At 32.4% G+C, this 72,089-nt stretch overlaps 6 protein-coding genes across 8 annotated transcripts; 4 read left to right on the forward strand and 2 right to left on the reverse strand.

Annotated features, from left to right (window-relative positions):
• The first annotated feature begins 15,320 nt into the window (after positions 1 to 15,320).
• Positions 15,321 to 17,726, forward strand: LOC126655418 (SNW/SKI-interacting protein). Its single transcript, XM_050349607.2, has 2 exons — positions 15,321 to 17,221; positions 17,452 to 17,726. The coding sequence occupies exon 1, from the start codon at positions 15,413 to 15,415 to the stop codon at positions 17,219 to 17,221; it is 1,809 nt and encodes a 602-aa protein (XP_050205564.1). The 5' UTR covers positions 15,321 to 15,412; the 3' UTR covers positions 17,452 to 17,726.
• Positions 17,580 to 21,235, reverse strand: LOC126655419 (DUF21 domain-containing protein At2g14520-like). 3 transcript variants are annotated; one of them, XM_056103566.1, is made up of 10 exons: positions 20,927 to 21,235; positions 20,748 to 20,824; positions 20,588 to 20,671; positions 20,080 to 20,193; positions 19,911 to 19,997; positions 18,843 to 18,982; positions 18,679 to 18,760; positions 18,512 to 18,585; positions 17,913 to 18,279; positions 17,580 to 17,819 (listed from the first exon to the last, which is right to left on the reverse strand). In XM_056103566.1, the coding sequence occupies exons 1-10, from the start codon at positions 21,102 to 21,104 to the stop codon at positions 17,775 to 17,777; spliced, it is 1,248 nt and encodes a 415-aa protein (XP_055959541.1). In that variant the 5' UTR covers positions 21,105 to 21,235; the 3' UTR covers positions 17,580 to 17,774. The 3 variants fall into 3 exon arrangements, with proteins under 3 accessions (XP_055959541.1, XP_050205566.1, XP_050205568.1); XM_050349609.2 differs by having other exon boundaries at positions 18,673 to 18,760; XM_050349611.2 differs by lacking the exon at positions 19,911 to 19,997 and having other exon boundaries at positions 18,673 to 18,760.
• Positions 21,236 to 23,661: 2,426 nt separating this feature from the next.
• On the forward strand, positions 23,662 to 29,149 carry LOC126656422 (GTP-binding protein At3g49725, chloroplastic). Its single transcript, XM_050350995.2, has 13 exons — positions 23,662 to 24,147; positions 24,231 to 24,295; positions 24,396 to 24,458; positions 24,560 to 24,649; positions 24,728 to 24,840; positions 25,585 to 25,653; positions 26,485 to 26,629; positions 26,726 to 26,781; positions 26,908 to 26,958; positions 27,076 to 27,130; positions 27,214 to 27,270; positions 27,772 to 27,891; positions 28,017 to 29,149. The coding sequence occupies exons 1-13, from the start codon at positions 23,787 to 23,789 to the stop codon at positions 28,503 to 28,505; spliced, it is 1,734 nt and encodes a 577-aa protein (XP_050206952.1). The 5' UTR covers positions 23,662 to 23,786; the 3' UTR covers positions 28,506 to 29,149.
• A 333-nt stretch (positions 29,150 to 29,482) lies between these two features.
• On the forward strand, positions 29,483 to 32,494 carry LOC126655910 (probable pectin methylesterase CGR3). The gene is made up of 6 exons (XM_050350280.2): positions 29,483 to 29,861; positions 29,948 to 29,987; positions 30,066 to 30,107; positions 30,626 to 31,000; positions 31,446 to 31,501; positions 32,124 to 32,494. Exons 1-6 carry the CDS (start codon positions 29,733 to 29,735, stop codon positions 32,274 to 32,276), a joined length of 795 nt encoding a protein of 264 aa, XP_050206237.1. The 5' UTR covers positions 29,483 to 29,732; the 3' UTR covers positions 32,277 to 32,494.
• Positions 32,495 to 32,934: 440 nt separating this feature from the next.
• LOC126655909 (pentatricopeptide repeat-containing protein At3g49710) lies at positions 32,935 to 36,133 on the reverse strand. Its single transcript, XM_050350279.2, has 3 exons — positions 33,791 to 36,133; positions 33,595 to 33,695; positions 32,935 to 33,272 (listed from the first exon to the last, which is right to left on the reverse strand). Exon 1 carries the CDS (start codon positions 36,040 to 36,042, stop codon positions 33,871 to 33,873), a length of 2,172 nt encoding a protein of 723 aa, XP_050206236.1. The 5' UTR covers positions 36,043 to 36,133; the 3' UTR covers positions 32,935 to 33,272; positions 33,595 to 33,695; positions 33,791 to 33,870.
• A 14,070-nt stretch (positions 36,134 to 50,203) lies between these two features.
• On the forward strand, positions 50,204 to 52,316 carry LOC126656412 (1-aminocyclopropane-1-carboxylate synthase 8-like). Its single transcript, XM_050350981.1, has 4 exons — positions 50,204 to 50,451; positions 50,573 to 50,704; positions 50,801 to 50,961; positions 51,090 to 52,316. Exons 1-4 carry the CDS (start codon positions 50,305 to 50,307, stop codon positions 52,063 to 52,065), a joined length of 1,416 nt encoding a protein of 471 aa, XP_050206938.1. The 5' UTR covers positions 50,204 to 50,304; the 3' UTR covers positions 52,066 to 52,316.
• Positions 52,317 to 72,089: the final 19,773 nt, after the last annotated feature.

The raw sequence follows: 72,089 nt of genomic DNA on the forward strand, positions 1-72,089 counted from the left end.
AAAGAGTCCATTGGAATAAAATTTAAAATTCTACTCTATATAAAAGATTATCTTTATTTTTAAAAATTTGCTCTTTATAATAAAAAGCACACTTGGAGATGCTCTTAAATTCGGCTCATATCCTTGTTATTCATTTTTTTTTGATGAATTTTCCTAATCCAAGTTGTAGTTATTATGTTAACTGCCAGTTTTATTTTTGATATGAACTGATGGAGTCTGCCTTCTGATCCGGTAATATAACCTATAAAACAGGGTAGAAGCTAACAGGACGGTGGTTATCCGATTAACTCTCCGATGTTAAAGTCAGTATTGAGCTTTGAGCGGCGTTTTTAGTATGTAATGTAGTTGTTTGTTTAGGCATACCTCAAACTCTTTTTATAGTAAATGATTGTATACCTTGTAGAGTTGTAATAGGAAGGTGAATTCTATTTTGTAGGGTTTGACCCTGATTAGAAGTGATATTCCTTATTCAGACATGAGCCCTATTTAGGAACGTCCTCATAAATAGTCTCGTCTTTCTAAGTTGAAGGTTATATTCCTAAGTTGGAGTTTATATCCAAATAGGAAAGATACTCGTGAATATAGGCAGATCTGGCAATCTGTCTGAATCCCAGAGTTGACGCGTTTTGTCTGGATCCTCAGGGATTCGGTGTTTATCCTTATGGATGATATCATATTCCAGTCGAGGCAGATCCTATGGATTTGGTCGCCGGTTTCGTCTGATTTAACCCTTTGGACGGGAGTCCGGTATTGTCTGATAGTGGATCTCCTGCGACTCGGCTCCATTGTATTTAGGATATGATTTGGTGTCCATCATGAATTATAATTGTTTTTGTTTTAATAAAAGCTGACTTTTTATACTTTGCAATTATAAATAAAACAGGTTTAATGGAGTTAAAAAAATCAAACATTTTCAATTTTTAAAAAATATATGCAAATTATTTAAAAATTGTAAATATATACAAATTTGATAAATTCGTTGTAAATTTGTCAATTTTTCTAAAAATTAATTTAGTTATGCCTACAATAACAATTGAACATGTGAAGTTTTTCCAAAATTAAAAAGAAAAATATGTCAATTGAGATGTCACATGTTTCAAATTAATAAAATTTTAAAAATATCAAATCGATTTTAAAAAATTGGATAGATTTTCAACGAATTAGTTAAATTGGAATAAATTTACAACTTTTTAAAATTTTAGACACATTTCCAAAAAGATAAAAAGATTTGATTTTTTAATATCATTGGACCATGAAAAAACAACATAAGCTTATTTGGTTTTCAATTGGCAAAACCCATACGGAGACCCCTCTACTTTATCAGTTTTGTTCGAGAGACCCCTATCTCAAAGTTGTTCACGTTTGGGTCCTCATACTTGGAAAAATCCAATTTTAACACCCTTCAATGGATGGAATTTGTCGAGTGTGTTACACTCTCCGATTCCGTTAATTAACGGAGCTAAATTATTTTTTTGACAATCCACATCATCAAAAGACCTCTCTTTTTCTTTGACTTGTTTAAACAAGTGGACCCACCATCTGATTTTGATTCCATCTCACCTTCTCCTTCATTTCACTCCAGCACCACCCTCGTCCATCTCTGAGCACTGTTTTTTGTAATTTTCCTACCATCCTTTCAAATGCTCTCTTAATCAGCCAATTTCTTCTCCTTTATTGGACCCATCCATCGCCGTTCACTTTTCCACAACCAATCGCCTTCCACCTTATCTTCCACCACGGCCGGCGATCGCAAAACCTGCTCCTCCGTGTGTAGACGGTGCGATCTCGTCGACGAACATAATCGCCGTCGACTTTCTCTCAAAATACAATCAGAAATTATTTGTTATATCCCTCAGATCAAGCGTCAACCCGTTGCCGTAACCTTGAACCGTTGAAGCTGCGCGGCTGCCGTGAAATAACGAACAACGGAATGGAAAATTTTGCTAAAAAATGAATAAAATTGAAGAGGCTGTCATGTAGATCGTGTGCTTTTAGGGTGAAAGGCATCTACAAAATGATTAATCATTGTACAGCTCTTGAGGAGATGTCTATTAAAAGGCTACGAGGAGGCGGCGAGAATCGCGGCGGTGGAGAAGCGACTGCGATGTCCTTTGCATCTTTGAAGTCGATTTTCTTAAAGGAATAAGTGAGCAGTCATTGTTTTGATCTATATTTCTTATTCAGTTAAAATCTTCCTAAACAGATTGTGAGATTAAATTTTTTCCAGTCTCATATGTAACTCTTTCGGGTATGTTTACTGGTATTTTTAGTGGGTTTAAATTCTGATACTTGGTGAATGAATGATGATGAGTACATGTGATTTCTATAAGTGAGTTGTGAATGATAATTAGAAATTACAGAGATTTGATTGTGAAAAAAAGAGACTTCATTTGGTGAAGAATTATTATCGCCTGCATAATTTTAGAAAGGAACTGCATAATTATAGAAAGGAAAGAAAGAAGATGCCTAGTCATCATATAAATTACCATGTCATCATCTTTATATAATAAAAAATTACCATGTCACCTTTTTTTAAAAAAAAAAAATTACCATGTCATTTTATTTTCTCTCCACTCTCATTAACGGAGAGTGAAGCACACTTGCCAAATTCCATCCATTGAAGGGTGTTGAAATTAGATTTTGCCAAGTATGAGGATCCAAACGTGAGCAACTTTGAAGTAGGGGTCTTTCGAACAAAACTGATAAAGTAGAGGGGCCTCCGTATGGGTTTTGCCTTTTCAATTTAGCTATGAAATTTACTGAGTTTAATTTTTTTTTAATTCTTGCCCAAGAAAAGTTAGTTAAAATAATATAATTTAAAATTGATAAGCTATGAGTATGTTTGTTTTTGTTTTTTTAAAGAATATGTTTGTTCAAAACCACAAATATGTTTATTTTTAATTTTTTTTATTTATTTATATATGTTATTTAGCATGGGCTGGAAAAAATTCTAATTATGTCACCATCCAACGACCAAAAAAAGAGAAGTTAAGAAAAACAGCTAACATGTACTCTATTTATCACCATACGCTATACAGAACATCTACCAGCCACCTCTGATCCAAATGTGTATCAAAAAGAGAAAAGAGAATACGTTTTATGAGAAACCTATAAAAAAGAGAGGGATAAGGTGGCTAGAAAAGCATCCCTATATGAGGATGTCACTGGCTGATGATGGAAGCGGATGCTAAAGCAATAGTGAAGAAATGCGACAAGTGCCAAAAATATGGCGATATATTGCGCATACCCGCCAAAAAACCCGAAGCTATACATGGGCCGTGGCCATTCGTAACATGGGAAATAGACATCCTAGGCCCTTTTTTGATGCACATGAGGAATTTCCATATTACAATATAGCTACTCTTTCCATTAATTTCTTTAAGCTATTTTAGTTTGTTTTATTTTAGTATACAAACATAAGTTTGTTTATTTGCATGTACAATAGCAATAATAATTTAATTTCCATCAATATCTCATTTATAAAACATTTTTTCAATATTACGTTACAGAGATAATTACAGAATATATAACATAAAAGCATTAAGATCTAATGAAATAATTGAAACAAATTGTGGATGACATATCATACTATATCACTTGCCAAAAGGCTTAATACATATTTTGACCTCTGAACTTGTACCCTTTTACCCATCTAACCCCTAAACTTAACGTCTCACCTATTGAACCCCTGAACTTGTTAAATAACCCGATTTGACCCCCGAACTTGATAAATATGTAAACATTGAACCCCTCCGTACACAATTTCTTCTAGAATGTTTCAAGTGACAGGTGGACACGAAGGGTTCAATATTTACATATTTATCAAGTTCAGGGGTCAAATCGGATTATTTAACAAGTTCAGAGGTTCGATAGGTGAGACGTTAAGTTTAGAAGTTAGATGGGTAAAAGAGTACAAGTTCAGGGGTCAAACTATGTATTAAGCCCTTGCCAAAACTGGTGTGAAGTTTGGTACATGTCTTATGTATGCATTGGCGGTACTAGAAAAGAAAAAAGATAAGAAAAATAGTTGATTAATTAAGAAAGGAGCGAGATGAGACAATTAAAAATAATATATTAAAAAAGAAAAACAAATAAAAGTAGATAATTTACGGCTCATTCCGCCCTTACTTCCCCACGCATATGTGAAGCTTCCACAGATTACTAATATGGTTTTAGCAGACTCGTAATTTTTGTAGTCGATCTTTTTCCGATGATATTATATTTTTTTGAGAAAAAAGTAATAAGGTTTTAACAGATTGTCAAACATTGCTCAAATTCATATTGTTATTAAAATTGTATTGAGAGACATTTTAATTGAGATTGTGTGTTTCTTATGCTATTTATGTCAATATGCACAAACATTTCTTGATTAATTTTCGCTGCACCTTTAATTTCTGTAATGTTTTGATAGTTTAGACCTCTGCATAAATATATTGTGAATAAAATATGAAAAGACGTAACTCATCAAAGGTCCCTATATTCTTAAATTTTGCATATTTAATTCCTTTTAAAAGTTTGTTATTCAATAGATTCATGTACAATTCATGTTGTATTCAATGGGTTCTTTTTATGGATGGAGTTGTGAGTGGTGTCGCTCAGTCGACGTAAAGATATTAACAATTTCCATATAAAAATAATAAAATAGTCATATATTTTTAAATTTTTCTTTACTTGGTCCATCCTTCAATTCTTTTAATTCAATATATTTCTAAAAAAAATTATCTGGTCATTCTTCAAATTCGATGAGGACATTTTTTTTATAATGTATCGAGTTAACTAGATTTCTAAATCCATTCCCACATATGTTTCACGATAAATGATATAATGTATGCTCGTTCTCCTTCCAAAGAAGAACCTAAAAATTGAAAATAAATTAAATATTTAAACTAAATTATCAAGACAAAAGTCTTAAAAAGGATAAAATAAACATAATTTAAGAGTATAAGAGCCTTAAGATGAGTGTCGCCATAATCAAAAGAGCAATTAACATAAATCAAATCTCATAAGCCATAATAAGAAAGTGATAATATACATTTTCTATAAACCTAGGATACATTTGTTAGTTGCTGCACGAATAGGTTGTCTTAAAATTATATTTTTTTCTTAATTATATAAATGATACAAAAACAAGTCAAATGATATATTTATATAAGGCCTAATTATTTAAAAACCACTCAGCTTGTAAATTTTTTTCATTTATACCATGACCTAGGAAAATTTTCAATTGTACCCTATTTTCGATTTTTATGTTTCGTTTGTACCCCAAAAGTAAATTTTTTGATAATTTAATTAATTTAAAGATGAAAATATTAAAAACAAGATACATAAATGATTAACATTAACGTTTAATTAGAATATAGATTAAAAATAAAGAATTAATTTAAACTCTTTTATAAAAAAAATAGGTCAATTCAACTCATTAGGGTAGAGATGAAACATAAAAATCAAAAATAGGGTATAATTGAAAATTTTTCTAGTTCATGATATAAACGAAAAAAAGTTATAAGGTGGGTGATTTTTAAGTAATTATGCCTTTATATAATGGCATCGACCTTATCTATCTATCTATCTATTCTATAACTATCTTATATGTGGGAAGGGGGGGGGGGGACAGGCAAAATTACGATATTAGATTTCATTAAGGGTATAATTAATATTAAAAAATACAATTAATAGAAATTTAAATGTATAAGATTTAATTGTAATAGAAGTTTAATTGTAATAGGAGATTTTAATAAAACAAAGTCTAAACATCTTGAAATTAGTTAGTATAATAATTTTAATGAAAAAAGAACAAATCTAATATAAAAAAACGGAAGTAACCGTACTAATGGTATCATTGTTAGATTAGGATTGCTGATAAAGCAACTCAACTCAATATCAAACACTCTTAGAATTCAAAAAACCAAACATATTAGCAATCCTGTGTATGTTCAATTTCATATTATTTAAACAATTTTAGTAAAATGAAATTTTTTATCACTTAAACGTGTAAAATGAAAAAGTTTAGTTTTAGTAGAAAAATACAAATAAATTTATAAATATAATATAATTAGAAAATAATATTAAAAAATTTAAATAACAAATAATAGTTAACCAATTCATCAAATAATTTAATAATTGTTATTATATATATAAAATATAATATTTAATTAATGCATTTTCATATATATCTAACGCATCATCTAACATCATTCATATGCTAAAAATTTAAATTTAAAATATTATATTTAATAATTAAAACTATATATTTAAATATATCATCTTATAATATTTAATTTATGCATGCAAATATTTACGATAATTTATTAAAAAATTAAAATATTATATTTAAAATATATAACGGGTCATATAGACTCACGTGCTACCATTTCAATTTAAATAAAAAAGAGTTTCTAATAGTTTATCAAAATCTAAAAGATTATTATTTATAATTTAGTTAATATTTATTATGACGGGTCATGTAAATGTCCCTCACGTGCGTAGCACGTGGCGAAACGCTAGTCTATATCTATCTATCTATCTATCTATATCTATACTATATATAAAAGCACGGATGGGGGGGGACATGCAAATTTACTGAATAATCCTTTTCAGTTTACTACTAAATAAAGGTTTTATAGTCATTAACTAATTAGTTATTTAATTAATCACTATTATAATTAAAGTCCTAATTAGAATAGGTAGCTAAATTATCTCCAATTTAATTTTTAGTATGTAAAAAATAACTAAATTGTCTCCAAATTAGTAAGAATACCTATCTTTTAGTTTGATTGAACTACAAAATTAAAATATTGTGTTTGTTCAATATATTATTATTTAAATTTCTATCTTATTATTTTTAAAGATATTATAAATAAAATTAAATTAATTATCTAATTATGGTTATTATAAAGTCAAAAGAAGAATAAATTCAGTATGGAAAAAAATTTAATAGCCGAATATATTATATTTACTTTTACAATTTTTTTTAGGCTTAATACATAATTTGACCCCTAAACTATACCATTTTATTCTCTGCGACCTTTAAACTAATTTCGTTTTCTTTTGGATCTCTTAACTCTTTTTTTTGTTCTATTTAACCCCTCACACGGAATGTGCAAATCACGCGCGATGACGTGGATAAAATTGCTGACATGGCTTTTCTGACATGAGGTTAAATAGAATAAAAAAAATAGTTAAAAGGTTCAATGGAACACTAAAATAGTTTAGAGGTTATAGGGAATAAAAGGGTAAGGTTTATGGGTCAAAAAATATATTAAGCCTAAATATATTTTTTTAATTTAAAATAAAAAGTGATATACTTTACATATTATTTGAAAAAATCATCTAAGGCTTTAAAAGTCATGAAATTTAGCGTGTTTTCCAATTTTAACACAAATTTTAAAAATTCAGAATTGATTTGAAAGTTTGAAATTGCAAAAAATTAAAAGTTGGCGTATTAAAATTGGAAATTCGTGAAACACACTAAAAATTATAATATTTTAAAAAATTTAGTCTTTTTTTAATATTATCACAGTATAGTAAATTTATATATTTTATAATATCGTTAAAAACAGACAAACTTCATTTATCATTATTGAAATGTAAACAAATATTTATATGTACAAGAAGTTATATTATGTAATTATTTGACTAAATTTCAATATTATTTTATTTTTCTAGAAGATTAAATGGATAAAAATTAAATAATTATATTTTGGAGAAGGTTAAATGGGTATAAATTAAAAGTTTGAAGGTGTAATAGGAAAATAAAATAAATTCAGGAGTCAAATAGAAAAAATAGTGTAGTTCGTGTGTTTAATAGAACAATTTATGCTTTTTAATTATCCTTCACGCGCTTCAAAGCGTTTGAAAACACGCGCTTTTGCCACGTTGGAGGAAAAAGGTCAGATCGGCAAAAAAGTTGCAGTTAACGGGTTAAATAGAACAAAAATAAAGTTAACAGGTCCAATAGAATATCAAATTAGTTTAAGAGTCTCAGAGAATAAAAGTGTATAGTTTAGGGGTCAAATGATGTATTAAGCCATTTTTTTTTAACTAATTTAATATTAATTATAAATAAAAAACTGATATAATTATAATAACTTTATTAATATGTTCATTGAGAAGTTACGTTACGAGCCACGTGCATAGCACGTAATGCAAACTAGTTCATATAAAGGGAAACTTTCACAATACATAAATTGTATACGGTTTCGTATTGATTAAAGATAAGAGTAAGATACGTTTATGCACTTATTACATAATTATATAGATGTAACACTAAATCTTAACTAATAAGTATAGTCTTTAATTGACTTGGTTTTCAACTAATCAATTCATACAACGTGATAATAAAATACGTCCTCACTTCAATTTGTACTAAATAGTTAATTATTCAAATTAGAGACACGAGTTATCAGATAATCAAAAACTGCTGGATAGGATTCTAGTCATAAATTTATGGCATAATAATATTTATATATCCATAATTTTAATTTTTTAATTTATATATATTTAAAAAATTCGACAGTTAGATGTGTCTACTTGATAAGTCAAAACAATTCTATCAAACTTCAATTTAATAAAAGTTACGGAGTTTTTTCTTGGCTTAATACATCTGCGTGTCCCTGCACTTTACTGTTTTTGCACATAAGGTCCCTGCACTAAAGTACCCCATTATTAAATCCCTGCACTTTAACTTCCATCATCCCAAGGTCCCTCTGTTAAGGTTCTGTTAGCGCGTGCAGTACACGCGCCGTTAATGAGACTAGTATTCAGTTTTGTAGTTTGATATATACAAATAAGGTCCATGCACTTTTAATTTATACAAATAAGGTCCCTGCACTTTTAATTTATACAAATAAGGTCCCTACACTTTAATTTTATGTAAACAAAGTCCTCGTAATTGTTTTCATATAAAAATTTATTTTAATATATATATTTTAAAAAATATATAATTTTTAATTAATAATATAAGATGTTAATGCAATTTAACTAACTTTTTATAATGTTTAAATTAACAATAAAAATATTTTTTAAATTAATAAAATTATTATTATTTATTATTTTTTATTAGAAATGGAAGCAGTCAGCTTTGTTTTGTAAGTTTATATAACACACTCAAATTCAAAATTGACATATATGAGGATCGACGCCTGTTTACTTTTTTTTTTTGAGAATACGTCTGTTTACTTCTGTAAGTGTGATGTTGTTATATATTATTTTAAAAAAATCATTGATATAAAATATCATTTTAATAATTAATAAATACTATTAAAATTAGTTTTATTTAGGTTAGTTAATGTAATACCCCAAAATGTTTAATTGTTTAATTGGACCATGTGTCCAGTTTTGAGACGCTAGAGTGACAATATCGGAAGATTTTCCGATAGGATTTAGATAAATAAGTTTTAAGTAGGTCGGTTTTGGGAGGATAATAATGATGTATTTAATATTATCTCCTAGCTAGAAAGTTGGAATTGGAATGAAAAGAGAAAATGTCAAGAAAAGTCCCAAAATGAAGTTCATGGACTAAAGTGATAATTTAGCCACTACGTCTCAAAATGAAAATTTATAAGTTTTGACGGGAAAATATTAATATTGGAATTCGTATTGTTTATTGGATATAAATAATACATATGAAAATTGGTTAAAGGATTAATCAATTTAGTTATGGACTAAATTGAACAAAAAGAAAAGTTCAAAAGATAATTTGTAACAAAGAAAGAAAACAAGGATCAAATAATCCTTTTAACCTTGATATATAAGGAATTGATAATGAAAGAAAGGATCAGGAGGAGAAGAGAAAAGAAAGACCGAGAAAATTGAATTCATTTCGCCGATACACTTCGTCACTTCGCCGTTTCGCCGTTCGGCGTCCGTTTCGGACGATTTTCGCGGCAAACTCTTCGGAATTGAAAGCTCTATCAATCCTAACCTCTATTTCAAGGTAATATTTCAAGATTTGATGTTAAATTCGAAGGATAGAGGGCTGTTTTGTATAGAAAATTCCGTTCGAATCGTACGGTTAGGAATCGAGTTGTTTTTGACGTTTTTGGATTGTAAAATGATAGGATAAGTTGTTAAATGAAGTGGGTATGTATTGGTGTGAGTTTAGGGGGTTTTAGAGCCCCGGAAAATGGTCCGGAAGCGCTGTAAAAACGCTGCACACCTCGGTGCACGACGTGCTGCACTTCAGCACGTCATGCTGGTGCGCGACGTGCGCCATATGGGTGCACGACGTGCACCACAGGGGTGCACGACGTGCACCAGTGAAGGGCACGTCGTGCCCTTCATGAAAAATGAAGGGCACGATGTGCCAAGCTGGCACAACGTGCCCCACTTCGACGCCGACCTCTGTGGGACTTCCGGGAGCGAAAATGAGCCTCCGATAGCTTGATTTGAGTGTGAAACTCAGTTAAGTGTCTGGAAATGGATGTAAAACATTATAGAAATGAATGTTAATGTGATAAGTAAGAATTCAGTTAAGAAAGTTATATAATTCCCGAGTACAAGGAATAGTACTCGATAAGTCGTAAGTACGACTAAGGATCATTGAGTATACGAGCGAACTAGAAGTGGAATCTAATGAAACTAAACCCTAAAACTTAAAAGTATTATACGTATAGGAATACGAGATTCACGTCTAATCAGTAAACGTTAATTATTTATCAGACGTGTCAGCGAGCAGAGAGGTCAGTAGACGTGGACTAGCGAGGGCATATCATTTCATAGACCACGTCATTGATTGGAATGCGGTCACTGTGAGTTGCACTTTACTTTCGTGTATTATATATTAAAGTTATTTTATATAGATATATATACTGTTTACACGCATCGCATTATATATATAATTGTTTGAAATGTTATATGTTTTATTAGTTTCTATATATGAGAACTAGTATGCGATCCGAAGAAACTAGCTACCTATTGGGTGTCAATAGGCTGTGTGATCACCAGTATCGAGTCAGTCTAGTATGTTTGCATTTGAGAAATGACTTGACACAGCTGGGAGCTGTTGATGAATATGAAATTTACGATTGGGCTTTTGATACGAGTGAGTACTCGGCTACGGTGTAGTCTGGAGTCCCCGTATCTAGTGGCTGGGCCACCAGCGAGTTGGACTCGCGAATGATATTTACGATTGGATTAAATGATATATGATTATTCGAGAAATGTGTCGTATGCTAGGATATTAGTTTCGTACGGATCAAATACCTGTTTATATGTTTTGTATTATTGTTTTATTGAGATGCGATGCTATGTTTTTATAATAATACCGTTAGTAAATGCAAACTCACTCAGTATTTTCCCAAATACTGACCCCTCACCTTTGATGTTTTCAGGTACTTAGTATGTGGACCTAGCTAGAGGCCAATTTTGAAGTCCAGAAGTCAGCTGTGTATGTGTAGTATATAACTTCTGTGAATGCTGCAGTAGTGGTCCCGTGTTGACAGAGTCGTAGCCTAGACAGCAGTACACATTGAGTGTACATATTACTTGCTGTCCAGTTTATATGTTTTTGTAGGCTACGTGTTTTATATGTTGTGCACGGCACTAGGTGCCAGTAATATGTTGGATACACTAACTGATGTATATAGTACCGCGAGGCCAGTTCGTACGAGGTACGGTAACTAGAGCCCGCGAGGATAACAGAACAGTTAGTGTAAATGTTTGTGTATACATGTTATGTATACTTGCTTCTGTTGCTTTATGTTATTTGTTTATTATTTGCGAAAAATTAATAGTGATTTAAGGCTTGCTACGGGTTCCGGAGCTACCACTCCCGTTCCCTAGCGCCGGTTGCGGCTCAATATTTTGGGTCGTGACAGTTAATATTTACTTTTAAAAAATAAAAAATCTAGTTCATATTTATTTTTTAATATGATTAAAGAATTAATTATTATTTTTAAAGTTAAGTAATTTATAATTTAAAGATTTAATAAAATTATATTAACAATCATTTTATCAAAATAAATATGATTTAAATATTAGAGTATATTTCGTGAATGAGGCCCTTACTCAAGAAATATTCAACATTAGTTTAAAAAAAAAATTAAAGGTAACATAAAAAATTATTAAGAAATTAGAAATTCATTCAGACTTCCGCTTGATATGTCTCCTTTAAAATTGGAAGTAGATAGCTCGAACTTGTAAGTTTATATAACATACTCAACTTCGAATTTGACATATATCAAGATTAACGTCCATTTACACCTCTAAGTGCGATGTTATCATATTATTTAAAAAATAAAATTTATCGATATAGAATATTATTTTAATTATTTAATAAAAAATATTAAATTTGTTTTATTTCTCTAAGTTAATATTTATTTGTTAAAAAAAATTAAATTCACTTTTATTTTCAACATAATAAAATAAATAAATAATTTTTTTTATTTATAGATGAATAATAATACATTAAACATTCAGTAAGAATGAATGAAATTTTCAATAAAATAATAGCTAAAAGATATAATTTTTGACATTATTATTATTTAAATATGTTAAATTTGTACCCTTTAAAAAATATTAGTTTTAATATTTTATACTTAAATTTAATTTTATTAAACTGAAAATTAATGCATATTTATACATAATCTCAACATTTAAAAGTGCAGGGACGTAACATTAAAAAATTAAAAGTGCAGGGATCTAAAATTAAGAAAACTGAAAGTGCGTTAACGGCGTCAACACTCGCCTCAATAGAGGGACCTGGGGATGATGGAAGTTAAAGTGCAGGGATTTAATGATGGATATTTTAGTGCAGGGATCTTATGTGCAAAAACAGAAAAGTGCAGGGACACGCAGATGTATTAAGCCTTTTTTCTTTTATAAGTGGATGAATCATGTAAATCTATATAAACAATTCACATCGGATCAAATATGTTTTGAATATAATTATTCTAATATGCTAGATTAACATAGTAGACTATATTTGTTTTTTGAATGTATCCCCCAAAACGGCCAAAAATATGAATATATAATTGTTGTTTTTTCCGATGTATTATCTCTAATTTTTTTCGTCAAAAATATATGTAGATGAAATAGTAATAAATTGTTATAATTTAATCAAAGACTTCAAATTCAAGTTTCGAGCCTTAAAATTTAACAAATTCTTTTTACACATGTTTGATTCAAATATGTATTTGTAAGCATTTGCTGGTTGCTATGATGATTCAATATCAATTATTTCTACCAAAAAAAGTAATTTTTTTTTCTATCCTCATTATTTTCCAAATATATTAGCAAAATTTGAACAATATAATCTGTCAATTATATGAAATGGAACAATTAAATTAAAAATGTATCTTGTCTGACGTAAATTATTTACATAGTTTTATTTGATTGGTCATATAGAAAAAAAAATTCTATAACTTCAATTGAATTGAAATTTTGATATAATTGACAGAACTTATAAAAATAACGGACTATTCAATAAAGGAAAATGTACTTTGCCAAAACAAAAATGTTTTCATATGAGAATGAAAACTGTCCAAAAGCTTTCGTAGGTGGTTATACTTTGTAGTTTGTATGATCTCGTCTCTATGCATGCATGCATTTAACTTATTCAACCATCTATAAAAATACAAATTATTCTCTAATTTTGATCAACATTCAAAACAAAATTTTCATACTACTTAATATTACTGAACATTAACCATTAAATGGCTGTGAAAGTAAATATTTCTTTAGCAATTTTGGTGATTTGCCTGTTTATTTCATGCGCTTGTGGTGCAGATAGGCCAGAGTTGAGGGAAAAGTGCGGCGTCCATTGTGAAATTCTATGGAAATTTAGTATGGATCAGAAGCAACTGTGCACCATATGGTGTGACCAAGTTTTCGGTACGAAGGTCGGCCATGAAATCGACTGCAACAAACCGAAGCAGCCGCGTGAGATACATTACGGAGAATCCGAAGATTAATAAAAAAGAATGAAGATCATTTCAGTTTGAACTAATTATATAGATCAAACTATTTTTATTTAAATTTTTGAATATTTTATCAATTATGTTCAAACTTTTTAATTTTAAAAATATGTCCAATTTGTAATTTTTTTTTTGCAATTCTGTCCAAAACTTTACATTTTATTTTTAAATTTCAAAAATTTACGTTTTTAATCAGTTGCGGTCAAACTTTCACGACAACTCTTTTTAGACAATATTTTAAAATTTCTTCATGATTGATAAAGAATGAAGGTTTGAATTTATAAAAGGAAATCCAAAATTTTGGGCACAGTTGAAAAACACTTTCAAATTAAACATAATTATAAAAATTAAAAAACTGGATCGTAATTGATATAATGCAAAAGTTTAAATTTAAAAATTAATTACTACAACTATATATGCATATATATGATCATTTCGGCTCGAATTAAGATGTAGATTTATAATAATTAATGGTTTCATAACTTTTGATGAGAAAGGGACTATTTGGTTATGAAAAATATATACCTATTTTTATTTCCTAATGTTTAAATTAAACTTAAGTATGATACTTTCAAAAAAAAACTTAAGTATGATATAGTAAAGATAGAGATATAACATTACAGAATGAGACTATTGATAAAATAAATTAAATAAATTATTATAAAGTTATCATTTTAATTATGAAGTTAAATGAGATGTAGAAAGCAAAAATAAGAATATTAATATTCCAATTTTCTTGAAATAAACTATCGAAAATCCTGAACGTTCAAAATTTATAAACTTGTATAGTGAATAAGCTCTATTGGATGACTGTTTTGCAGTATCCTCATTTGATTTTGATATCACTCACTTATTATGATGAGGAGTTGTTATCTCTGTATATATTGCCTATGATAAAAAAAATAAGGAGTAGTTTTTTTATTTGACTATGGGATGTCTTGAACAATTTATAAAAATATTATTAAAATTTAAAATAAATTTATTTAAAAAAAATTTATATGTGATCGTACATAAATTAATTTATATGCTTCTAATCATTCATGCTAGACATAAAATGGCTAAAATTAAATAATTGTATTTTCGAAAAGGTTAAATGGGTAATAATTAAAAGTTTGAAAGTGTAGTAGAAAAATAAAATAAGTTCAGGGATCAAATAAAACAAAATAGTGTAGTTTACGGATTAAATAGAACATGTATTTTAATTATCCTTCACGTGCTCAAAGGGTGAAAACAAGCGTTTATGCCAAATCGGTAAAAAAATTACAGTTGACGAGTTAAATAGAACAAAAAGAAGTTAAAAGGATAGAATACAAAATTAGTTTACGAGTCTCAGCGAATATAAATGTATAATTTGGGGATCAAATGATATATTAAGCCTTCTAATGTTTGCTGCTGATTAATCTTTTTTGGTGTTAGGGTTTGGTTTTGATATTTAGATCCGTAGCTACTTGAAAAAAGGGCTCGTCTTTGCCGTTCAATTGCTTGAGAAGCCGATTGTAATGGCGCCTTTGAAAGAAATCTTACCTCCTGCTAAGTCGAAAACTTCATCAAATTACGATCATTCAAACGACCCATGGTTCAAGCAGAGATTCACCTCCACGGAGGAAGAGCAAGGTACGGTTCTTAACCATAAACCTATACCTCCTTACATGAATCGCAAGGGTTTTGTTCCTCGGAAAGTGGAGGATTTTGGAGATGGAGGTGCTTTTCCGGAGATTCATATTGCTCAGTACCCTCTTGGTATGGGTAGGGATAAGTCTGCGAAACCCGGGTCGAGAATCTTGCCTTTGACTGTTGATGCTAATGGAAACGTTGCGTATGATGCCATTGTGAAGCAGAATGAGAATTCGAAGAAGATTGTTTATTCGAAGCATACGGATATTATTCCGAAGTTTTTAAAGAATGAAGAGGAGAGTGTTGAGGACGAGGATCTGGAGAAGGAGATTGAGGAGACAACGCTGGAAACTAAAACTGCTCTTGAGAAGATTGTTAATGTAAGATTGAGTGCGGCACAGCCGAAGAATGTGCCGACGCATTCTTCGGATTCGAAGTACATTAAGTACAAGCCTTCTCAGCAATCAGCTGCTTTTAATTCAGGGGCGAAGGAGAGGATAATCAGAATGGTGGAGATGCCGGTTGATCCGCTTGAGCCACCTAAGTTCAAGCATAAGAGGGTTCCTAAGGCTTCTGGGTCTCCTCCTGTGCCAGTCATGCACTCACCTCCTAGACCTGTGACTGTAAAAGATCAGCAGGATTGGAAAATCCCTCCTTGTATCTCAAACTGGAAGAATCCTAAAGGTTATACAATACCTCTTGATAAGCGTCTAGCGGCTGATGGAAGAGGTCTGCAGGATGTTCAGATTAATGATAATTTTGCGAAGTTATCAGAGTCACTTTATGTTGCTGAGCAGAAGGCTAGAGAAGCTGTTGCTATGCGATCGAAGGTTCAAAAGGAGATGATGATGAAGGAGAAGGATAAGAAGGAGCAGGAACTGCGTGCGTTAGCTCAGAAAGCACGCTCTGAACGAACTGGTGCAGCACCACCAATGTCCGCTCCAGTCTCATCCAATAAGAATGCAATGGATGATGTTGATATGGTAGAAGATTATGATCGTGGGAGAGAAAGGGAGAGGGATGCTCCTAAAGAGTCAAGACAGGAGAGGGAAGAGAGACTACAGCGTGAGAAAATTCGTGAGGAGCGACGTCGCGAGAGGGAGAGGGAGAGAAGGTTGGAGGCTAAAGATGCTGCCATGGGTAAGAAGAGCAAGATTACAAGAGATAGAGATCGTGACATTAGTGAGAAAGTTGCTCTTGGTATGGCTTCTGCTGGGGCTGGCAGAGGAGAGGTTATGTATGACCAGAGATTGTTTAACCAGGAGAAAGGAATGGATTCTGGTTTTGCCACAGATGACCAATATAATGTTTATGACAAGGGCCTATTTACAGCTCAGCCTACTCTTTCAACACTCTATCGGCCACAGAAAGATGTCGATTCTGATACGTATGGAGGTGCTGATGAGCAGTTAGATAAAATTATGAAGACGGAGAGGTTCAAACCTGACAAGGCTTTTGCTGGCACTTCTGAGAAGGCTGGTCCAAGGGACAGGCCAGTTGAGTTCGAAAAGGATGTAGAAGAAGCTGATCCATTTGGTTTGGATCAGTTCTTGACTGAAGTGAAGAAGGGCAAGAAAGCCATGGACAAGGTGGGTAGTGGTGGTACAATGAGAGCTAGTGGCGGGTCTTCAACTAGAGACGGACATGATGGAGGCTCTGGTAGAACTCGCATTGGCTTTGAGAGGGGCCGCTAGGTATTATGTTATCTAGTTGTATCTGCCATGGCATGCTTTTGTTTTGTAATTTGTTTTTTTATCTCATGTTTTGCTTAAATTGCAGAAGCATTATTATCGAGTCTTTTGTTAAATAACTTCGTGTTTAATCCTTTTATGTTAATAACAAAATTATTGGATAAAATGTTTTCTACTAAAGCAATACCTAATGATTTCATTGTGGTGATTTTGTTGAGTTATTTATTGCACAGGGAATACATGTGTCGATAAAGTTGGATTCATTGCAAAATTTTAGAATGAGCGACTCCTCCGATACCTGTGCTGTTGTTGGTACTCTGCTTACCAAGGTGATCGTCAAAAATTAATGCATTCAGGTATATGTTTCAAGATACCGTACTGAATGTTGCCAATTAACTAATCTAGTTAGGCATTGTTGTAGTATATGCTCTTTTGCATAACAATCGTAAAACAGGTAGATTACTCGTTGCTAATTTTAATCATGCATCCGACTCTTCTGTTTGTTACAGCTTTTTAGTCTTTCAGCTCTTGATCAAACTATATATTTCTTCTGGAATTAATGATGCCCGTCACGATAGTCTGTCTCATCAAATATTTTCCCCTGCATTTAAAAATACGAGAGGCATGAAACCTCAGCTATTAAACTTAAATAATTTATAGAAGGAAAAGAAGGGGAAGCATAAGTTTCTCATACTTGTAAGAGCTCCTCTATGACATCTTTTAGTGTGATTATTCCAATAGCTTCTCCTTCTTCGACGAGCTCTGTTAATGGGTTCTCATAGATACGAAGAACCTCTGGATGGGCTCCGTTCACCCGTTTCTTGCTCTTAGACTCTCCTCTTTGTGGATTTGCTTCAATAGGAAAACTCTTAAGCTTCTTACGTGATCGACTAGTCTCTGTACTTTTCACATCTGTGTGCCTTTCACCTTCAATGTCCACCCTCACATCTTCCCCTGCCAATTGTTCTGTTTCACTCTTCTGTCTTATGACAACAGCCATGTGGCTGTGACCTTTCTGAAACTCATTTAGTATAGTATAAAGAGGCATTGTCTCTGAAACCCTGTCATATGTTATGCAAATCTAGTGATGAACTTCATTTTTCGGTTTACTATTGATGATTCATGAGGATCGATTGCTATGTTGCACTTAAACTTATCAAGCCTTGTTTTTTTTTTTGAAGAAATGCTTTCAGAACTCGGAAATTCTATATTTATAACCTATTTGCGTAAACGATGTTTTTTTTGTTTTTTAGGCGTTTTTATTAGTCTGTCCTGTTGTCAAAATGAGGTTACCTAGGGATTTTTCGTATAGTCGCATTCATGACAGGAACTTCATCTTCTGGACGGATAGTTAGCAAGTTTTTCACCTGCAATTAGGACAAGTACTGATATTGATACAAATAGAAGTTAGCAAAAACAGTTTTTCTTGTGGAATTACGACGAAGATCAATTACGAGTACAAGTCCGATGATATTTTTTGGATTCTCATGATAAACAGGAACTCTGCTGTGTCCTTTTTCCAACATCAACTTGGTGAGAGCACTGCATTAGCAGTCTGTGGTTAGTAAATACACATATGACTAGCAAAAATCTTCTGCATTTCCTTAATGAAAATTAAACATACTTGTTAAGTTTGGCATTTATATCAATAGAAAAAGTTTCAGATATGGGTGTCATTGCATCTTTTGCCATCTTATCAGTGAGTTCAAGTGCTCCTGTTATGATCGTCGTCTCATGACGGCTCAGTTCTCCACCTTTTCCAGCCTGCATCTCATTCAAAATTTTCAACTGTTCGACATAGATGCTTAACAGTGAAGATGTGTATTCTGTTCAAACCGCACTGAATTCTCAAACCGAGTAAGATCAAACAGTTACTTCGGTTTGCATCAAAAGTGAATTGAAGTTATTATATTATTGAAGTCGAACCAAATTTTTAAGATTCCAAACTGAATATTTATGTTTGGTTTAGTTATTCAATTTTTGATTTTAGCACACCCCTAATTATCAATTACTAGTCACGTTTGTGTGTAATTGCTAATTTGGTTTGGTTTGATAGTGAATGTCGGAACGATCTGGTTTATTAAGAAAGGGAATAAAATTTTGGTTCAGTTCAGCTTTATTGAAATTCAAGAATAACCATTCTTTTAAAATATTTTAAAGTAAATAAATATCTAATTTAAAAAATCACATCTATACATTTTAGTATTTAAACGCATAAGAAAATAATATGTTTTTCTTTAGAAAAATAAAGTTACTTTTTAAAAAAATTATGTAAATTATTGGAGGTTTTGTATATTGAATTCAAACGTTTTAATATTTTAACAATTTAATCTCATTCTTTAAAAATTGCATTATAGATCCCAATCTTTTAATCTTTTTGGCATTCTGTAGTTTATAGTCGTCTTCATTCAATATAAAGGTATAAAATAGTGGTGTTTTGTATGAAACGACACCTAAAAACGGCTATAGCTATAAAATGCCAAAAAAATTGAAAAGTTGAGTAGTGCAATACAAATTTTAAAGAATGAGATTAAATCTTTAAAAAAGTAAAACATTAACTAACCATAAAATATTTAGTTTGTTTTTTACATTGAAACCAAACCTCATTAAAATTTTACAACAAGTAAACCAAATCGATTTTCAGTTAGTTTGATTTGGTGACCCCCTCTTTAGTCACATCTATATGACATACCTCATTTCCATGCAAATCTACAAGGGTTTTCAACTCTGCTCTACGAAAAAGAGCATCATGCCCTTCTCCTAGCAAATAATCTAGTAGCTGCTTAAGATTTTATTAGAAATTAGAACTTGTGCAATTAATCATACGTAAGTGTGAAATTGTTAAAATTCTAATTAATCACCTTGCTTATCGGATATGCGATAGGGAAGCAAATGCAGACCAAAACTCGGACTATTGGAGCTACTGCTGCTCCGATGGCCAAACCATACCGAGCACACACAGCTTGGGGTATAACCTGCGACATGAAAATAAATATAAGCAATAACATGATTTGTATATTGCACGAAAACGGAAAACAGTTAAATGACATTTTTAACAGTATAGATTATAAATATAAAGTTTCGGATTTTAAGAAGCATTTTCATTAATAAAAAAAATACGAAATGAATAGAAGAGTCGTCCAGATTATTGATTGTTAATTCCTTTACAGATATGAAACTAACCTCATGTGGCACAGAAATAAAAATATTGAAATGATTCAGAAAGAAAACCAGAGACAACAATTTAGTAAAGATATATAATAATTATATGTGAAGAAGTTTCAGAGTATGAAATATTTTTAGAAACGGAATCAAATGTGAAAACTTAGAATTCGAGAAGTTTCCGTGCAAGTGCAACAAAGAACTAACCTCGCCGAATAGAAGTATCAAGGTGACAGAAATAAGAACAGCACCCCAAGCTGTAACCATACTATCCAAAAATATTGGCAAGGCCTGCAAATGAACAAGTTACGAGTATGAGAACGTAATTCGGTTTTTGATGAAGAACACGGTCTTGTTGGCAATTTACCTCCATAGCAGCAGCATTACAGATCAGTAAGGTGCAGAGCAGCAAATGCTGATTTTTCACTACCGGAAATATTTTTGCTGCAACTCAGTGCCACAGAAACAAAAACATATTAAAAAACAAATCAAAAGTATTGTAAAAAAAATAATATGTACTGGCTAAATTGAGATTAAAATGATTACTCGCGTGCTTTCGATCACTTGGCGTTCCGGATTTAGCAAGAACTTCAAGATCAACAAGGCTTAAAGACATGAGTCCTAAAGTGAGTCCAGACATTAAACCAGCAAATAGTACAAGAAAAATAATAATAGCAATATGGATGAAGAATCCAGTTCCACAACATCTATATTCTACTTCCATTTAATAATATATCACTTTTTTTTATCTTCTGGTATTTGATCTTGATTCTGAAATAAGCTTGGAAAATCACTGATGTTGCTAATTTATATCAAGATAAATTTGGTGGGTCATGACACAAAATTGCACAAAGGTTGCACATGTTGGATGTGCATTTAGCTAATTACTTACTTTATATCAAGATGAAGAATTAGCCAACCTACTACTCAAAACCACTAGTTCACGGTTCAACCAGTTAAACAACATGTGCAATTAATTAAATAAATAATATATTTTTAATATTATCTAAGTAAAATTTTCATAGTTACCCAAAATTCTAGTCTATTTGCCAAATTTACTATATCTTAAAAATCATGTGATATCTACCCTCATCTTCTCGACTTCTGCCAAATATATTAACAATCCATTTGAATCTGATGTGACGCGACGATATATGTCTATATGTAATGATAAAATAAATCTTATGTGCCTCATATAATATTGCGCCACATTAGCTCTAAATTGATTGATAATATATTTTGATAAAGATAAAAGAGATGATGACATATATGACACGATTTATAATATGGTATATTTGGCAAGCAGACTAAAATTATGTATAGATACGAATATTTTGGCTATTATTTAATACACAATGTATATTTTTGGCATAAATTTACATGTTTAAAATTTAAATGCATACATAATTAAGATTCTAAATGGTTAAGACTGAGAGAAGAATATAATTATGTATCCTGTATTCCATTAAATGATAATTACATACGTTTCTTCTCTCAGTCTTATCAATAACTAGCAAATGGATTGAAAAACTAAATTAATTTTTTACTAGCTAGTAAATAAAGAATCAAAAAGTTTTTGCTATTTAACCAGTTCAATGATTTTCAGTTTCGCTGGTTTTTCGGTTCAAACAGAGTGAACCATATTTTTGAATTTTAGATAAAAATTGAACAGGGTAGACATTTGATTTACGGTCGAACAGGTTGAACCGGTTCTTAAAACACGGCTGAAAACTATAACAATATTTAGTGGGTTTCTTTTAATGTGCATGAAAATAATGCACATATTTCTCAAACATAAATAGTGAAAAAGTGTGAAAGTTGCCTTTGATTCGAACACTATGAAGTATATGTCAAATGAATTTAATTCCAAAATTCAGCTGCTCAACATGATGAGATTCCCAAGTTTATACTTAGGGAATAATTACTATAAAAATCACGAGTTTAGGTCCGAATTACTTGTTTCTCCACAAATTTAAAAGTGATGATTATTTATTCACTTTTTAATTGTATATAACTGAAACTTCCTTAAAATTAAAATATTGAGGAGAGTAAAATTTCTAAAATTTCACGGGAGTAACTGCTTTTCGCACCGAAATTCATAGAGTAATAATAATTAACCCTCATATTTATGGGCATGTAAAAAAACGAAAATGCTTGGTTTATTATGCTATTTGATTTCAACTTAGACTATGCGATTCCATGTCAAGTTACTAAAAACATGGTATGATAGAGAAAGATAAAAGGAGTTTATGTATCTTGTTTGTCACGGCAAGAATAATATATATGTGATCATTAATTCAACAAAAGTAATGCTAGGAAATTGACTTCAAATAGGGTTTACAAAATTGATCTTTGTTTTGTCACATAGATTATGTAAATCTAAATAATGTCACATAAATTATATAATCCAAGTTGATAAATAAGCTTAATGTCTTAAAACAATACCTATGTTTTTTTATGCCTTTTTCAATTACATTATATTTTATAATTTTACAAATATGTACTTTTGAGTTTAATTATACTCATAATTTTCAATTTGAGACGACGTTCAAGAGATATGCTAAAAAGTTCAAATTAATCTTTTATCTTTAAAATATAATTTAAAATTTTAATTAATTCAAAATTTATTTTTAAATCTTAATTAATTTTAATTAAATTTATTAGATATATAATTAATTTTTAAAATTTTATTAAAAGAATTAAAAGCTCTAATATTTTTTTTGATATTTCAACTGTAGTCCTCCTCTGAGCTACCCGCCTCCTTCCGATCTGCCGCGTCACTCCGGCGGACAGCCCAAGACTATTTGTCATATGATCAAGACGAACCAAACCAGATCTGGTTCGTCTTTCTCAAAACGAACCCTGAGTTCGTCTTGAGGAAGACGAACTGCGGAAGAAGGCGGTGGCGGAGTTTGAGGTGTTCAAATATCGAAATGAGTATGAAAAATTAAGGCCATTAATTTGTATTAAATAAGATAATTGATTATTATTTACTATTATTTTTTTCTAATTTATGCAGAAGAAAACATGAAAAACTTGTTTAAATTCTTTTCGAAGGTCATTTTAATTGTGAGGGTACAATTGAAATTCAAAGGTACCCTAGATAAAATTGATGATTTTATATATGAGGGTGTAATTTAAAAAAAAAAAGGCTAAAAAGTGGTTTTAGGATTTATATGAAGATAACGACGACGTTTAAATCTAAAATGTGATCCAATCGAAAACAATATAATATTTGCCAAAAATAAAGTGTTACAATACATAGACAAAGATTTATATGAATAACGACGACGTTTAAATCCAAAATGTGATTCCTACAAACTCCCACGATAGCAATCAGCTCTTCTTCTAGTGCATTGCCACTGGTTCTCTCAGTCAATTTCACAAACAGTTATCATACATCAAAATGTTGGCTCTCTCATCACTTCGATCCCGCCTTAACTCTCAAACCTTAACTAAAACCCTAACCCAAACCCCAAAACCATACCAACACCAATCTCCAATTCCATTTTCTTCAGATCAACAAGATGGAAATGACACTTACCTCTGGAACAGAGACCCGACAACTCCGCCTCGCCTCTTCGTGGTCCAGCCCCGATTCCGACCCGATTCTTACCTTCAAGCCAAGCTCAACGAAGCACTCTGCCTCGCCAATTCATTAGAGGAGCAGCGCGATGGTTGCTTTGTTACGGATTTTTTTGATAAAGCATTGCCTCCTCATATTGTTGTTCAAAATCCTATTCTACGATCATCTAAAGCTCGCGCTGGTTCATTTCTCAATTTTATTACCGTTAATTTGTTGTTGTTATAGTTATTGTTTTAAATTTTATTTTATTTTATTGTGTTACAGATACATTTTTCGGGCCGGGTACATTGGAAACAATTAAGTGCCATTTAAATGCTTCTGAGTCCAAGGCAGGAAAAATAATTTGTTTTGCTTTGTTTTGTTTAATTTACTTGTTTATTGGATGAATTGAATTAGTGATTTTTTAAGCTACATATTTGATTGAATTAGGGTGAATTGGATGCTGTGTTTGTGAATTCTGTTTTATCTGGAGTTCAACAGCGGAACTTGGAGGCATGTTTCAGAATTCTAACTTTTTATATTCATGTGCATTGTTTATTATGTTCTTTGTTTGCTGTTTTTTTCTTATGTATGCTTTTAATTTACTATTGCAGCGCGCATGGGGGAAACCTGTATTGGACCGTGTTGGTCTTATAATAGAGATTTTTAATGCTCATGCACACACTAAGGAGGCAAAGCTGCAGGTACTTGGTGTAGCTGGAACACTTTTTTTTATTGATGTGTTTGTTTGCTTATTTATATACTGTTGTTATTTTTTGCAGTCTGAATTGGCTGCTCTTATGTATATGAAGAGTAGGCTTGTTCGTGTACGTGGCCTTGATGGACGCTCTACTTTTGGAACATCTGGAGAAGCTCAAGTTGTTAGTGCCAGAGGGTATGTTTTTAGTATTTTAATTTATTGCCAAATAATTGCTTGGCTTATTGTAATTTTTATCACTTTATTTCCCAAGATTTCTATGACATCTGTGTTAATTTAGTGGTCGCGATGTTACGATTTTTTTGGTATGATTTCGAGATAGTAATTTTAACATCGGAATTTACATACTATTATTCATTGTTTTTTTCAATTTTCAAGTTAAATTTTGTACATCGATACTTGAATTTTTAGCCCATAGTTTTAACTTTATTCACACACTAGTTGTTGTAAATCATCTCGCTGTATTTTGGTTGTAATGTTTGCTTTCACATCCAAATTTATTGTCAACCGTATATACTGCAACTAGATATTTTATCTTGACGGACTTAATTCACCTCAAGTATTTATCTGCTGCTCCGAGCAATTTGGGCCTAATTATACCAAGAGAAGTATATCATTAACATCTAGCTTTTACATATAATTTTATACCTTCTATGGTGTCTTGTTTGTGTGGCTGTTTATGAATTCATATTTCTTGCTGACACTAGGTTTTTGAGAAATTTATTTGGTTGTTCTATTTAGACTCAGCACTTCATTATAGTGCTTAGTTTAGCATGTGCATATGCGTTATGATTTCCTGCAGGCAGGATCGCGTCATCTCTCTTTGTGCATTTTGGTTGCAATTGTTAACGCGTGTTTGTTTTGTGTTTTTCAGTGATCTATTTTTATAAACTTTTTATATGGGCTCAAAAATGCTTGCAGGAGAGGAAGTGGAGGGCGTGGGTTTATCAGTGGTGCTGGAGAAACCGAACTTCAACTTCAACGCCGAAGGTTTGCTCTTTGATCTAGATTTTTGGTTATTAAGAAAACTTTTGAATAACATCTCATTCATATGCAATTGATATGTACGGCCTTGTTGATGTTAGTTAAGCTTAGGATTCTAAGACATGCTATATCTATGGAAGTGAAGATATAAGGGAAGTTTCAAGCTTAAGACTATGTCAGTTTGTCATTTTTAATATAAATTATGCCAATTTATTTCAAATGTTGACGCACGTGCTCATTTATGTGAACTAAGCTACAAAAGGTCATCTTACTAAAAGATGATGTTAATTAATAACAAAGTTTGGGACCAAAAATAAAAAGAATGGTGTGGTAAATACAACTTTGAGCCCTCTCAGTAATTGATAAATTCTGTTCTCCATAAAAATATCTCTTATGAAGTTCTTTTTGCAGTCAAGTATTCGAAGTTGAATTCTCAGTATGAAATCATTTATTGAAAATAATAAATATACACATCATCATGTTCTCATACATTTATTGCTCATGTCTCTGCAGTAACTTGTTTGATGCCATTAACGGGTCATGCTTTTCAGGGTAGTTTGTTGTATTATCCTGTAAATTGTGCTAAAATCTTTTCGTCTCTTTCTTCTTGTGTCTGATTTTAAGTTGAAGTATGATTCTTCAGTTTGTTATTTGACGAGGAGAGTTGCTGCTTGCTTACAATACCATTAGCTTGATTTCTTTGCTGGATCCTTGGATTTCTTCATTGGAAAGAGTGTAGACTGGATATTTTTTATGGTGTTCTTTTGTCTCTGTTGCGTAGAGCTTAGTGCCTTGCACATTTAAACTGTCACTTGACACTCTAAATTCTAATTTCAGAATTTTAGAAAGACGCAACTATTTACTATTACAAATCAAAGAGGTTCGTCGTACTCGAGCTGTGCAGCGTGCTGCCCGCAAGAGGCATGATGGGGCACAGAATACAGGTTTAGCTACTGTTGCTGTTGTTGGTTACACAAATGCTGTAGGTGATCAGAAATTTATCAGAACTGCTCAATTTCTACTATGCAAATGAACCATGTTTTCTTTGACACAACTTTCTGTTGATTTTAATTCTCAGGGGAAGTCTACAATGGTCAGTGCACTCTCAGATAGTTACCTTTATAGTGATTCCCGGTACATTTATCCTCTTAATGAACTGGTTTTTTATATGTCGAGTTTAGATTAAAAGGAGGTTTGACGTTTGTAAATTTTCAGCACATCTTTTCCTTAAGTGGTTACTTGGCATTCTGCGCTGTGCAGGTTATTTGCTACACTGGATCCAAAATTGAAAAGCATTATTCTTCCTTCAGGGTAATATAATCAGTATTGTGTATCTCTTGTTTCTGTCATGTACAGTGACTTGAAGAAATGAAATTTCCATATACTTACCATATTCTGGAATTAACAATTTTACTCTCACGATCTCAGAAGGAAATTGCTCCTTAGTGATACTGTTGGGTTTATTTCAGACTTGCCTGTGCAGGTAACAGACTAGTATATGCAGTTGCTTTCTTGAATCTTTCAATCATATGGCCTACTTCTTTACTCTTGTGTGTACTTGTATAGTTGGTTGAAGCATTTCGTGCAACCTTGGAAGAAGTGGTGGAAGCAGACCTCCTTGTGGTAAGTCAACTCCTGCCCATTCATGTTCATGGCAAGTTTAGGGTCTCTTTTTATTTTTACCAGTACCTTGCTTTTTTTGCATTTATTAAATTCAAAAGCTTGTGCCCCAAAAAATGTGAGAATTTTTGAAAAAGAGATGGAAACATATTAATTATAATTTAACAGAATGAGAAGGAAAAAGGAAAAGAGAAAAAGAGAAGAAACAAGAGTGCTTAGACATGAAATAGACAAACATATTGTCTTTCTTGTTCCATCCAGCTTAGCCAGTGTCAAGAAAGTGATATTATGCATAATTTTTTTTAACAATTAGTATTATGTGTTCAATAAGAGGGGATTCTAGAATTCATGTCAAATTTGATATTTTCCTCTTTTTAGACTAATTTCTTGAGATTAATGCTGCTTATTTCCGTTCTTTTCTTCTTTAACCGGCTTGGATTGAGCAAAGGATTTTATTTGGCTTGATTAATGTCTACACTAATGTATTGCATGATATCGATGCAGCATGTCGTAGACTGTACTGCTCCCAATCTTGAGGAACATCGCACAACAGTGTTGCAAGTTCTGCAGCAGATAGGAGTGTCAGAGGAAAAGCTTCAGAATATGATTGAAGTCTGGAATAAGGTACCACAGTGACTTTCCCTCCTCTGCTCAAGTCAAAATTTTACTAAAATAAAAACATGAAAGCGATAGCATAGGAAGTAGTGGCAGTTAACATATGGTAATTTCCTTATATGTTTATTATTCAGATTGATTGTGAAGATGAAGAAATGGAAGCCGATAATTCTGTCGATGATGATGATGATAGCAACTGGTCTGTTGATGAAGATGAGGACAGCAATGAAAGTAATTCTTTAGCAGCGGAAGATCATAAAGAGGGTTTGGAAGAGACAGTAGATAGTGTGGAAGGAGATTACTCTGATGGCTGGCTGTTGTCGGAAGATGACCAGGAGATGGTGGGTGACAGTTGGCTGAAGAGTCTAAATGACCAACAGGTTAAGACCTCTAATGACCCAGGGATGGCAAAGGATACGGAATCTCTAGCTCAACACGGCCCCCATGTCAAAATATCTGCTATAACTCGAGTTGGTCTGCAAGAACTGCTGGAGCTCATCGATGAAAGATTAAAGACTCGGGATGAGAAGATAAAGGCCCAGAATGTAGTGGGAAGGAGTATATTTTATAGAAAATGGAGGCCTTCACAAACAGAGGATGCTGACGTGGCAATCGGACAATGATATGGATGGTCTGGTTGTTTAAGACGGCTTAAATTAGATTAGAGGTTTTACAGCATGGACATTACCTCAGGCTGCAAGTGCAAAGATTGCTGCATTGGATATGATCGTCAGGTCGAGCACTCCGAATAAGAAATAGGCATTTTATTTCTGTCAGAATAAAAGATAAATGCAGGTGTACATAGTTTGATACAGGCTCAGGCTGACATGGTTAGGGACAATAATATCTCAGCCAATATGAAATTAAAAACCGATGGCGAGACACATTTTCTGCTTGTTTCTACTGCCAAAAGCTAGCTGACCTAATGACATAGATGATCCGGAAAACACGAGAATTCTTTTCCGATACTTCATATGTTTCCAGGATCATACATTTGGTCGGTAAAGTAATAATGTTATGTGTTTTAGAAGGCTATGGTAATAGATGGAAAATTTTAATGATTAGAGCAAGTGTAAGTTATAGAGATATATCATGTATGTAGGGAATTTTTGTTTAGATTCGATTTATAATTTAAGGATAGTAAAGCTCTTTGTAGAAGGGGGTGTTTAAAGAATCCGGTTTAGGTGAGAATTTTTGGTTATATGTGTATTATTATCTTACAAATGTTCAAGTTAACTTCAGTTTATATATATGTATTACCTTTCAATTGTTCAACTAAACTTCAGTATGACTAGCGAGTTATAACTCAAATGGTAGGTATCAAACAAAAATATAATAAAAAATATTTTAACACTTCTAATCCTCAATTATAAAAAATAAATAAATTATTGAGTATGTAATTAAACAGAAAAAAGGTGGATGTTCAAAATATGGTACGTAAAATAATCAAAATATGTATTTCTCAAAAAAAAAAAATCAAAATATGTGGCATGGCCAGCTAAAGCCTCAAGGTGCATGTAATTGCAAACGGCGTCGTTTCGTGGATGACCGACACAGAAAGTAAAACAAAACAAAGCTATCATCGTTCTGTAACGCGCTTTACTGTGATCATGAGAGAACGAAAATCATTAAATTCATTAACTTTCTAAATTCTTACTGCGACGGTGAACTTCATTAAATTCCTTACTTTATCTACATTATTTACATCATCCATTAACACTCACAGAGATCTAAGATCCAAACACTGAACAATTTTAGAAGATATTTCTTACATTCTTCTTTATCTCGCATTTTTTTTTCATATCTAGTGATCGGAGCTTGAACAGTTATTAAGTAATTCAAGCTAAAAAATGTCAAGGAGGCAAGTAAGTTCGTCCGCTCGTAGATTTGTAGATACAGGAAGTTTTCCGTTCGCCGGAGCAATTTTAAACTCTAAATCTCGCTCTTCTCCTTGGTTATCTCTTGCTCTCATACTTCTGGTAATTATCATTTATTACTTAATTTTAAATTTCTTTTATTCTGCATTTACCGTTAACTAATTCTAAATCTCTTTTGTTTTTCCCAGGGAGCATTCCTTCTTATTACCTATGCTTACGGCGGTCACGGTTAGTGCATTTCTACAATCTTTTTGGATTTGTTGAATCTGATTCTGTTAACTGATGGTGTTAATTTTTGAATTTTAGGTATTTTTGGAGGCAATAAAGAATCTGTTAGTAGGCTTGGAGGTATTACTGTTATTCTCATTCTCATTTTTTTTTTGTGTTTTCATTTAGTTTTAGCTCTCGGTTGAGTTTATTTGCTTGTTTTGGTGGATTCATATAATGATGTTCTGTAAATCTGCTGCTACAACCTTTAGCTAAACCGTGTCGGTTATTTTTTGTTGTGTACATTGTACTCCTGTTCATAGTAAATCTGAGTTGAAGAATTCAATTATTCCTGCAAAATCTTTTCGATTTTTGTATATGAGAATTCAGTGTAATAGAATTCAATTCAATTTAGTTTTTACTTTATGAAGAGTTTAGATCTCTCTGTACAACTGCTCGAGAGGTTTCATCCATTTAATTTATGCCTTTTTTTATCGAAAAAGTTCTGTAGCGGCTATTAGGATCTAGATTGTATTGTAGTTGCTATGGGGATTTAAGCAGCTTGAAGTTAAAAAATAAATCAAAAAACTCCATGATTTATAATTATCCCTATTTGACAGCATTAGTTTTGATAGTTGTTGGATTTCATTGTATTTTAGGTGATTTCTCATGCACTTCAGAAGTTCAGAGAACAATTCCCATTTTAAAGAAAGCTTATGGTGATAGCATGCGCAAGGTTTTACATGTCGGTCCTGATACTTGTTCAGTGGTCTCTCAACTCTTGAAAGAAGAAGAAACTGAAGCATGGGGCATTGAGCCATATGATATAGAGGATGCTGATCCAAGCTGCAAGAGTGCTGTTCGTAAAGGCATTGTCCGTGTTGTTGACATTAAGTTCCCCTTGCCCTACAAGACAAAGTCATTTTCTCTTGTTATTGTGTCTGATGCCCTTGATTACCTATCCCCAAAATACTTGAACAAGACTCTTCCAGAATTGGCAAGGGTGGCTGCAGATGGTCTTGTTATTTATACCGGTAATTTTTCTAAACTTCAACCTATTTACTTTGTAGTAAATATTAAGAAAATGCAAACACATAACTATGAATTGAGTGTCAGAAGCATACCTTTCACAGCAACATTTTTTTTGTTGGTTCAAGTAGGGGAAATTATCAAGACTTGAAATTTGAACTTCTAATTGCTTGCGCTATTAATTGGTTCCTGTTCTAAAATTCTCCGTGATCTCTCTTAAACCAATATTTACTTTGATTATTATCAGGCAGATGATGTCCTATGTGTTTTGCAGGAACCCTGAGTGATTATAGATTATGTTTAAATATATCTTGATTTCCTCAGACTATTGGATATTTCTTACTCTTTTGTCTAGATATGGGAGTGATCTTATTTGTATGACATGATCAAGTTTCAAAAGCTATATCATTTTTAATCAGATGTGATTTCATCTTTCCATTTCCTGTTCAGGTTCTCCTGGTCAACAGAGGGCTAAAGTTGCTGAGCTATCTAAATTTGGAAGACCGGTAACTACTACTGCTTCTATTATTATGCAATTGGCTCATAATGTATTTGATTGCATACAATTTGTGTTATATTACTATTGTGCTCTTGTCCTGATAGAGCTTTTGCTAAATGGTTTACCAGATAGTATTTGTGATATTCATTTAATATCTATAACCAACGTTCATTAGCTTTTGAAGTCTTACATTAGCCCTATTAAATCCTTGAAACAGAAATCCTGACACTAATGGACACAACAAATAGAGAGCAATTGAAATTTTTGGGAGGAATATAGGTGAAGTAAATAATCAATTGGACTATAGGAATTGTTGCTATGAAACTAAGCTCTTTACATTTTATTATTTATCCCGAGCAAGTAATGAAGTAAGCCTACTGAAATGATTTAGAAATTGAAGCCTCTAAGCATTAAAGATAAAAAAAAAACATTGTAAACATCCGACTGAACAGATAGATAAAATTATAATATTGGTTCAACATAAGAAATTTTAGATGCTGATTAGAGTTAGCGAGTCATTAGGCTTACTTGACAACAATCGTCCGAATTTCGACAATTTAGTGAGTCATTTGGCTTACTTGATTACAATTGTCTGAATCTCTACAATCACTTTAATGTTTACGTAACAGGCGAAAATGAGGAGCTCGTCTTGGTGGGTTCGGTATTTTGTTCAGACAAGCTTAGAAGAAAATGAAAGTGCTATAAAGAAGTTTGAGCAGGCTGCATCCAAGAATTCATACAAGCCAACCTGTCAAATTTTCCACTTGAAGCCACAGTTATAGTCACTGGTGGAAGAAAGTTTATGTGAAAGATTTTTACAGCTTTTGTTTTTCATGCAGTTAAACCAACATATATGAGTTTAATAGTCACTCGAGACATTTTTAAATTGGGTAGGTAAATTTTGTGAAATAGAAGTTGATATTTGTATTAGCCTATGTTGTGGCTTTAAAAGTACACATGCCTATGGTGATTAATTTAATTGATGGAGAGCTTAGTATGATATGGTCCTCTCATTTTAGAGAAGGCGTGTAATTGCAGAGTTGAGTCTAAATACTGTGAAACTTGAGCTTAACTCGATTCTAAAATTTATTATTCATTATTTGTCTTGATCAAGGAATAAGTTTTAGTTTAGAGCTGAATCTCAACCCTACCCTAAGATGTCAAAACTCAAAACTCAATCGAGTTTTATTTTAAAAGCTCGAGCTCGGTAGAATAATTAAGAATTGAGCATGATTTTGCTCAACCCGATTATTTATTTAAAAATATATTTTGATGTAAAAGTAAAAGTAATACTGTAAATTTACATTATAAAGAATAAAAAGATGAATTAACCAAAACTACATTTGGTGATGTGAATAAAAAGAAAATAGAAGCTTCATCACATATGCAACAGAACTCATGAGCTCAAAGATCGACATGCAAACCAAAGAAGCTTCCAAAAAACTTCGACACAATTCGCAAGCTCAAATCATTGTCGTTCTTTCATACCAACGCAAACAAAAGACCTTTTGTGGATTCTTTCCAGGTTCAGTTCTTTGCTCATGGCGTTTTTCCAGGAATACGAGGTACACCAGGCTTATGCTTCTTTATCTTTTCGACCAATATGGCTCGAGTTGTTAGAATTAATCCACCAATAGAGGCAGCGCTAAAAGATCTTCATATTCACATGTCATTGCATTGAAACCAATTCACCAATCAGAAGATCGAATTTTCTCCACTGCAACTTCTCCGTCAACCCCAGCATTAGTTGCAATTGTTTTTGCAGGGGCAACAAGTGCCTGCACAACAGCAAACTTTTAATGCAACGAATACAGGTTGATTGCACAGAAATTTCTCGAACACAGTTGTATGCAACATTATAACGGATTACAAGTTCTAATAAAATTTGCTGCTTTGGTGATTGACCAAAAAAAAAAAAAATTTTACATTTTAGGTGAATCTAGATTTTACATAGATAGTAACTGCACAAATGCGGCAGCATAGCAGCTTTATCAGATGATAGTGAGACCGCCAGCCACTACATGCATTTTTAGAGTTCACAAGTGACAAATGCAAAAAGAAAAATGTAATTGCAATTGATCTGGAATTTGTAAGAGGCACCTTAATTGCAGGGTCTGTTTGCAGCAAACAAAACGCATCCTCAGCTTACATATCTGTCCAACTCTTGCAACAGACCACACGAAGAAATTCCTTTCATAAACCTATTAGACACAGCAATTTACAAGAATAGATTCCATTATAAATCAGGCAATAGAGTTTAAAGAAAAATGGAACAATATATTACTAAAAGACTCACTTTTCAAGAACTATATTAGTTGTGAGTCAGCCAGTTGCTTCTGCATGCTTAGCATATAGGAACAAGTACATCCTATATAATCACCAATAATCGCCACAAGAGCACTGCCCTTCCTTAAAACAATGGAATCTATGAGAATCCCTGACAGTAATTGTTCTACAAGTAATTTCAGATATAAATTTGATTGCATTATGACAATCCCCACAAATCCTGAGGTTTTTCATCACAGTAATCGATTGCCCTTCTTTCGTTGAAAGCAATCCAAATGCAATTGCAAGTTTCTCACTATGGTGTCGAATCTTAAACTCTCTCTCTCCTTCCGCTACTTCATCATCCTTCACCAATGCCCATTTTACATCAGGCACATAGCCAGCTAGCTTCATCTTCATTGACATTTCCTCTAAGTAACAATTAATTTCTTTTATTATGGGATGATACCTATCTTCGGCCACAAACACATGAACCATGTTGTTTAACTCAATCCAACTACATCCCGGTTTCTTCTTTATACCCCGAGCTCGCATAAGTTTTCTCACTCTAGTTACATCTTCCCATTTGCCAGCACTAGAATACATATTGGCAAGAATGACATAAGGTGTTGCATTATTAGGTTCCATCTGCAAAATTTGATTTGCTGCTTTCTCACCTAGCTCCATGTTTCCATGTTTTCTACAGGCACCAAGTATTGCTGCCCAACCAACAGAATCTGGGCTAAATGGCATCGTCTCTATTAGCTCCTCGGCTTCCTGCAGCTTTCCAGCTCGACTGAGAAGATCGATCATACATGAATAATGTTCCGATTCTGGTTCCATACCAAACTTCTCCTTCATCATATTAAAATATCTTCTTCCTTCCTCGACCTTTCCTGTATGTGCACAAACGGAAAGGACGGAGATAAAGGTTATTTTAGTAGGGGAAATGCCGGTATCAAGCATTTGTTCGAAAAGACCCACCGACTCATTTCCAATCCCATGTTGTGCATAGCCTGCAATAATTGAATTAAACGATACCGTATTATGCTCCGGCATCCTATCAAACAAACACCTTGCATCTTGAAGATTTCCACACTTGGAATACATGGTAACAAGTGCATTATTTACAGAAATTTGATTTGAAGGGATTTCAGATTTCAATACCAATGCATGAATTTGTTTTCCCTGAGATGGAGATGATAAATTGGAGTATGCTCTAATCACACACACAAAGCTACCATCATCTGGCCTAAAACCGGCACGTTGCATCTCTCTAAAACATTCAAGAGCCTCCTCAGATAGTTCCTCATCAAGCGAATACCCAGAAATCATGGTGTTCCACAGAACCAAATCCGGTCCATGAACCCCTTCAAATACTTTTCTGCAGTCTAACATGTTACCCTTACATTTGGCATAAAAATCAACCAAACCACTCCCTACATGACAATTCTGATAAAACCCAGTTTTGATCAACTTAGCATGGAACTGAAGCCCACCAGAGAAATCCCCTAAGCAAGTTAATGCAGTCAAAACACTTGCCAAAGTAAATATATCAACCTCAATGCCCCTATGAGTCATTATTTGAAACAATTCCATCGCTTTAAACCCTTCCCTATGCTGACCATAAGCCACAATCATAGTATTCCAAGAAACTTGATCCCTATTCTCCATTCCCATCCCATAAAATACCCCTTCAGCATCCTCCAAGAACCCATTTTTACCATAATAAGTAACAAAAGAATTATTCACAGAAACATAGCAATCAAACCCATAGCAAACCACCAAACCATGCAACTGCCTGATCAAACTCACATCATTACAACAACTCGTAATCACCCCCGAGATAGTAAACCCATTCATTTCAAACCCCATCTCTCTCATCTCCCTAAACAAATTTAAAGCATTTAAACTATCCCCACAATCTGCATAAGCAGAAATGAGAGTGTTATAAGAGACAACATCTGGTTGAGGAATTTGATCGAACAGGTTGCGTGCAATGCCAGTGGTGGATTTTTTCGCATAAACATCGAGGAGAACGTTGTATGAGAAGATATTTGGGTGATGGGTTCGGTTAAATGCGTACTGGGCAAGAGTTGGGGAGTTGCATTTGGAGTAAAGGATGATGAAATGATTGGAGAGGTAAGTTGAAGATGGGAGTAGTGATTTTAAGTAGAGACTGTGTAGTGATTTGCCTGTTAAAATATCTTTGTTGGCTATGCATTGTTTTATAAGGTGGCGAAAGTTTTGAAGTGCGAATGACAATGAGACTTGGCGCGCCATAAGCTTCACTGTCTTCAAATATGAAAAGCAATGGGTTATATTCTGTTTTTTTAGGCATCATCTCAGCCTAAGAAGTTCAATATTACCCAAATTCTAAGCCCATAAAGGTTTTGCTAGATCAATGTGATCTAGAATTTTGTAGCCACAAGTCCATAGGCCCAACGGATGCATACACTTGGTAGTAAAGCCATGTTTGGTTCATGGAATATGTGCGGAATGGAATAGTTATTCCGTAAAAAATGAAAATTCTTTTCTTTGGTTTATGGAATAGGTATTCCACGAAATTGTTATTCCATGATTTTGTGGAATAAACACTCTTAAAAACTAAAAAATGGCTATTTCATTACTTATGAAATAGATATTCTATTTCATGATATTTCATTCCATGAACCAAACATGACCTAAAAGATTTAAAATACAATTTAGGAATTGAATGAAAAATCAATTATTTGTTTTTTTTTTGTCAAAAGGCTAAAACACTTGTATTCTTATTTGATGTAACGTTATTGAATTACACGATAAAAATATTAAAATAAAATTTTCTTACTGCCTAGTTCCTACAGTCTGGTTTGTGGCACCCTCTTAACCTGCCACACATGTCTCATCTCCTTCCCTATTAAGAGATAAGTTAATCCGTTTAATATTGGTCAATTACCAGTTTAATGTTTAAAACATTACATATCCAATTGATGAAAATAGTAAACGATGAATGCGAGAATAATCAAGTTGAGCATCTATATTGAAATTACTTAAAATATTTTCATTCAATTTACTTCATAATATACATATTTTATAACCAGTTTCATCTTCATCTACTCCATATTCACAATTACAAAAGACAAATACATATAGCTCAAAAAGAAAAAAATGTGGCTAGTTAAGTTGAGATGATAAAAATTAGTTCCTTCTTTCTCTCTTTCGCCGTTCATAATTAAATCTAAAAGATCCTTAAAATGATTTTTGAAATTTTAAAGAGAAACATGAGTAGACGCGGAGAGAAAAGCTCCGCAATGGAAAAACATGTTTTATATGTTCTCTTCAGAAAGCCCCTTTTGATTTTCTCAAATCAATTCAAAATATTTAGCTTCGTTGTTTAATTAGATGGATATATGAACCTAGCAATAGAGCAAACTGAGAAACACGTTACTGGGCAATTGAAAAACAAGTATGTCGATAATTTCATCCAAGAAAATAAAGTTTTATAAATTAGCACAACAAATACAATATTAGCAGGTGTAGGTAAATTTGGATTAAATGGAAATTTTTGTGAAAGAGAATTAATAAACATAATGGTAAATGCATGTGTTTTAAATTGGTAATCAACCAATAATATTGGTTAATTAACCACCTAATAAAAGTATGTGTGGCAGCCTCTTAAAAGTGCCACGTGACGTACTGCAAGAACTCTAGACAGCAGAAAATTTTGTTCAAAATATTATATTAAAAAGAGGATTTTTTTTTCAAATGAAATGGAATTTAAATTCAGGTAATAAAAGATAAAAAAATTTATTCCTTAACTCGAAAGATAAATAACCCATTAAATAGAAATTTTAAAGTGGACCAATACTATTGACAGTGAAAATATATATTTGTTGCATGTTTTGGTTATGAGATAATACATTACTTGGAAACATGGATCATGGTCCATGGATGGAAGAATTGAAATTTTGGTTGGCTTTATAACAAACAAACAAACAAACAAGACACAGATATTTTGCCATATTAGATTTCTACAAACAAAATTTATTCTTAGGAAAGACTTCTATAAAAGTTGAAACTAAAAAATTGAAGGCTGAAATTGGAACAATGGAAAAACATGCCAACTATGGCATTACAAGAGAACAAATATTAAAAGGTGTCAGCTTGAATTTCTTATGCAATTGTAGGGCTGAGTGAAAACCGAATTATACTGAGAAATCAAATTAAAATGAATCGAATTTTATTGTTTAATTAGGTTATTTGGTGAAAACATGTTGATAGCCAGTTTGGAGAATTTTAAAGTTTGATTAACTGTTACGTCAGAATGTCCTTTAAATCAAAAATTGAAAAGTGAAACAATCGAACTTCTCGAAATTAAGAAGGTTTTATTTGATTCTGTATCTAAATTGTCAGCCTTTCTTTCACATTGCTTAAATTTGTATGCTTCTGTTTGATTTTTGGATCAAACTTTACATTGCCTATCAATAAATTTTAATCAAATAAAAAAAATTAAATCGAAGTGAACTCACTCGGAAGTTTAGTTAAAAAAATTGGTGTTTGATAAAAAATAACTGTTTATCTGATTACTTATAAAACTTCGACACTGTCAATTTTGGTCGATTCGAAATTAAATCGAATCAAACCGACTAATGCTCGGTCCTAATGGGTCCAAATTTCTTCACAACAAAAATTGTTGATAAGGCAATATCTGGCCCAATTGCATATTTACCAACAATTGCTGAAGTTTAATAGGCCAAAACTAGCTGTCATGATCAGTGTAAGTGTATATGGCCAATATATAGCCTAATGGGCCTTTATACATCCACTTGAATGTGTTGGGTCTTACTACACAATCCTAACCCTACCATAATTTCATACCCTATTTGTCTTCTTTCTAATGTCAACAACATTGATTAGATATTAGAATTTTCAATTTTTATTTAAACAAATTCCATCAAATTTTACGAATGAATGTAGTTGTATTTGATTCACTTAAAATTTCATTTAGTAACTTTACTTTTTAGTTTTTGTAAAATTGATCATATGCCTACATATTTTTATTTTTGTTGAATTTTCAAATGATTGTTTCACATTTTAACTTTTTTATCAGCTATCAATAGATTTCATAACAATTTGAACGTTTTTTATTTGAGAATTTTTTTTTCTGGTTGGTTTCTGTAAAGTATTTGTTTATACGGAAGAGTCGGGTAAATTAACAACTCTTGGGTTTTGAAATGAAGGAAACCCTAATGTACTATAAGCAATTAGTAGAGTTGATGAGTGTAGGCCAATTCCTATATGAATAGTTAGCTAGCAATCACTCTCATTCTAGGCTGGACAAAGTCAGCTATGTGTTCATGGCAAGCTGCATGGCTTGGTTGGACTGTTTTATTCGTAAAGTAATGTTTTCCAATTGATTTTCATCGCAAATCCATCATAAAAATCAGCTAAAAACGCAACATATCGTTTTATCCATTGCAAATTCATTATCACAATTCGTCACAAAAACCAGCTAAACAATTCTATCCGAAAGATCATTTTATTCTTCACAAATTCCGCCGCAAAATTATAAAATCATCACAATTCCGTCATAGTTTACGACAGATTTTTTCCGTCATAAATTGATTGTTTTTATTTGTAGTGTAGGAATTAGTAATTGAGAGAATATTGATATGCCCCTTGACGAGGCTAAAGCTAAGAGACCGATTGATGTGTGTGTGAGGCTACACTCCATGCTTGAGTGTTACCTTAGATTGACCCACTTTGATATGTAATAAGACAAATTGAACCTAGTTCCACAGGAACATACAACACTAGACTCGCCCTATATTTGATCTTCAGTGGACCTAGCTCCATCATCAACTCCATCATTTGGACAACTAGATCGATCAAATTTCTTTATCAAATTGAGTTGGATAATTGGTATATTTATTGATGAATCATTTTTTTTCTACCATTTTTAGCACGTTGCTTTCCAAAAAAAATAAAATTCCATTTATTCTATTAGAAGAGAGATTTTTTTTTGAGAACTAATAGGGGGTTGCATGATCACTAAACTTCCATAATAGTTCAACAACGATTGAATTTATTTACCAACAATTACTATATATAACAATTTTAAAATTTTATCATTTTCATATAATATTTTCTCGAGCATTATGGTGCCATGTTGTATACGATAGATAAGATATATAAAGTTTGTACATATAGATTTTTCATGTATAATTGATCACGTTCCAAACGAGTTATGTGTGTATTTGACAACACTTATACAATTGGACTAAATTGGTAAAATTTTAAAAATATGATATATATGGTATATGGTAAATATAATATAATTATGATTAGATAAATTCATTGCCTCCTTTCTGGAAAGATTTATAGACATCAATTAAACTAAGGGGCCGTTTGGTTCGCCACAAAAAGGGGGGAATGGGAATGGATATGGGAATGATTTCCATTATTTGTGTTTGTTTTGTCAAATTGTACTAGGCAATGGGAATGTGATTACCCCCTCAATGGAAATCACTCATTCCCCCCTTACCCCATGGTATACCTGTTCATGGGCTTGGGTACCCGGCCCGCCCGCCTAGGCCTGTCCTCTTAGGGCCGGGCTTGGACACCAATATTTAGTCCCAAGCCCGGCCCGGGCCCGAGCCCGAAAAAGCCCGCTTTTTGATGGGCGGGCTTGGGCTTTCAATATCATAAAAAATCAACGTAAGCCCGCCCAAGTCCGGCCCGAGCCCGAAAAAAGAGTGTATTAGGGCCGGGTTTGGGTAGTATATTAAAAGCCCGAACCGGGCTTGGGCGGGCTTGGGGTTGCCTTTAAAAAAGTCAAGCCCGGCCCGAGCCCGTCCAAGCCCGGCCCATGAACAGGTCTACCCAATGGGAATGAACTTTTGAGAATGTGAATCAAAATTTTACAAAATATTACAAAATATTTTAATAATAAATAATAAATGTACTATTTTAAAAATATTTATTTTAAAAAATATGCTTAAAATAATAAAAAAATAATTTAATTTTTTAAAAAAAATAATTTTTTAATTTTTTTAAAAAATAATTTTTTAATTTTTTTAAAAAATAATTTTTAATTTTTTTAAAAAATAATTTTTTAATTTGTTTTAAATAATTTTTTATAATTTTTTTAATTTTTTCCGACAATATTTCTTTAATTTTTTTTAAAAAATTTATATTTTATATAAAAAAAATTTAAAAAAATAATTTTTTTTTTAATAAGTAATAAATAATTTTTTTATTAAACTTTATCCATCCCATTCCTACACTAATTTTTGAACCAAACAAAAAATGAAAACAATCATTCCCATTCCTATTCCTTCTCATTCCGATTCCCATTCCGATTCCCATTCCCAACCTTGAAACAAACAACCCCTAATAGATTTAGATGGTGTCCTCAATAATCAAAACTGTGCAACCAAGCTAATTTACTCATTGATCTCTTAGACAAATATGTTCAATTGAGAGATAAAAGTTAAAGAACAAACTTGCTTAGATCATACAAATCAAACTAATGAAAAATATTCCTGTTTATTAAAACCTACTTAGATTAAAGGGGTATTGACAATACATATCCTAATGTTTCACCTTTTAAGCGATTTAAACCAAACATTTAAAACGTTAGAAAATAAATCGCAATCTTTCCAATTTTTGCACTTTGTAGTTCAAACCATTTCTTGGCAATTATTTTTACATATGTGGCAGCCATATTATTGACATATTAAATCCCATCGTTTTAAAATTTTATAAATAAAATACCAACCTTTCGCATTTTTGCACTATATAGCCTAAAAAGATGACATAATAACTGGAATTCGAAATGTGGCTATAAAAATACAAACATTGGAAATGTTAGGATTTATTTTGTAATATTTTAAACGTTAGGCTTAAATCGTTAAAAAAGTGAAACGTTTGGATTTATTTTGCCAATATTTTGAAATTAAATAAACATTGTTAATGTAAACATTTGTATGGGTTTTGAGAGTGTTTGAGTCAAATAATAACAAATATTATTTGACTTTCTCTGAGTACTAAGTACTATTAAACTCCACTAACAACTTCTTTTGACTTTCTCTTAATGTTTTGTGAGTTGGATTTAAATTTTAATACTCTCCCTCAAGTGTAATTCGATATGAATGAGAAGTTTTCTCATCTTTAACATTTTTAGGCATGTCTCTTTAAAGTCTAAGATCATTTTTTTTTGTCAAATCTAAGATCATTGTTGATTCTATCTTTTTTTGCTAGTCTAATTTTAAGTTTTTAATATGAGCCCAAGGTCACGGGCCTTAAGAGTGCTGGAAAATGATCCGCCTGTAAAATTGGACGGTTAATTCTTAGCTTAATATATAGTTTGACTCTTAAACTTGTACTTTTTTACTTATCTAATCTCTAGACTTAACGTCTCACCTACCGAACCTCTGAACTTGTTAAATAATCCAGTTTGACCCCTGAACTTGATAAATACGTAAATATTGAACCTTCTATGTCCACCTGTCACTTAAACATTCTAGAAAAATTGTATATGGAAGGGTTCAATGTTTACATTTTATCAAGTTCAGAGGTTAAATTGGATTATTTAACAAGTTCAGAAGTTCGATAGATGAGACGTTAAGTTTAGGAGTTAGATGGATAAAAAGGTATAAGTTCAGGAGTCAAACTATGTATTCAGCCGTTAATTCTTTGACGCTGTCACACTATAATATGATATAAAAACTCTATAAAATTTTAAAAGTGATGAAACAAGTGATAAATAATAAAATTAGAACTCATCTTGCACAAAATTTAGATGGTACTCGATATATATCGTTAACTTTCACTTAGAAATTATTTGGTTTTTTTTCGATAATCCAATATGAAATTCTTCATATCTCCAACAGTTAATAAATAAGAAGAATTGAATGCACTTAAAATTTAGTCAATAAATAGAAAGGCATGAACGCTCAAACTTATTTATATCTCTCGAATTATAACAAAAACCCCATTTACTAATTAACTAACTATGAATCCAATGGCGGATTTAAAAAATTTTTCGGTTCAGATTTAATTTTAATTCATCTCTGATTTTCTTTCAGCTCGGTTTTCACCTCCATCTATCTCTGAATTCACTATAAATCATTATCTATTTTTAAAAATATACAATTACAGTCGGAGTTGAAGCATACTCTAGTTTAAGGGTAGGTATCCCTTTAAATACAACTTTATTAACCAAGTTGGTAAGTTTAGTTTTGGTTGACCTCCAAAAGGAGATGAGGTTGAAGAAATGAAAATGTAGACATCAAGAATCAAATTAATTTTCACAAAGAGATGAATAGATAGATAGGTAGAGACTAGAGAAATTAAGAGAGAGACAAAGAAATGATTCATTGATGGAGAAGTTAAGGGTTAATGGACCTACTAAATTGAAGAGAAATGAAGCAATTTGTGAATATGGACCATGACAATGTCTCCTAGTAAGTGAATGAGGAATGGACTAACGTGAGCTATCATGTTAGTTGTCACCAAAAATAACACTCTAATAACCCTCTTATCAAATTTCAAAAATAAAATATGGTCCCTTTAGTTTATTAGCCCTACATCTTTACCCTTCTAAATATGTATATGTTCTTCACTTGTGGGGGCACCTAAACGAGGGTTTCACATGCCCAAATAACCCTTCTTCTACTACAAACCACGTGGCCACTTCTATTATTTCTCATTTTCTCTTTAATCTCTAGTTTAATTTTAATCTAATTGTGTTAAAAAATCAAATCTTTTCGATTGTTTAAAAATTTTTCTCAAATATTTCAAAAGCTATAAATTTATCTCAATTTGACCAATCCGTTAAAAATCTATTCAGATTTTGAAATTATGTCTACGTGGCAATGTAAAGTTAGGCAAAAAAATCTAAAATTATAATTCATCCAATTATGAGTCTCAAGAATTTTTTTTTTAAAAAACTACATATTCAATTATAACATAGGTACAATTAAATCAATTTTATAAATTAGATAGGTTTTTAAGGAATTAGTTAAATTAAGATAGATTTACAATTTTTAAAAGATTTAAATAGATTTTTGAAAAGTTAAAAATGTTCTGCTTTGTAACACCATTAAGCCTTTAATTAAACTCTTAAGGAAGTGTAAAATTAATTGAATTCATTCAATTTTGGGAGCAAGTATATATGTTTTTGTTTCATTTGTACTAAACAAACCTCATGATAAAATAATGCCAAGAATTGGATTAGTTCTTGGGGATCATATAGACAACCCAATAATTTTCTTGCCTAACAAACAGGTTCTTGAATCTTGATATTGTTAATAAACCAAAAATACTAAAAATTAGGGTTTTGTATATTTATTTATCAAACCCTAGCAAAATTAATTTGCGATATCGCATCATGTCTTTAATTTGTCGTCCCATAATTAGCTAATTTAGGTCTGTTGAAGCTCAATGTTTCAGCAAATTGCATCAATCAGTTCAGTCTACCCAAATGGTAATTAAGAATTGGGCCTATTTATCTTTTATTAATTCTCTAGAATTTAAATATAAAAAATTTAAAAATGCCGTTTATTTGGAGTCTACTCAGAAAATCTCATATACCCTGTAAAAAAATCTCTAGAATATAATTCTTTTGATTAAATTAGTTGTTGCATGAAATTATGATATAATTCTGGAGACAATACTGTTGTCATTTTCTATTCACTGGTCAATTTTAATTTGTCACTTTCCAAGGTTTTGACATTTTATCCCACCATGATAGCACCTATAAAATATATTATAACTCTTGACTTTTAAACCAAATTAATGGCTCCACCTGCTACCAAATGTTTTAATTTTCATTTTTTTTTCTGTTTTTACTAATATATATACCATACCATAATTTTAAACAATTTTGTTTGAATTAAGCAGTTTCTTGTCTTTTTTAGTCTACTATCTCTTTATTATCCTAGATGAGTAGGTTTATTAGAATTATTGACTGTTTAATAGGTCGGAGTAATAGATTATAGTTGAATTGAAGTGTGAAAATTCATTCATATAAAAGGGAAAATTCATATGCATTTGAAATGAATCCAACTATATGACTGTAATAACTAGAACTAATTATTTATGTGGTTCACTCTAAAAATTTAAATTGTTAGATAAAACTCGAACAATAGTTATCATTATCTCTAACACATTTAAATCCGTAAATATCCATTAAATTTGAAGCATGGACATGCATAAATTAATATTACCTTATGCTAATTATTAAATTGGGTTAGCCAAACATCTAACTCTGAATAAAATTTGGCAAAATAATTCTATATACTCATAATTTTAATTCTTTTGACATATATTTTTTTCCAAAACATCAGACAGTCATTCGTTGATTTGACAAAGTTGAGACAATTGTATTTTAATTTCAATTTAGTCAAAGTTATGAAATATTTCTTTCTTAGTTGTTCAATTTAGTTAATCCAATACATAATTCACATTGAACCTAATTATACATTATAAATATAATTATCTCAATATATAAAATTGATTGATTAAACAGTTTAAATAATTTTGACAATATATCTATTAAAAAGATCAGGCACAAGTGAATTGGTAAGACGCTCTCCTGACTTAAGTGAGGTCGCGGATTCAAACCGTACTCATATATACAGCCATTTAAAATTTGGAATCAGAGTTTTTCCTCCCGTAAGGGACCTACCCGGTTCAAGTATGTGAAAGGTTTAAAGGTGCCGTTTTATAATTAGAACTCATTCAGAACACCTCATGATTAAAAAAAAGGTCAAAATTATGAGCATATATAATTTTTTGTATTAAGATTTTCAGTCATAAAAATTCGATATCATATCAACTAATCAATTTACCTAAAAAATTAATCCTTTAGATGAGACTCCAATGATATTTATTACTACTATTTTTAACATTCATACTCAAGAATGAAAAAATTACACAGATAGAGAAATAGCTAGGGTTTACTTCCATGCAAGAAAAACTAATGGTCCCCTATACTAACCACAAGTATCATTAATCGATTTAGCATTGATTCTTTTCTTATATTCTTTAAATCTCAAACAGTCAAACTCCATAAAAATATCAAAAAAGGTATATTTCATCATGAGTTGTCTTCACTTTCTTTTTTGAATAAAATATATATTCAATAAAGTTGAACAAAAAGATTAAACTTTCTCTAACATAGCAGAAAGTTACTCTAAAAATCTGGAAAAATATTGATTTGATTTGCTAATTACTTTAATTTTTGTCTAAATGTTCGGAGTCACAAGTTTGAAGAATACGTGTGCATTCTTGAAGTTGAATCACCTTTGTTGGATAATTAATTCTAAAGGTACTCAAAATATCATTATTTTGCAATTTTCTGATCAAACTTTAATTCATTTTAGTTTCATTGCCAAACTTTAATTATAATTCAATAGGAGGCTTTCTAATTAAAAATGCATACGTTGCGGCTGAAATTTATAATTTTTTGCCTGAAAATTCGCCATGTTTTTATAATTGGCCTAATGTCTTAAAAAACCCCGACCTTTTAGCCCCTTTTCAATCATACCCTGACGTTGTAAATTTGTCAATTTTACCCTATTTTGCATTTTTGTGTTTCAATTGTACCCTGAAAAATTAAATTAACGTCTTTTGCGTTTGGAAATTTGTTTAAAACATTCTACATGTCTCGCATATATTAATTGTATATTTTTAAAATTTATTTAAATTTAGTTAAATTAATTAAGAATTTAAATTAGTGTTAATTTGATTATGGTTTTTAGTTAGTTTTTAAAAATAAAGGACTTATTTGTACTTTTTTGAATAAAAAAGAATTTAATTTCATGTTTAGACTTAATTAATTGAATGATTTCATCATTTAAGTAAAAAAATTAACAAAAATTTAAATATTGGGGTACAATTGAAAACAGAAAATTCAAAAGTGGGTAAAATTGACAAATTTTCAACGTCGGGGTAGAATTGAAAAAAAGTTTAAAGGTGAGGGGTTTTTGAGTGATTAGGCCTTTATAATTTGACCTAAAAATCTTATTTATCTACTGAAATTATGCCTTTTTAGAAGAAAAAAAGTAAAATCTAATTATCACGTGACAAAACAAATAAAATCCAACTGTCCCAAATGTATTTGGCCATAAATTTATCTGTTGAAATAAAATTAAAATTTAATAAATTAAATTAAATCACTAATTTGGATAACCTGAAACTCAGTTAGTCCACCTTTAATTGGAACATACTTTTCTGTCAGTTGAATTCAATTGGTTAAGTTAAAATTTTAATTGTGCTCAAGTTACTAAATAGACTTTTAAGTTTTATTTTGATAAGTTGGAGGTCTAATTAATGTGCGTGAAGCTATAAATAATACTCCCTCCGTCCCATTCTAATTGGCAAAATAACTAAATTACAATAACCAATACAAACTAATAAATGACATAGAGAGTTACTTGTATACCCTTCTATTGATAATAGAGCTAATTAATGCTATTAGTATATTAGTCAAATTTTCATTAAATATTCACCATTTTTCCATAAGAGACATGACTTTCACTACTAGAAAACAGAGAATCACCGACGGAAATTTTTTAATTTAACGACAGATTTTAGCCTTTTACCAATGGAAAATTTAATTTACCGACAGATTTCAGCCTTTAGCGACGGAAAAATACGTTGGTAAATTGCAGTTTTCTAGTAGTGTTTAAATGAGGGTAAAGATGGAAAATTAAAGGAAAAAATTATAGTTATGTTAGTTTTGTCAATTAGAATGGGACACCAAAAACTCCATATTTTGTCAATTAGAGTGGGACGGAGGGAGTACTACTAAAAAAATAATTCTTTTATGTTATCATTAAAGTAATAATTTTTTCATCAAAATATATAGACATGATTGTGTAAAGATTTTGAACCAACCATATATCCACCAAAAATATTCAATTACCTAATCTTTTTATGGTGAAACAAATAATTACTTGATTCCTGTCCAATGCATTTTAGATATATTTACTATGGGACATTTAGAAATCAGGCAGCAAAAAACTAAGGGCGGGTATCAATAATGACATGCTATAATATTTCTCGAATCTTTCATTTTTCTTTTAATACTTTAAATTTGAATTATTTGCAACAGAAAGAAGATTTGCAACGGACAAATAACTAACCAATCTTCACCGTCCACCCTCATATTTTATGAACATATATTATGCAATTAGCATTTCACTACATAATTGATCAATTATCAATATATTAATTTGAACTATATATTTCTTCAACAAATTAGATCATACATTTATTAAATTAGTATTATTTCTTATTGAGAAATTTATTAAATTTGCACAAGAATTCTTTTGTTAATAATAATGATCAAGTGCCCTTAATGGGATATTTGGGCCGACTAGTCATTAATAAGGTAAAAAGATACAATTATAAGACACCCATATTGTATAATAGCCCTTCATAATACATTTTCTTTTTTATATATATAATACCCATTATTTATTTGTTCCCACTAGAGATTTTTGAACCTTTGACTTCAAATAAGAAAAATTTGGATTTGCTCCCCAATTTTAATATATAATACTAACCACAAAATTTATACGTATATATAAAAGAAGAATCAAAATCGGTGTTTGGTTGCTACAAATTTTATTTTCTTTTTGTTGCTACATAGAATTAAATCAAAACCCACAAAAATAACTTTTTATTTAGACAAAGGACTATTACATGAAGGTGAAAGAGGGAGAATGTGGCCGACATGGTTTGGATATCGGGTCGAAGAAGTAGCAACCATATGGACCCAATAGAGGCACCACTTTTTTATTATTTTTAAATTAGCATAAATGGTTTTAAAAAATTAATTATGAGTTTATATATAAAAATTAAAAAGTGGGTCATTCTAAAGCCATTTTCTGTAAGATTTGCTGTCGGAGTAGCATTTAAACACTTCTTCTACTACTTCAATCTCTTTCTTAACTCACTAATATTATACAATAATTATTTTAATAATATAATGTAGCATATGATTATAATCCCCACGCGAGTTTTATAGTTGGTGGTGTTCAACTATCTATATTTTATCGTTAATTATTACACAAAATAATTATTTTAAATAAAATTCTTAGCTCCTAATCACTCAATTTTTTTTAATAAATTTTAAAAATGCAATGGATAATAAGGAATATAGCAAATACAAATTCTTTTATCATGGGTATTAATTTTTGCGATTATTAAATTTTTTATATTTTTATATCTTGATCATAAAAGTATTTTTTAATTTAAACAATAATTTTAAAATAGTAAGTAACAAAAAAAATCTGGATGATTTTGAATTTTTAAAATATTTATAGCAAATAGATCTTAACGCATTATAAAGCAGTATCATTTTCTTCTTACAATATAATAAATAAAATGAAAGTCTAATAATTGTGATAATTTAATTTTATTACATCAATATAAGAAAAAAATATGGCGTGATAAAATTCAGTTAACGGAATAAACTTTAATTGACATGGAGTCATGTAGAGATGTTTTATTATTGCAGTTTTAAAATTCAGCATCTAGATTAAAATAAATTTAAATTTTATTACTAAAATGAGTTAATATAAAAATTTAGTCATTCTAATTAAAACTTAAGGTAAAATTCTTTTTAATATTTACACCAATTGTCAAATAAATTTCTAAAACAAATATATATATATATATATAATATCCAACCTCAGTTTGAACCTATTCTCAAATATTTATTTTTCATTTTAAATTCACATAAATCTTTCTAAATTGAAATAAATATTTTAATTGTGTGATAATCATTTATGAAATTAAATATTCATCAAAAATAAATTTTAAAAATAAGTATAATTTAGGGCCTTGGTATAATAATGTTACTTTGTAAAATTGATGGACTAAAATATCTAAATTATTTTTTAAAACTATATATAATAAAATAGTTAAAATTATCGATATAAATTTATATTTTTTGGAAATTTAACTCTTCTGTATTCACCATCAAAGTGTAATTTTCTACCTATAGTTATGAATATGGCCTTGTAGAATTCAAATATTCAACTTACATAGAAAGAAATGAGAAAAACAACTAAGCAATTCCCTATTGGGATCCAACAAATAAATCAAAACAAGAAGAATAAGTGAATATAGCAGAAATCAAATTAAGAATAGAAATGTAATCAGTCACCAAAAATAAAAAGCATAGAAATGTGTAATGTTGTGCTAAAGGACGGTGGAGAAAGCGCGTATAAGTGTATGATCAATTTTGTCTTTAATTAATAATAATAATTTAATAATTATTACTACTAACTTAAAAAAAAACATTGTCTCTCTTAGTCAAATTTGTCTTTGTTATTAATTCTGTCGTTTGTTTTTTTAAAAATATTTTTTCACTAATTATTAAGCCACTATTATATATACGTCCCATTTGGTAACACAAATCTCCACTTCACACCAACAACAACAACTACACTTCAATTCTCTTCTTCTTCCTTTTCAAAAAATACATTTCAAAAATTTCATCAAAACTATATTCTAAAAACATTATACTAAAATTCTTCTGCAAAAATGAAGCTGTTATCTAAGAAAGCTACGTGTAATACTCATGGCCAAGATTCTTCTTATTTTCTTGGATGGGAAGAATATGAAAAGAATCCTTATGATGAAATCAAGAATCCCAATGGAATTATTCAAATGGGTCTTGCAGAAAATCAGGTAAAACTACAGTTTTTTTCATGAAAGAAAAATCTAATTTTGGTCATTTTTCTTTGTAATATATACTATATAATATATATTCATATGAACTTACGATTCTTTATTTTTCGCTATATTGCAGGTTTCATTTGATCTTCTTGAATCATGGATAACCAATAATCCCGACGCAGCTAATTTCAAGAAAGACGGACAATCCATTTTTAAAGAGCTTGCTCTTTTTCAAGATTATCACGGCCGTCCCGATTTCAAGAAAGTATGTTTCGAGCATTTTTAGACTATACAAGCTTTCAATTCGATCGTTTTTAATACGAATTTTCGCTAACGATACATTTTTCGGTTATTTTTACAGGCAATGGTCGATTTCATGGCGGAAATAAGAGGAAACAGAGTGACATTTGATCAAAATAAGTTGGTTTTGACTGCTGGTGCAACTTCTGCTAATGAGACTTTAATATTCTGCCTAGCTGAGCCAGGCGAAGCATTTCTTTTACCAACTCCATATTACCCTGGGTAAGTTATATTTTCTTGATTTTTTTACTTTTTACTTTTACTGTTACTGTAAAACTAAGTTACGTATCACTCATGCATGAAAATGTACGTTTCTAATCTTTATCTTTTTTTGCAATTCTCATTTTCAGATTTGATAGAGATCTCAAATGGCGAACCGGAGCGGAAATCGTACCGATTCATTGTTCGAGTTCAAATAACTTCCAAATCACGGCATCGGCTCTTGAAGAAGCTTATCTCGAAGCTCAAAAAAGAAACTTGAAAGTTAAGGGTGTTTTGGTCACAAATCCTTCAAATCCATTAGGCACAACAATGACCCGTAGTGAATTAAACCTACTCGTCACCTTTATTTCCGACAAGAATATTCATCTTATTAGCGACGAAATTTATTCCGGTACCGTGTTCAACACTCCAGGGTTTATAAGTATTATGGAGGTCTTAAAGGATAAGAAATTGGAAAATACTGAAGTTTGGAATAGGGTTCATATTGTTTACAGTCTTTCAAAAGATCTCGGTCTACCCGGATTTCGAGTTGGTGCAATTTATTCGAACGATGATTTAGTTGTTTCAGCCGCAACTAAAATGTCGAGTTTCGGTTTGGTTTCGTCTCAAACACAAAATCTTTTATCGGCTCTTCTATCCGACAAAAAGTTTACTAAAAGTTACATTTCTGAAAATCAAAGACGGCTTAAAAATCGACAAAAGATGCTCGTTAAAGGACTCGAAAAAGCCGGTATCAGTTGTCTGAAAAGCAATGCCGGATTATTTTGTTGGGTTAATATGAAACATTTGTTGAAATCCAACACATTTGAAGCAGAAATGGAGCTTTGGAAGACAATTGTTTATGATGTTAAGTTAAATATTTCTCCCGGCTCCTCTTGCCATTGCACCGAACCTGGTTGGTTTCGTATTTGTTTCGCTAACTTGTCGGAAGATACTCTAAATGTTGCCATGAAGCGATTGAAAAATTTCGTCGAATCAATGAGCAACGGTCAAAATCAAAGTAGTCATCAAATGTTGAAAAATTCAAGAAGAAGGTCTCTCACTAAGTGGGTTTTCCGGCTATCATTCGACAACGGCCGTGACCGCGAGCCGGAAGAACGATAGTCTGGTTTTTGTCGATTCATCATCATCGTCATCGTCGTCAAGTCAAGTCAAGTGAAGTGTGAATTATTTATACGTACAATTCTTTTTTTTCCTCCAAGATATTAATTTGGGTGGATAAATTAATTTTCTTTTTGTAATAGTAGAAAAAGTGTGCACTCAGATCCATTTCATGAATAATGGATCTTGAAGTGGCTCTTCGTTAAAATTCTCTCGAATTCTTCTTATATATGATGATCATAATGTGATTATGAGGTGACATAATGAAAAAAAAATATTCATTTACATTTTCTTCTACTTTACAATTATTTTATAATTGACATGTGATTATATATAAGTTCATACTACAAAACTATATAGTAAATATATTATGTACATATTTATGGATTCGCCGACTTTTAATCGACATTCTCGGCCAACATAAGGTGACGCATGTTTCATTAATTACGACTAAACCGACCATATATAATGATCTTAATTAGTCATTATTGAAGCATTACATAAAAGAAAGCGACTGTTCTATTTGTACGTTGTTTAAGCCGTATTAGGAGGAGTGCCTAATTAGTAAATTATACTACTATTATATTTAAATTTTAATCTAATACGTGGATAGATACTATTGCAAGTTTTCATGGGTCAAAAGACAATCGACATGAGAGGATATGAGTGGGGGTCAAAATTCTATGCAATAAATTTTTAGTATATATTTCCCTTATTTGTGCTTTTGATTTAGGGTCTCCAAATTCAACACACATGCCTCTTTAGGGTTTGTGTTGGAAATCCTAACATAAAAGACACGAGAATAATAATCATGATACTTAAATGAAGGACAATTCTTACATAGGCTAGTCTATCATGGACTCTATTTGTATAAACTCTACATCTAATAATTATTCGAAAAATTATATACTTTTAGCAAAAAAAATCTTACATAGGCTAATTTTATCTAACTCCGGAAATTGAATTAAAAATACGTGTTTAAAAATATGTGTTAAAATCTTACATAAACGTGTTTTCAATCGCATTATAAAGTATCACATTTAACCAAACAGGTCCATGTTATTGAATAAAACCACATATTTTTTTATTCAATTTCAAAAAAGAAGAATAAAATTGATACAAAATAATGTTATCTTTGCTACAATCAAGACTTTTAAAGATTTGATTAGAAGATTTTTGCTAAAAAAGTGATTTTTTTTTGTTCATTTATAACCTCTACTATCCATAAATTTTTACGGGTCTATGATGAGTACAAGAATTAAATAGTATATAAGTCAAGCAAAGACTCCATACTTCTCTAGGAGAATAAAAAAAATAGTTGAGCAAAATAGTAGTGAAGTCAATAACTGCCTACGTAGGTTGTTCTTGCTGTTCAAAGTCGTCACCACCGACTCAGGATTGGGGAGGAGGAGGAGTTAATTGCAAGCAATCTCAAAAGTCTAATGCTCTTTATATAAATATTTTACTTTTTTTTATATCAACCCTTTGTTTTCGATAAGAAAACACATGCATGCTTAAATTTGTAATCTCTCAAAAAAGGATTAATTAGTGCTTAAAGAGTTGATGTACGCGTTTTTGCAGCTTATTATAAAATATAAACTAAGCACATTATACTTCTCTTAGAAAACAAATTACTAATTAGTTTAGGATATAAAGCATGCCCAAAAATAGTACTCTTTTGTGAAAAACAAATGATAATAAAATGAATTCTAGTGATTGAAAAAATTGAACAAAGGATTATCGCGGTACTTAAACTTATTCGTCAGTATCAATTAACTTGTATTTAGTAATTTTAATTAATTAAGAACAATACTCTATATTTGGGATAATTAATTGTACAAAGTAAACGCACTGATAGACTGCAATGATCCAATTTTGAGGTTCATCAATCTAAAAAAAATATTGTCCTTAATTGGTTTAAAAATAAGGGCTAATGGTATTAAAAAGTCAAACTTTTCCAACTTTTTGGAATCAAAAGTTGTAAATCTATCCCAATTTGACTAATCCATTGTAAATCTATCTAATTTTTTAAAATCGAATTGATTTTTTCAAAATTGATTTATCGAATCATGCGACATTTCAATTGACAATTCTTTTTCTTTTCAATTTTGAAAAACTTCACATGTTCAATTGCTATTATAGGCATCATTAAATCAATTTTGGTAAAATGGAGATTTACAAAAAATTTGTCAAATTTGGATAGATTTACAACTTTTAAATATGGTTTGAATATTTTTTTTTAACAAAGGCTAAAATTTCCATTAATAATAACGAAAATTACATGAACGGTTTCTCAACATACTGAGTCAACTATTCTAGAAAAGATGATGGGAGCTGTAAAAATACAGTCATCGACTAGAGCTAAACTAACCACCAAGGGTCACCCAATTTTGTAGACTAAAACTAGATCTAATAATAAAATCTAGATTTATTGAACGTTCTAAGGAAGTATAACTGCGAATGCACGCCTGATCACATCTTCTGTGATACATCTGTTCTCTTGAAAATTAAAAACAATATCGATATTGACGCAAAATATACCTGTACTTGATGAAATCCGTCGTAAGATGCTGCCTATAATTTTTTCAGAGATCCAAGTCGTTTGCACCGCAAAAAACAATTTCATCTCGAAAGATGAAAACAAATATTCTTAATTTCGATTAAATTAGATCTAATCTCAATTAAAATACTATGGTATCAAAATTGGCCAAGAAAGAAACTTTGTTCAAAAACTAAAGATAAAAACTATGAAAAAAACTAAATTTGAGAGATTGGTGAGGTGATTTTTGGCCAAAAATGGCCAAAAACCACCCCCTAAATGAACAAGAAGAAAAAAATTTACTAGGGTTTGAATATATTTTTAAATAGTTAAAAAGGTTTGGATTTTTTTTTATCATTAAACCTAAAAATAAAGAGCGTTAGTTGTAATTGATTAAAATGAATAAATGTAAGTTAATCAAACTCAACACACAAATTTAAAGATCACCATGAATTTTTGTTAAAACGATTTGTAGGCATTCAATAATTGGGAAAAAGAATCTAATTATATGAGCATCTTTTATATGTAATGTTCAACTACTTTATGAACAATTATACAATTTGATGATGTTAAGTTTTTAGCATCCCATGCAAGATTGTTAGTTACCAACATAATTGTGAAGATGGCAAAATAAAGTAAGTGTGATATAAGACATTATTATCGCACAATAGCATTAGAATTCAATTATTGGAATCATTGAAGATTTGTTAATTAGTTTAAGTAAAACCACTAAATCTAAATATACAATGAGATCGATGGTCTTGTGAATTACATTGACCACTACTTCATTTAATTATAGAAAAGATGATATCTTAAAGATCTTAGGAATATACTTTTGTTACTAGTTAATTATACAGTCTCTTATCTCTCTCAATCTAATGTTTCTGATTAATTAAACAAGGCCTAATCACTATCACTAAAAAATATTGAATTTTTTTGAATTTTTTATTTATGGTCAAATCTTTCAAAAATGTCAGTTTAAACTAATTTCGATAAGTATATTTTAATTGTAACCAATTATGCATATTTATGTATAAACAAAACCATATTTTTTTAACTTTTTTTTATTAATGATCAATCCTAATCTTTTTTCAGTCAAAAGATAATAATATAAATTAGGCTATAATCGATAAAATTACAATTTTGGTCATAAATAAAAATAATTAATTTTTTTAAGTAGTCGGCTACAGTAAAAATGTACTTGTCAAAATTAGGTTAGAATTTATATTTTTAAAAGATTTGGTCATAAATAAAAAAAATTCAAAAATATTGGATAATTTTGAGAGATTAGGGAATTACACAAATGAGCTTAGTTAGTTGAAAATGATTATTAATTATATTCACATTAACTATCATACATATATAAATGATTGTTTCTGAACTAAAAAAATCCATTACTAAGATATGGAAACAATTCAATCTAAGCTACTTAATCATTTATATGCAATAAAAAATTGATATTTTTTTAAGTTTGATAGGAGCGAGTTATTGCAACTGATTATTAGTTAAAGAAGTTGAAGATAAGATCATTAATTAATTAGCAAAAAGATATGGTAACATGATTATATATGGACTCATAATAATTTAAGAATAATATACTACCAACCACATATTTATATTATATAGCTAATTAATCTAATCATCCATGAATCTTGCGTTGCGTCACTTTTCACATGTTCCTTGCCGAGACAAGACACAGGAAAATTAAATATGGACCAAAAGAAATCTTAATTTAATAAAATTAGTATAATTTTCTTAGTTTAATAACTCTTTTTTGGTGAACTAAAATAATAATAAAAATCATCTTAATCAAATATATTGGCGTCTAAATATGCGTAGCGGATTGTTGGTGATTACAATTGCCAATGCATAACTATGAGTAACATAGGACTAATTTCTTAAAGATAATAATACTTTGAAAATGCCTAATCGATTTAATAACATATCTACTTAAATTCATGAACTGATAAAAAGACAAATTAGATCCCTTAATTATAGTTATAACGTAATTAATCTGTATCTTTTTATGTGGGGTTGATGGATATACACTTTTTTCCTATTTTATCATCAACTTCAGTTTTGATAGATGAAATAAATTAACATTCTATAACTATGATGAAACTGATAAATATATTTAAATAAAAAAACGTTGATATTTTGGCCCAATAATTTTATATTACAGTTAACTTCTTCATTCAAAACTAGTATAATAAGCTAGTTGATTCTGCTGCAAACTTCATCAGTAATTCAAGTTTCTACACTAACAGTTTGTTATCAACAGAATCAATTGTCTTATATTTTTAACCACTTGTAGTCTGATATGCAATGACACATAGATTGATGACTCAACAAAGTTTGTTAAAATTTGTGTTTCTTCTTATCCAATAGATTATTGACACTTGTAATAGTTAATTGTCTCTATTTTGTGTAAAGTGAGAGAGCTTAAGTATAAATAAGCCTCATTAAACTCCTTTGAGAATTAATAAAAGTTCTCTAATTCTCAATAATATTTTTCTTTTCTTTTATGGTATCAGATCTTCGAAACTCTCTTTTCTTTCGATTTTCTCAAAAAACGAACAAGATTTTTCTCTTCTAATCTTTTCAATGACAAATCACAGCCCGGCTGTGCGCGCGCACAGCCAGACCGTGCGGGCGCACAACCAGACTGTGCACGCGCACAGTCTATACAGTCTGAGAGACTGTGCGCGCGCACAGTGTGAGAGACTGTTCGAGCGCACAGTCTGCAAGGACTGTGCGGGCGCACAGTCCCCTTTGCAACCGCACAGGCAGACGCGCGCACGCACAGTGAACCGGACCGTCGTTTCGTTTCAAGGAATTTAACCTGTATTCGCGTATCGTGATTGAAATTGATTAGTTATCGGTTAATTCGAGTAGATCGACCTTAAGAGGTTAATTGACAATCGATTCGTCAAAATAATACGAACCGAAACGAGTTATGAATTATTTATCGGAATAGAATACATGAAAAGCGCGATAGTCAATAATGATAACGTATCTTGTCTTGAGTCTAGAGTTAATCCTAGAATAGGATTCTGATTTGAGTCTATTGGTTTAAAATCATCGTAGATCCGGCGAGGCAAGCAACAGCTGGACAAGGAGCTCGGGAAGTTTGACGGTTTCTAAGCACCGTGGTATTTTTGGATAGCGATTTCTGTGAGTTTATATATATTTGCTTTTAAAGTATTTAAATGAGCATTGTTTATAAAGCAAACGTTTTACATTGCTTTACTTTTGAATTGAATGTTTTCAATGCAAATACTTTACATGAAATGCACATGTGTTTGGTTTAAAACCAGTATTAATCCGATAGAACGTGCCTTCCTATTGGGCGGTAATAGGATTGTGTGATCACCAGTTTCGAGTAATCACAGCTGTAAACATGATTATGAATACGAATACGAAAGTTGGATATGTGAAAGATAGATACGAGGTTGAACTCGGTCGAACTATCTCGGGACCCGTATCTAGTGGGTTGAACTCAGTCGAATTATCTCGGGACCCACGACTTAGGATTAAGAGACTGGCAGCGGTTGAACTCGGTGGAATTATCCCGAGACCGGGCCAATGGATTAAATGATTAATTCGATTATATTTGGCATATTCGAGGATTAGGGTTTCGATCAGATCTTTTACTCGGCTATACGTGATTGAAATTTTATTGCATTGCTTTATGTTTTATATGAATACTTCGAGTAAATTATATGAACTCACTCAGTATATTCCCGTATACTGACCCCTCACAGTTTTCCCTCTCAGGTGAAAAAGAACTTTTGAATTGACGGACTTATATCCTTGTTACAGAAGTCTGATATTTTTGAAAGTATGTAAAGATATAGTACTTTACTTCTAGAGCTGCAGTAGATATGTGATTTATGTTTCAGTCAGTATCAAATGGATTTCTGTAAATATAACTCTGATGTTTTAAACATATGTATGTATTATGTTCTTGCGATAGTACCGTTTGTTTTGCCAGATGATGATGTATGGCCTGACATGTTTTAGCAGGACATGTGTATATGTTGTTATGCATGACGTATGTTATTTGCGAAAAATTATTTATGCTTTTAGGCTTGCTACGGGTTTCGGAGCTACCACTCCCATTCCCTAGCGCCGCCGGTATCGGCCCATGTGAGATTGGGTCGTGAGAAAGTTGGTATCAGAGCAATGGTCCAGGATACCATTGTTTCTATCTGTTAAGTGTTATGTGGTTAATGACCTAGGATTCTACTGCAGCATATAGGATTTGAGTCTTGTCTTTGTTACGTATTCGTTTGTTTTTTAAGGGTTAATGTCAAAAAAAATCACGAACTTTACACGTTTTCTCATTTTAATCACGCATTTTAAATTTTCTCATTTTCATGCACGAACTACCACCTTTTCTCAAATTCATGCATGGTGCTGAGGTGACACTCATTCATTGGTGTAAAATGACCTCCACCTCAGCGAATTACACCAATCGAGCCGTGACACCTCAGCACCGTGCATGAATTTGAGAAAAAATGGTAGTTCGTGCATGAAAATGAGAAAATGTAAACTGCGTGATTAAAATGAGAAAACGTGTAAAGTTTGTGAATTTTTATGACATTAACCCTTTTTTTAAAGAAAAAAACTTTCAGCTTTCACTCTAGGATGTGAGTCTGTCATAAGTGTGTTTATTCGCATGTGATGAGATATGTGCGATTTGCATTTACGATGATATGCGTTTTTTTACGGCTACGTAACGCTATTTGTCTTGGTCATGATATCTGACCAACGACAAGAAGAAGAACGAGCTGCCGCTGCAACACGAAATGTTATTGAGGGGGCACATGATGTAATCCCAGAAGCTCAAGAGGAGTCTTCTGTTCACGGAGGAGGTGGAGGCCAAGAGGCCCATGCTCAGGCACCGGGAATGCAAGCGCAAGCTCAACAACCCAATGTTTTAGGCTTTAACCTAAATTAGTTTCTTACGGGAGTTACGGCTATGCAAGCCAATCAAGCTGAGGTGTAGGCTATGCATCGAGAACAACTACAGCTGCAACAACAACGTAATGTTGCTTATACTGATCGAGATATCGTTTTGGCTTATATACGCCTTAAGCCAACTAAGTTTGATGGCTCTGGAGATGCTCTGGACTTCCTGGAGGAAGTAGAACGTAACGCTCGACGTTTGCAAGCTAACGAGAGACAGTCCATCATTATGGTGGAAATATCAATGCGAGGACCAGCAAAGGATTGGTTTCAACACCATATCCAGCCAACAATGGATATTATGACTTGGGTTGAATTTGTGAATCGCCATAGGGAATATTTTCTACCGTTTGCAGTAACTAAGGGCTATCACGGTCAGTGGTTAACCCTGAGTAGAGGCAATCGATTCGTGCAAGAATATGTGACTAAATTTACAAGATCGAGTAGATTCGCACCCGATTTAACTGCAGATCCGGTAAGGGTGAATTCGAGGTTTGTATAAGGTTTAGGATCCGAATTTGTAAGTCTGACATCTAATATAGGAAAGACTTTGGTGCAATTGATCGATAGCGCTAGGCAAATGGAAGTTTCTCTGATCCGGTTTGGAAGGATTCCTGATCCTCTAATGTTGTGCTCATGAGAAGTGAAACATTTCGTAGTGTGCAGAGCGCACCCACCCAGTCATACGTTGGGAGTTACTCACGACCGACACAACGTCAGTAAGAACGTAAGAGAGCTAGACATGGATCTCGAGTTAGTGCATCTGGCACGGCGTTTGGTGCCAGATCTGTGATTGGTATGGGAGGCAGAGCTCCTATCTGTTCGAACTGTAACAAGAGGCACTGTGGAGTGTGCCATGGTGTTTCTGGAGCGTGCTTCAACCGTGGCCAACAAGGTTATTATGCTAGAGATTGTCCACGATAGATGCCTCAAGGCTCTATGACTACAGTAGTGCAACCTTCCTATCATCAGCAGAGAACTGCACATCAGACAGTGTCAGGATATGATCAGACATTAAATACTTTCACTGGTCAGAGAGACCGTGGTTATGGGAATCAAGGAGGAAGGAATGGTGGAGGTCGTGGTACTGGTCAGACTTCAAAGGCTGGTGGGAGTCAGGCCAGGGTTTTTGCGTTGAATCCTCAGGAGGCTCAGACTTCCAATGCGGTTGTGCAAGGTATATTTTCTATCGCTTCTCAAGATGAATTAGTTTTGTTTGATCCAGGTGCTATGCATTCATTTGTTTCACCTAACTTTGCTTGTAAGTTAGAAGTACAACCAGCATACCTTAAAGATCCCTTATCAGTAGTCACCCCAGTAGGTGAAAGTGTGGAAAATAGTATCGTTTATCCATCTTGTCATGTGAGTGTTCAAGGACGAGATTTGCCTGTAGATTTGATCTTACTTGAGATATTAGTTTTCGACGTCATACTAGGAATGGATTGGCTAGCTTAGCACTATGCTAATGTAGACTGTCTAGAGAGAAGATAGTACACAAAACTGGCTCCTCGCTTCACTTCTTCGCTTAAGACTTTTGCGACTTTGTCAAATCATGGATTCTTCGCACCTTTAGTCCAAAATAGCTCCGCAAACATTTTATTGTACCTGAGACACCCACACATGGAATAAGCCATACAAATACTAATAAACGCATGATAATTAACAATAAAGTGATATGAAACAACCTATAAACTAGGAGTAGTTCTACTCCTATAAAAGTGCAAAATTTTACGTCACTAACGCGAACATATAGTACTATTGAGAATGTATCTAAGGGGGCAAAATGCTAAGTTGATGACATCCCACAACTGAAGCTTTATGCCTAGTTGAAGCTTCAATTCGTGAGTGCAAACATGCTTTTGCAAATGAGAAAATAACACGATTTCAATTTTGAATTCAAACTCATGGTTAGTTTGTGGGTGCAAACTCTTCTTTTTAAAGACGGAAAGTATACTTTTTCTTGTTTTTTTTTTTTTGCAGGGTTCCTTAGATTTTCTAAATACTTTCCAACTACGAGACAGTACATTTAAACATTTCACATTCAAATTAATCTCTACTCAAGTTGTGTGGGACATAAAATTTCACCCTAAATTTTAAAAGACGGTATATATGAGTACGGTTTAAATCCGTAACTCACTTAAGTCGGAAAAACACCTTACTAACATTTTTTTTAAGACGAAAAATATATTTTCTCATTTGATATACATTCATGAACAGCATAATGCTGCATGTCTAACCTTGTCCTCATCCAATAGTTTACTAAAAAGCAAAAGCATAAAATATAATGGTGAAATGTGACTTAAACTATATGTTTTTTTTTTGAATTAAGAGCAATTTTACTAAGAATTTCAGATGCAAGGACAAGAAACATAATCAAGCAATACATAAAATATTAATTTCCGTTTACAATATATATACTACCTATTTTTATTTTTGTGCTATATATTCAATTTATGGACCAAACAAAGCTTCCATGTGCTATGTGGGATAGGCAATTTATAATCTTTAAAGCTTCATATATAGCCACCCTAGTTGATACTTTCAAGAAAATACGAAATTAACAATTACAGTAATGTTATAGTTTTTTTATTTATTTGTATAATAATCACTTAAAAGAATTGAATCATAATTTGAATGTCTTTTTAGTTTGTTTGCAGTTTTCTCCATGATACGCGGCGAATACCTATCGAAAGTACCCATGATACTTGCATGTGATTAGGAGTTTTGGTATTTTTTTATGTAAAATACTATTTAACCCACCATTTTGTACCTCCTTCATTGTCTCTCCTTACATGGCAGCATTTAATTCGTCCAATTTTTCTCCAAAAGTATATATCTCAAAAAACAACTTTTAATACATCCACTAATTTGTTACCACGTTAGGTGGGTTAAAAAAGATGGGTTAAAAAAGAGGGTTATATAGCATTACTCATTTTTCATTAGTGATGGATATAAATAACTATAGATTTAAGGATTCTTTGCATTATTAAATTTTAATATTTTATTTTTTTTAAATTGTTACATGTCTCGCACATTTCAACTCTTTGTATTTTTATATTATATAGTCTACAGACTACAATCATTTTCTACTAAATATAAAACTACAAAATGTGTATAAAAACGGCGCCGTTTGTATAAAATAATAATGTCAAAATTCCAAAGTGTCTTCAGCAATGCAGGTTGAAATGTAAAAATAACATTTAAAGAAAGGATTAAATTGTTATAAAAATAAAATATTAAAATTTAGTATGTAAATTACTTCATATTTGATTAGTACATTATAATCTATTTTATCATAAATATAGTAAATTGGAATTTTGGTCGATTTCCAAGTTGTTATTTGTTGACCATACGTATTTAGTATGCATGTGCCACATATATTTCTGGGTTTCCTTCTCCCTTGTTATATTTTGTTTTGTTAATTTGTGAGAGATAAGTAATTATGAAAGAAATGAAACCTACCATTTAGCAGTTTGCTTTCCAGCACTTGTATTATTTGACCGATAGTTTATTTGAATTTTCTTTTGCTATGTACTTATATTATAATTAAGATTTTTAAATAATAATTGACTAAAGTTTTAAATAATTTGTCAGTTATGAAGTATTAATCATATTTTTGTGCAGACACATATTTACGATATTCACATTATGATCCGTCAAATTTTGTTTAAACGTTATTAATAAATTAATATCAACACGGTATTAGTTTAATTATTTTCCTGTCTATTGCATCTAATTTAGATGGTGAACTTTTGACATTAACCTAAAGAGTTTCATAATCTCATTTATTATTTCTTAAATGACTTAAATACTCAATAAGTAAATAATGGACAATTAGCATATATATTAATTTTATGGATAAATCAGTTTTAAAATTTATAATTATGGTCAATTAACCTCATTTTTGCAAATTAACTTACAATCTGAAAGGGCAAATTGCTAATTGAGAGGATAACTCGTTTATAAGATGAGAAGGCAAATTATAAAAATTCGATTAATTGACCATAATTACTAATTTTAAAATTAATTTACCCATCAAATATATTTATATGCTAATTGCTCATTATTTACAAATTGAAAGGACAAATTGCTACTTAAGTTTCCTCTAAAATAATAATAATAAAAAAAGATCATTAATCTGAACTTATTTAACGTTCAGTGATATACATTTCATTCTTGTTAACTCCAGAGGATAATTGAAAAAAAATTTAAAAAATAAATGAATTTAAAAAAGAGTAAAAGAATAAGAGCAAATCGTTCGGATCTCTCATATATATATATATATATATATATATATGAAAATCGGTCGATATAGTCACTATTTTTATTTTTATTAACATTATAGTCTTTTTTTCAATTTAGATGTTAGTCAACTAAGTGAAATGATTTATTTAAACAAATATAAGTTTAATTAGTTCTAAACTTATATTTTTAATACGTATAAATAAAAAGTACACTATTATAGAATTTAAAGACATAACGACTTCCATTTAATTTTTTAATACTTATTAACGTATACGTTTTTGAAAAATATTTGTTTATTTTTTCAGTTTTACAAAGTAAATAAAGTAAGAAAATTAAAACAATTAAGAAGAATTAAAATTAAAATATTATATATAAGAAAAGTAAAAAAAATTAAATTGTATTTATAAAAACTGAATCTCATAAACATATAATTTGCATTTATACTTGTGTCAAAAATGAAACTACATGTAACAGTCATAATTTTTTATGTAATTAATTCTTAAACAAAACCATAAAAATATGTTTGCATTGAATGTTTGTGAAAGCGGGGAGGGCCCAATGGGGGAGTAAAACAATGCATTACCTGAACGTTTATTTTTAAAAATTATCATTGAATGCTTTAATCCCTTAATGTTATTTTACGTGTCTGAAAAGGAGGTGTCAACAATTTAATATAACTATAACAAATCGTAAAAATAAATCAAAAATAGATTTTTATTCATGAAAATATCTTATTAAAACTGTACATATCCCGTTCATCTTTTATAATCATATCACCTCCCAAATCTGGTGAAATAAGATAAATTGAGACGGTATTTTATAAGTATATTATTCTCTTGAATATATTAACTATTTCGTGCTATTATAAAATATATGTTTATTAAACTGATTAAGAGTATAGATAATTAAATTATTTTATCACTATAAAATTATTGGAAAAATCTATCAAAATTATTTATTAGGGAAACTACAAAAAAAACTCCAACCTTTTATGGAAAGGACAAGTTAAACCCTAGGGTAAAATTTGGTACAAAACAAACCCCAACCTTTTAAAAAGTTCCAAAACAAACCCTCCATCTCTAACGGTGTTAAATAAATAAAAAAAGGGTCTAATTTGGTTCCTAAACTGTAATATCCCGGAATTTTTTTTAAAATTTTCTAAATTATTTTCGGTATTAAATTAAATTTTCGGGGGCGGTTTGATTCGTAGTTAAATTTTGGTTCGGTTCAATTTCAATTTTGGGTTTGGTTCTTGGTCCCTTGGGTCTTGGTTCAACCAAATGGTTGAACCAAGGAGGAAAAACCCAGGTCTCGTAAGAGACCTGGGAATTTCACGCACAGTCCCGTACGGGACTGTGCCTGTCCCGTACGGGACTGGGAATTTCACGCACAGTCCCGTACGGGACTGTGCCTGTCCCGTACGGGACTGTGAATTTTTGGCTCTGGTTTGTTAAGGGCAGTTTTGCCCTTTCACCAACCCTACTTCCACCTCGTTTTTAACCTAATTCCTACGTTTAAATGCTTAATATTTTTGACCAAAAACGTTCACCACGCTGCAAACAATTCATAGCAACCTTTCCTTTCCGTTTTCGCTGAGAAATCGCTAGCCGTAATCCCTTCCGAAGTTGACAGAAAATTTCTGTGGTAAGTTGTTTTCAAACTCAGTTTTAGCTTTAAACGTCCCTTGCTTTAATTGATTCGTTCTCCTTCGTTTCTTGATCGAATCCAGTTCCGTTTCGTCGATAAGATTATAGACACACGCCTCTTCATTTCCCATCTTTGTTTTCGCCAAAACGGTACGTAATTCTATGCGATATAGTCGCCGCCGTTTCATCGTAATTGTACGTGTATAATTCTGTTTTCCCAATATATGTTTCTGCCGTTTTATTCCATAGCATTGATCATGGAATTTTTGTATTCATGTGATATTTAACTTATGATCTTGATGGTTATTAGTATAATCTTGGTATAAGCTTGCGTTTGTTTTCCGTTTTGATTCGCCATGAATTGCCATAGCTTGTTCTTGATTTTCTGGCTCACTGCCAAGAACAAGGGGTTCATGTTGCTGCCGTGATTGCCTTGTTTGATGGCTTTAGATTCATACTTCTAGGTTGTGTATTTGATTAGGTTTAAAACCCAATAGCTTACAACTGATTTGGCTTGATAATGGTGTTGGTTTTATTTGAACACAAGGCTCTGTATTGTTTGTTCTTCTTGAATGTAGGAGATGGCTTAATGGCCACTTTAATCATCAAAGTATTTTGTTTAAATCAATTAGGTACTTCAAGTTAGTTTTATCCACTTAATTTGTTTTGATAATAATTTGAACCATTTGATTTTAAATAGACAATTTGAATACGTTAAATATTTTATAACTTAAATGAATATAACTACTCGGGTAATTATATGTAATTTAAATCGAAATGTTAAATTGGCTAAATTGCAATTTAGCCCCTAAAAGTTTCTAAAAACTTATTTTGGTTAAGTTATAACTTTTGGACTTCTAATTGATTTATTATTTAGTAAATTAAGAATGGGAAATTTATTTGATTTTATAATTGACTAAAGTACCATTTAGTCCTTAGTTGGCTAAAGTACAGTTTAGTCCCTATTTGGCTAAAGTACAGTTTAGTCCCTAAACTTTTATAGACTTAAAATAATTAAGTTTTGGTTGTAACTTGGGTTACTTGAATTATAAGATATTAAATTCTATTTAGTATAGATAATTGTTTTATTAAAGTATTTTAAATTATAAACTCGGGTTTATAAATTTAATAAAGTTTTGTTTTGGGTTAGACTGTGGTCGCCCAACAAGTGGGAAGAAGCTTGGTAGTTTTTAATAACTCGGCTGACTCACTGATATGGATTTTAACTTGGGTAAATTTAAATTATTTTTATGAATTATTCTAATATGTTTATATGATGTGTACTCTATAACTTGGGTTATATTTGGAATGCATTTAATATAAGTGTTTATTAAATGTGACTTGATTTTGCGTTGTGCTAGTCCTATGTGGTGTCTAGTACTCTTTAGAGTTAGGGTCTGATTTTAATTATAATTTTAATATTTTATTTAGACACGTCGACTGTTCGTACTTCAGAGGCGAACCAGAGTTAGATTGCTTGTCAAGTTTCACGTGGAATAGCAAGCAGTGAGTTTATATCTCTATTTACCTCTTTATTAAGCAACTATTATATTTTGTATATATGTATATGTATAAACAGCTTTCGAACTGTTTTCGGCATTGTGGATTTGATTTGGAACGTGCTACTCGATGGGCATCATCGGGACTGCGTGCGCACCGGTAATGATTATGGTATTGAGGTAGGTTTGAGATACGTCTCACCTTAGTGAGGGCACCGGTGGAAGATACGTCTCCTGGGCTCACTATTTATTAAGTGATAGTCGGGGATCGGTTTTGAGATACGTCTCACCGACACGACAATGGATTTAGAATTGTGGTTTAGGGTTTCATTGATAATCCATAATGAAAATGTTTTATTAAACGTTTTAAAGGTTTTTAACTTAATAAATGTAAATGGTTATATAAACTCTACTCAGTAAATCTGACCCCGTTGTTTTCCCAAATTTTCCAGGTTTATGATTTGAGCTTTGGTCAATCTCCGTTTCTTCATTCTCGGAGGTTCTTTATTTATTTCAGAAATAAAGTGTCGAACTATTTTAAACTCTTAGACCGCAGTAGTAATTTCATATTATTCATGTCTTAGTCTTACGTTTATATTTTAGACTATTGTTGTTGGATTGGTCCAACTATTACTTATCGCTTGTGGCATGATTACAGTGGTATGGCATTTATATTATATTGCCATGTTGGAGTTTATTTGAGATTAAGCGTACTTTAAATATATGTTGTTTATCTGTACTGCTAGATTAGGCTGAAGTCTCGGTTGCCCCCGAGCATGTGGTTTTCTGCAGGTACATTGTTTTAAATGATATAAGTTGGTTATCCGCAAGGCTAGCTACGGGTTTTGGTACAACCATACCCATACCCTAGCGCCGGTCACGATTCATGAAAATGGGTCGTGACAAACTTGGTATCAGAGCTTTGGTTTCAAACCAAGGCCTTTTAAATGTTAAGTGTTTATTGTTTGGCATGTTAAGTGGTTAAATTGTCCTAGGAACTACTGCGGAATTAGGATTCGAGTCTTGTCTTTGAAACGTCATCTTTTGTTTTCAAAACTTTCTGCCTACTCCTATAGGAATGTCGTGAGTCAGTCGTGTGAATTTATTTGCTTTATTGTTTACTATATTGTTATTTTCACTTGGGTGAATAAATTTTTTATCGTTGTTGATTTCTCGGGAAATCTTAATTGGTGCTTGTTCTATTTCATGCTTGGGTATGAAATTTGCTGTGTTATTTAAAATTGTTCTTGTTTCATTCTTAGGAATGAATACTCGTACTCGTGTTGCGGCTCAGCAAAATGCTGAGGCTGATGACGCGATCTCCATGGAGGTGGATCAGAATGAACCAGAGGTTCATGCTGGTAGAGGACTAGCAGGCAGAGGCCCAGCTGGTCGGGGTCGAGCTGGTCGAGGTCGTGGTGGCCGAGGCCAAGCTGGCAGAGGTAGAGGCATAGGCGTAGGACGCGGTGCTGCAGGGGGTGCTCAAGCACCAGGTGCGGCACAACCTGAGTTGGAGGACTTTGACTTCAACACGTTTTTGGCTGGAGTCGCGGCGTTACAACTCAACCAGGTTCAGCTGCAAGCGGGTCAGGTCGCTTTGCAGGATCAGTATGCGGTTTTGGGTCAGATTGCCCAGCAACAGCAACCACAGGCTGGTGGTGCAGCAGTTGGTGGTGTCGGAACCACTGACAGAGATTTGGTTTTGGCTTACATGAGGCTGAAGCCAACTGAGTTTGACGGTTCCGGAGACGCGCTGGATTTTCTCGAGGAGGTTGAGCAGAATGCTCGGCGACTTCAGGCTACTGAGCGTCAGACCGTCGTTCTAGTCGAGATATCCATGAAGGGTTCAGCTGGTGACTGGTTTCGTGGCTATGTTCATGCTGACATGGCTACCATCTCTTGGGCTCAGTTTGTGGCGAGATTCAGAGCTTTCTTCTTGCCGTTTTCAGTGACAGAGGGTCACAGAGACAGGTTGCTCTCACTTACTAGGGATGATAGGTCAGTATCTGAGTATACGACAGAGTTCGTGAGGTTGGGTCGGTTCGCGCCGGACTTGCAGACAGATCAGGAAAGGGTGAACAACAGATACGTAAAAGGCTTAGGGCGCGACTTTGTGAGTTTGCTGACCGAGACACGCAGAGATTTTACAGACGTAGTAGACAGTGCTCGGCGTATGGAGAGCTCGTTACTGCAGTTTGGGGATATTTCTGGTCCTTCTCAGACCAAGAAGTCTTCTGGCCCTGGACAGCAGAGTGGTGGTAGTAGCTACCAATCGGCACCTTCTCAGTACAAGAACAAGAAGAGGGGTGTCAAGAAGAGTTATCAGCCGTACACCTACAGTTCAGGCAACAGCGGTAGCAGCCGCAGTTTTGGGCGCGGTAACAGCGGAGGTGCTAGTTTTCCTTTCTGCCAGAACTGCAGACGTCAACATCCAGGCGAGTGTCGTTTAGCACCAGGGGGTTGTTTTACTTGTGGCCAGCCGGGTCACTTTGCTAGAGAGTGTCAGGCATCTGGGCAGCAGATGTCTGCAGCTAGCGTTGCTCAGCCATCCTATCAGAGTCAGAGACCAGTGTTCTCTGCACCAGCAGGGTTTTCTCAACCTGCTGCTTCTTTTGGTGGCCAGCGGGGCCGAGGTTCTGGAGGGCGTGGTTTTGGAGGCCGTGGCAACGGCGGTAGAGGTTCTAGCAGCTATGGTACCGGGCAGAGCTCTCAGCAGCAGAGTCAGGGTCAGGCCAGAGTTTTCGCCTTGACTCCTCAGGATGCTCATGCATCTAACGCAGTGGTGCAAGGTACTCTTCAGATCTCTTTCGTAGATGCACTTGTTTTATTTGATGCGGGTGCAACCCATTCTTTTGTGTCTACGTGTTTTGCTGCTAAGTTGGGTAACACCAACAAGTCTGAGTGAACTTTTATCTGTTTCTACTCCTTTGTCTGACTGTGTGGTTGTGGACGTTGTGTATCCATCGTGTTCCGTGGTTATCCATGGAAGAGATTTGCGTGCTGACTTAGTTGTTTTGGATGTTCTTTCATTTGACGTGATTTTGGGGATGGATTGGCTGGCACGCCATTATGCTTCGATCGACTGTCGAGGGAAGTCGGTTGAGTTTCGGATTCCAGGTGATCTACCCTTTTCTTTTCAAGGGGAAAAGGCGGAGACACCGAAGAATCTGATTTCTGCGATCAAGGCAAAGCGGATGATGAGTAAGGGTTGTCAAGCTTTCTTAGCTGTGGTTAGAGACATGGATGCTGAGGTGGGCGGTATGAACACTGTCCCTATAGTGAATGAGTTCACTGATGTTTTTCCAGAGGAGTTGCCTGGATTACCACCTGATCGGGATATCGAGTTCTGCATTGACGTTGTTCCTGGAACTGGTCCTATTTCGATACCGCCGTATCGGATGGCTCCTGCTGAGCTGAAGGAGTTAAAGGAGCAGTTACAAGAACTGTTGGACAGTGGCTTCATCAGACCGAGTACTTCTCCGTGGGGTGCTCCAGTTCTGTTTGTTAAGAAGAAGGATGGTTCCTTTCGACTTTGTATCGACTACAGACAGTTGAATAAGGCTACCATCAAGAACAGATATCCTCTTCCTCGCATCGACGATTTGTTTGATCAGTTGCAAGGTGCGAAGTGTTTCTCCAAGATTGACTTGAGATCCGGGTATCATCAACTTCGGATTCGGGATGTCGATGTGCCTAAGACTGCTTTCAGAACGCGTTATGGGCATTTCGAGTTTCTGGTCATGTCGTTTGGGTTGACTAACGCACCAGCAGCGTTTATGGACATGATGAATCGGGTTTTCAAGCCGTTTTTGGATCAGTTTGTTATCGTCTTCATTGATGACATCCTGATTTATTCTCGGAGTGAGGAGGAGCATGCTTATCACTTGAGGACTATACTACAGACCTTGCGAGAGCATCAGTTGTATGCTAAGTTCTCAAAGTGCGAGTTTTGGCTGGAACAGGTTACCTTCTTAGGACACGTGGTGTCGAAGGATGGGATCAAGGTTGATCCGAAGAAGATTGAGGCGGTTATGGATTGGCAGAGGCCGAGGTCAGTTACCGAGATCAGGAGTTTTCTTGGGTTAGCTGGCTACTACCGTCGGTTCGTGCAGGATTTTTCTCGAATATCTGCACCTTTGACTAAGCTGACACAGAAGGGTGTTAAGTTTGAGTGGACCGACAAGTGTGAGGCAAGTTTCGAGAAGCTGAAGGAGATTCTGACTACAGCTCCTGTTTTGGCGTTGCCTTCTGGCATTGAGGGTTTTACTGTGTACTGCGATGCTTCTCGGATTGGCTTGGGTTGCGTGTTGATGCAACATGGACAGGTGATCGCCTATGCTTCTCGTCAGCTGAAGAAGCATGAGGTGAATTACCCTACACATGACTTGGAGTTAGCTGCTGTGGTCTTTGCTCTGAAGATCTGGAGGCACTACTTGTACGGTGCGACTTGCGAGATCTTCACTGATCACAAGAGTCTGAAGTACATCTTTGATCAGCGAGAGTTGAATCTGAGACAGAGGAGGTGGCTAGAGTTGCTGAAAGACTACGACTGTACTATTCAGTATCATCCTGGTAAGGCTAATGTGGTGGCCGATGCATTGAGTCGCAAGTCTTCGGGCAGCTTAGCCCATATTTCTGAGGTTGGACGTAGACCCATGGTTCGAGAGTGGCATGGTTTAATAGCTTCGGGCTACGGTTTTCAGGTTTCTCAGAACGGGAGTTTGTTGGCACATCTGCAAGTGCAGCCGGTTTTGATTGATAGGATTAAAGCTTTACAAGCTGAGGATCCACAATTAAAACGGATTATGGACGAGATCCATCTAGATGGGAATTCCGAGTTTGTTTTTGTCGACGGAGTTCTCAGGTTTGGTTCGAGGCTGTGCGTTCCGGATTCAGATGGTTTGAGAGACCAGATTCTGGAAGAAGCGCATAGATCAGCTTACAGTGTTCATCCGGGATCTACCAAGATGTACCATGACCTCAAGGGTACGTATTGGTGGAGCGGAATGAAGAAGGATGTTGCAGTGTACGTTTCCAAGTGTTTGACTTGCCAGCAGGTGAAACTGGAACATCAGAGACCCTTTGGCTATCTACAGCCACTACCTATTCCAGAATGGAAGTGGGAAC

The sequence above is a fragment of the Mercurialis annua genome, linkage group LG7 (assembly GCF_937616625.2).
Source record: "Mercurialis annua linkage group LG7, ddMerAnnu1.2, whole genome shotgun sequence".
Lineage (NCBI taxonomy): Eukaryota > Viridiplantae > Streptophyta > Magnoliopsida > Malpighiales > Euphorbiaceae > Mercurialis > Mercurialis annua.

Bases quoted from the DNA above. Each gene is read 5' to 3' on its own strand.
- LOC126655418 (XM_050349607.2), top strand. From the start codon at position 15,413: ATGGCGCCTTTGAAAGAAATCTTACCTCCTGCTAAGTCGAAAACTTCA.
- LOC126655419 (XM_050349609.2), bottom strand. From the start codon at position 21,104: ATGGAAGTAGAATATAGATGTTGTGGAACTGGATTCTTCATCCATATT. The intron at 18,761-18,842 runs GTATGTTTAATT...CTGCTAATGCAG, and splicing joins ATAAATGCCAAACTTAACAA to TGCTCTCACCAAGTTGATGT. The intron at 17,820-17,912 runs GTATGAGAAACT...TTTTAAATGCAG, and splicing joins TCATAGAGGAGCTCTTACAA to GGGAAAATATTTGATGAGAC.
- LOC126656422 (XM_050350995.2), top strand. From the start codon at position 23,787: ATGTTGGCTCTCTCATCACTTCGATCCCGCCTTAACTCTCAAACCTTA. The intron at 26,959-27,075 runs GTAATATAATCA...TCACGATCTCAG, and splicing joins AGCATTATTCTTCCTTCAGG to AAGGAAATTGCTCCTTAGTG. The intron at 27,131-27,213 runs GTAACAGACTAG...GTACTTGTATAG, and splicing joins TTTCAGACTTGCCTGTGCAG to TTGGTTGAAGCATTTCGTGC.
- LOC126655910 (XM_050350280.2), top strand. From the start codon at position 29,733: ATGTCAAGGAGGCAAGTAAGTTCGTCCGCTCGTAGATTTGTAGATACA. The intron at 31,001-31,445 runs GTAATTTTTCTA...TTTCCTGTTCAG, and splicing joins TGGTCTTGTTATTTATACCG to GTTCTCCTGGTCAACAGAGG. The intron at 31,502-32,123 runs GTAACTACTACT...TTTACGTAACAG, and splicing joins TATCTAAATTTGGAAGACCG to GCGAAAATGAGGAGCTCGTC.
- LOC126655909 (XM_050350279.2), bottom strand. From the start codon at position 36,042: ATGGCGCGCCAAGTCTCATTGTCATTCGCACTTCAAAACTTTCGCCAC.
- LOC126656412 (XM_050350981.1), top strand. From the start codon at position 50,305: ATGAAGCTGTTATCTAAGAAAGCTACGTGTAATACTCATGGCCAAGAT. The intron at 50,705-50,800 runs GTATGTTTCGAG...TTATTTTTACAG, and splicing joins GCCGTCCCGATTTCAAGAAA to GCAATGGTCGATTTCATGGC. The intron at 50,962-51,089 runs GTAAGTTATATT...TCTCATTTTCAG, and splicing joins CCAACTCCATATTACCCTGG to ATTTGATAGAGATCTCAAAT.